Consider the following 72,089-nt stretch of genomic DNA (forward strand, 5'->3'; position numbering starts at 1 on the left):
CATCCCGTGGACACAGTGGCTCGTGACCCTAGTAACCATTGCCATGCTGGGAGTCCTGACTGTGGTGTAAGGATATCAAGGTGAGGGCTTAGTTAGGCCTAGGTGACAGTACTTCTCTAGACTATCTACCAGTTCGGGAAAACCCTGTAGGTTTTGAAGCCGGACTTAAAGTGTAGTTGCCACTTGAGGTAGACGGACGTCGTGGAACAGCTCCCAGGAGCAGTGGTAGGCTAATTGTATTTTCTACTGCAGCTCACGGTTCCTCCAGAGCGCAGACACCCTTTGCATGAAGGAAGGCATGGAACGTTGATAACTGGGTTGCTTTCAAGCTATCGCAATCCAGGTGTCTAAACAACGAAGCCCTTCACTGCCCATCAGTCGGCATCTAGCCGTTCCCGACGGTAGATGGCTCAAGGCTCCACGAAGACACAGGCAGTCCTTTCTCAGTACGTTTCGGAACCTAGCGCTGACAAGTGAGTCCAAAAGGGAGCTGATATGCTTCCTAGAGTTCACGCACCACGGGGACTAAGGCTCTATGCAATCTGTTGCTTCCCTACGTCTGTCATGAGAACACCTGGACGTTAGCTTGAGGCTAGAGGCCCCATGTGGTGGGCCCATTCCCTGAAGACTACTGAAGGATGACCACCTACCAAGGGATGGCAACCTCCAAGTTTCTTGCCTAGAAACTCACATCATCACGATGGCAATTGTGTTACGAAGAGAAGCTGTGCAGCAACAGTGTTTCTTGGGGAGAATTGAGCCTGCGGCTCTGTAAATGCCGGTGAGGAAAATAAAGTTTCACTCGCAGCCTTACTTTCAAGAGGGACCACACAGAGCATTCACCCTGCTGTGTCTCTCTCTAGTTTGTACTCCCAAGGTGCCTTAGAAGGGAGATACTTGAGTTGTTTCACTTACCACATGCTAGATGTTTAGCAGAAGAAGATCTTTACTGCCCTTGTTTCGGCATATGGTTGTCCTCAGCCGAACACTTCTCTCAGCTCCCAGAAGCGACGGGCGGTCCATCGTGTACATCTTGGATCCCAGTGCAGACCTGTTTGTCCTAAGACACCAGAAATGCTTCCTACACTTAAAGCACCGCTTTGACAAACGCTGCCTGGAACCTGGTGCCTGCCTGTCTGTGTGACGAACAAAACAGTACCTTAGCTTGGGACCAGTCCTCCTATATGTTTGGCTTACTCACCGACGATTGCTGAGGGATGAGCACCTAGCAGGGAGTGAAAGGCCACGTATGCCTCACGGGGTTGGGGGGGGGAAATCACTTGTCCTCACAAAGGCAATTCTGCAATGAAGAAAAGATAGGCCACTACACTGTTCCTCAGTTAACCCTGAGGCCGCGTGTCGTCATTCCAGTGTGGTAAATAAACTTCCCATCACGCTTCAGTTTCTAAGTCGAGGGCACAGCGCCTTATGCTGCAGTTTCTGACTCCCTACTGGACGTTCAGCTGACCAACTACACCCTTTAGTGAGTAAACTTTGTGATACAGGGGGTCGTGATTGTGGTGAAAGGATGAGCAAGTCATGGGTTAGTGAGGCCGGTTTGTACAATGTATCTCCAGAATACCTGGCTTTCAAGGGAGAGCCCGAAATTTTTCAGGCTACACTGAAAGTCCAGTGGCCGCCTGGGGTAAATTGCATCACGTGCGAGTTCCCTGAAGGCGGGGTCGAAACACTGTACGTTTTGTGTGCTCTGGGTTCGGCGGAAATGCAGACACGTTTTGCATGAAGGAATGAACAGAACGCTGATAGCTGGCTGTTTCTAAGCTATCCCAACCTAGGTGTTTCTCTGACGCAGCCCTTCACTGCCCATGACTCGGCATCTAGCTGCTGCCAGCGGTGCATTGCTCACAACTCCCTGAAGACACAGGAGGCCCTTTTATCCGTTTCGGATCCTATTGCAGACCGGCGACTCAAGAGAGACCTGATATGCTTCCTAGGGTTCAAGAAACCCAGGGACTAAGGCTGCATGGGGTCTGTTGCATGCCTACCTCGTTCATGAGAAAACCTGAACAGTAGCTTAAGGCCAGAGGCCCCGTGTGGTTCTCCCCTTCCCTGAGGACAACCGAAGTAAGAGCACTTACCGAGGAACGGCAACATCCAATTTCCTTCCAGGAAATTCACTTGTCATCACAAAGGCAACTGTGCAACAACACTGTTTCCCAGGGAGAACTGAGCCCGCAGCTCTCTAAATCCCAATGAGGAAAATAAAGTTTCCCTTCAAGCCTTAGTTTCAAAATGGACCGCAGAGCATGCACCCTGCTGTTTCCGTCTCTCCATGGCACGTCCAAGGTGCGCATAGCACGGAGATACTACAGTCGTTTCAACTTGCCGCATCCTAGCATTTGAACCACAGACGCCCTTCACAGCCCTTCTTTCGGCCTATAGTTGCCCTCAACTGAGCTTCGCTCACAAGGCCCAGAAAGGACGGGCAGTCCGTCGTTTACATCTTGGATCCTAGTGCAGACCCCCGTGTCCTAAGACGCCAGAAACGCTTCCTAGATTTAAAGCACCGCTTAGACAAAGGCTGCCGTGAGCCTGCGGCCCGCCTATGTCTGTGACGAGAGAAGTAGAACGTTGGCCTGAGGCGAGTCGTCCAGGGTTGTGGGCGTAACACGAACAATTTTGGAGGGATGAGGACGTGGCAGGAATTGCAAGCCAAGTGTTCTTTCGTGGAAGATAACTAGTCCTCCCAAAGACGACTGTGCAGCAAAGAGAAGATGGGCAACAACAGTGTTTACCAGGTAATCCTGGGGCCGCAAACTCTCTACTTTGCAATGAGGAAGATCAACTTTCCCAGGAAGCCTCAATTTCCAGCAGGACAAAGCAGCGTATTAACAAGTCGCATCGGACTCTCTCTTGTACATCCCGTGGACACAGTGGCTCGTGACCCTAGTAACCATTGCCATGCTGGGAGTCCTGACTGTGGTGTAAGGATATCAAGGTGAGGGCTTAGTTAGGCCTAGGTGACAGTACTTCTCTAGACTATCTACCAGTTCGGGAAAACCCTGTAGGTTTTGAAGCCGGACTTAAAGTGTAGTTGCCACTTGAGGTAGACGGACGTCGTGGAACAGCTCCCAGGAGCAGTGGTAGGCTAATTGTATTTTCTACTGCAGCTCACGGTTCCTCCAGAGCGCAGACACCCTTTGCATGAAGGAAGGCATGGAACGTTGATAACTGGGTTGCTTTCAAGCTATTGCAATCCAGGTGTCTAAACAACGAAGCCCTTCACTGCCCATCAGTCGGCATCTAGCCGTTCCCGACGGTAGATGGCTCAAGGCTCCACGAAGACACAGGCAGTCCTTTCTCAGTACGTTTCGGAACCTAGCGCTGACAAGTGAGTCCAAAAGGGAGCTGATATGCTTCCTAGAGTTCACGCACCACGGGGACTAAGGCTCTATGCAATCTGTTGCTTCCCTACGTCTGTCATGAGAACACCTGGACGTTAGCTTGAGGCTAGAGGCCCCATGTGGTGGGCCCATTCCCTGAAGACTACTGAAGGATGACCACCTACCAAGGGATGGCAACCTCCAAGTTTCTTGCCTAGAAACTCACATCATCACGATGGCAATTGTGTTACGAAGAGAAGCTGGGCAGCAACAGTGTTTCTTGGGGAGAATTGAGCCTGCGGCTCTGTAAATGCCGGTGAGGAAAATAAAGTTTCACTCGCAGCCTTACTTTCAAGAGGGACCACACAGAGCATTCACCCTGCTGTGTCTCTCTCTAGTTTGTACTCCCAAGGTGCCTTAGAAGGGAGATACTTGAGTTGTTTCACTTACCACATGCTAGATGTTTAGCAGAAGAAGATCTTTACTGCCCTTGTTTCGGCATATGGTTGTCCTCAGCCGAACACTTCTCTCAGCTCCCAGAAGCGACGGGCGGTCCATCGTGTACATCTTGGATCCCAGTGCAGACCTGTTTGTCCTAAGACACCAGAAATGCTTCCTACACTTAAAGCACCGCTTTGACAAACGCTGCCTGGAACCTGGTGCCTGCCTGTCTGTGTGACGAACAAAACAGTACCTTAGCTTGGGACCAGTCCTCCTATATGTTTGGCTTACTCACCGACGATTGCTGAGGGATGAGCACCTAGCAGGGAGTGAAAGGCCACGTATGCCTCACGGGGTTGGGGGGGGGAAATCACTTGTCCTCACAAAGGCAATTCTGCAATGAAGAAAAGATAGGCCACTACACTGTTCCTCAGTTAACCCTGAGGCCGCGTGTCGTCATTCCAGTGTGGTAAATAAACTTCCCATCACGCTTCAGTTTCTAAGTCGAGGGCACAGCGCCTTATGCTGCAGTTTCTGACTCCCTACTGGACGTTCAGCTGACCAACTACACCCTTTAGTGAGTAAACTTTGTGATACAGGGGGTCGTGATTGTGGTGAAAGGATGAGCAAGTCATGGGTTAGTGAGGCCGGTTTGTACAATGTATCTCCAGAATACCTGGCTTTCAAGGGAGAGCCCGAAATTTTTCAGGCTACACTGAAAGTCCAGTGGCCGCCTGGGGTAAATTGCATCACGTGCGAGTTCCCTGAAGGCGGGGTCGAAACACTGTACGTTTTGTGTGCTCTGGGTTCGGCGGAAATGCAGACACGTTTTGCATGAAGGAATGAACAGAACGCTGATAGCTGGCTGTTTCTAAGCTATCCCAACCTAGGTGTTTCTCTGACGCAGCCCTTCACTGCCCATGACTCGGCATCTAGCTGCTGCCAGCGGTGCATTGCTCACAACTCCCTGAAGACACAGGAGGCCCTTTTATCCGTTTCGGATCCTATTGCAGACCGGCGACTCAAGAGAGACCTGATATGCTTCCTAGGGTTCAAGAAACCCAGGGACTAAGGCTGCATGGGGTCTGTTGCATGCCTACCTCGTTCATGAGAAAACCTGAACAGTAGCTTAAGGCCAGAGGCCCCGTGTGGTTCTCCCCTTCCCTGAGGACAACCGAAGTAAGAGCACTTACCGAGGAACGGCAACATCCAATTTCCTTCCAGGAAATTCACTTGTCATCACAAAGGCAACTGTGCAACAACACTGTTTCCCAGGGAGAACTGAGCCCGCAGCTCTCTAAATCCCAATGAGGAAAATAAAGTTTCCCTTCAAGCCTTAGTTTCAAAATGGACCGCAGAGCATGCACCCTGCTGTTTCCGTCTCTCCATGGCACGTCCAAGGTGCGCATAGCACGGAGATACTACAGTCGTTTCAACTTGCCGCATCCTAGCATTTGAACCACAGACGCCCTTCACAGCCCTTCTTTCGGCCTATAGTTGCCCTCAACTGAGCTTCGCTCACAAGGCCCAGAAAGGACGGGCAGTCCGTCGTTTACATCTTGGATCCTAGTGCAGACCCCCGTGTCCTAAGACGCCAGAAACGCTTCCTAGATTTAAAGCACCGCTTAGACAAAGGCTGCCGTGAGCCTGCGGCCCGCCTATGTCTGTGACGAGAGAAGTAGAACGTTGGCCTGAGGCGAGTCGTCCAGGGTTGTGGGCGTAACACGAACAATTTTGGAGGGATGAGGACGTGGCAGGAATTGCAAGCCAAGTGTTCTTTCGTGGAAGATAACTAGTCCTCCCAAAGACGACTGTGCAGCAAAGAGAAGATGGGCAACAACAGTGTTTACCAGGTAATCCTGGGGCCGCAAACTCTCTACTTTGCAATGAGGAAGATCAACTTTCCCAGGAAGCCTCAATTTCCAGCAGGACAAAGCAGCGTATTAACAAGTCGCATCGGACTCTCTCTTGTACATCCCGTGGACACAGTGGCTCGTGACCCTAGTAACCATTGCCATGCTGGGAGTCCTGACTGTGGTGTAAGGATATCAAGGTGAGGGCTTAGTTAGGCCTAGGTGACAGTACTTCTCTAGACTATCTACCAGTTCGGGAAAACCCTGTAGGTTTTGAAGCCGGACTTAAAGTGTAGTTGCCGCTTGAGGTAGACGGACGTCGTGGAACAGCTCCCAGGAGCAGTGGTAGGCTAATTGTATTTTCTACTGCAGCTCACGGTTCCTCCAGAGCGCAGACACCCTTTGCATGAAGGAAGGCATGGAACGTTGATAACTGGGTTGCTTTCAAGCTATCGCAATCCAGGTGTCTAAACAACGAAGCCCTTCACTGCCCATCAGTCGGCATCTAGCCGTTCCCGACGGTAGATGGCTCAAGGCTCCACGAAGACACAGGCAGTCCTTTCTCAGTACGTTTCGGAACCTAGCGCTGACAAGTGAGTCCAAAAGGGAGCTGATATGCTTCCTAGAGTTCACGCACCACGGGGACTAAGGCTCTATGCAATCTGTTGCTTCCCTACGTCTGTCATGAGAACACCTGGACGTTAGCTTGAGGCTAGAGGCCCCATGTGGTGGGCCCATTCCCTGAAGACTACTGAAGGATGACCACCTACCAAGGGATGGCAACCTCCAAGTTTCTTGCCTAGAAACTCACATCATCACGATGGCAATTGTGTTACGAAGAGAAGCTGTGCAGCAACAGTGTTTCTTGGGGAGAATTGAGCCTGCGGCTCTGTAAATGCCGGTGAGGAAAATAAAGTTTCACTCGCAGCCTTACTTTCAAGAGGGACCACACAGAGCATTCACCCTGCTGTGTCTCTCTCTAGTTTGTACTCCCAAGGTGCCTTAGAAGGGAGATACTTGAGTTGTTTCACTTACCACATGCTAGATGTTTAGCAGAAGAAGATCTTTACTGCCCTTGTTTCGGCATATGGTTGTCCTCAGCCGAACACTTCTCTCAGCTCCCAGAAGCGACGGGCGGTCCATCGTGTACATCTTGGATCCCAGTGCAGACCTGTTTGTCCTAAGACACCAGAAATGCTTCCTACACTTAAAGCACCGCTTTGACAAACGCTGCCTGGAACCTGGTGCCTGCCTGTCTGTGTGACGAACAAAACAGTACCTTAGCTTGGGACCAGTCCTCCTATATGTTTGGCTTACTCACCGACGATTGCTGAGGGATGAGCACCTAGCAGGGAGTGAAAGGCCACGTATGCCTCACGGGGTTGGGGGGGGGAAATCACTTGTCCTCACAAAGGCAATTCTGCAATGAAGAAAAGATAGGCCACTACACTGTTCCTCAGTTAACCCTGAGGCCGCGTGTCGTCATTCCAGTGTGGTAAATAAACTTCCCATCACGCTTCAGTTTCTAAGTCGAGGGCACAGCGCCTTATGCTGCAGTTTCTGACTCCCTACTGGACGTTCAGCTGACCAACTACACCCTTTAGTGAGTAAACTTTGTGATACAGGGGGTCGTGATTGTGGTGAAAGGATGAGCAAGTCATGGGTTAGTGAGGCCGGTTTGTACAATGTATCTCCAGAATACCTGGCTTTCAAGGGAGAGCCCGAAATTTTTCAGGCTACACTGAAAGTCCAGTGGCCGCCTGGGGTAAATTGCATCACGTGCGAGTTCCCTGAAGGCGGGGTCGAAACACTGTACGTTTTGTGTGCTCTGGGTTCGGCGGAAATGCAGACACGTTTTGCATGAAGGAATGAACAGAACGCTGATAGCTGGCTGTTTCTAAGCTATCCCAACCTAGGTGTTTCTCTGACGCAGCCCTTCACTGCCCATGACTCGGCATCTAGCTGCTGCCAGCGGTGCATTGCTCACAACTCCCTGAAGACACAGGAGGCCCTTTTATCCGTTTCGGATCCTATTGCAGACCGGCGACTCAAGAGAGACCTGATATGCTTCCTAGGGTTCAAGAAACCCAGGGACTAAGGCTGCATGGGGTCTGTTGCATGCCTACCTCGTTCATGAGAAAACCTGAACAGTAGCTTAAGGCCAGAGGCCCCGTGTGGTTCTCCCCTTCCCTGAGGACAACCGAAGTAAGAGCACTTACCGAGGAACGGCAACATCCAATTTCCTTCCAGGAAATTCACTTGTCATCACAAAGGCAACTGTGCAACAACACTGTTTCCCAGGGAGAACTGAGCCCGCAGCTCTCTAAATCCCAATGAGGAAAATAAAGTTTCCCTTCAAGCCTTAGTTTCAAAATGGACCGCAGAGCATGCACCCTGCTGTTTCCGTCTCTCCATGGCACGTCCAAGGTGCGCATAGCACGGAGATACTACAGTCGTTTCAACTTGCCGCATCCTAGCATTTGAACCACAGACGCCCTTCACAGCCCTTCTTTCGGCCTATAGTTGCCCTCAACTGAGCTTCGCTCACAAGGCCCAGAAAGGACGGGCAGTCCGTCGTTTACATCTTGGATCCTAGTGCAGACCCCCGTGTCCTAAGACGCCAGAAACGCTTCCTAGATTTAAAGCACCACTTAGACAAAGGCTGCCGTGAGCCTGCGGCCCGCCTATGTCTGTGACGAGAGAAGTAGAACGTTGGCCTGAGGCGAGTCGTCCAGGGTTGTGGGCGTAACACGAACAATTTTGGAGGGATGAGGACGTGGCAGGAATTGCAAGCCAAGTGTTCTTTCGTGGAAGATAACTAGTCCTCCCAAAGACGACTGTGCAGCAAAGAGAAGATGGGCAACAACAGTGTTTACCAGGTAATCCTGGGGCCGCAAACTCTCTACTTTGCAATGAGGAAGATCAACTTTCCCAGGAAGCCTCAATTTCCAGCAGGACAAAGCAGCGTATTAACAAGTCGCATCGGACTCTCTCTTGTACATCCCGTGGACACAGTGGCTCGTGACCCTAGTAACCATTGCCATGCTGGGAGTCCTGACTGTGGTGTAAGGATATCAAGGTGAGGGCTTAGTTAGGCCTAGGTGACAGTACTTCTCTAGACTATCTACCAGTTCGGGAAAACCCTGTAGGTTTTGAAGCCGGACTTAAAGTGTAGTTGCCGCTTGAGGTAGACGGACGTCGTGGAACAGCTCCCAGGAGCAGTGGTAGGCTAATTGTATTTTCTACTGCAGCTCACGGTTCCTCCAGAGCGCAGACACCCTTTGCATGAAGGAAGGCATGGAACGTTGATAACTGGGTTGCTTTCAAGCTATCGCAATCCAGGTGTCTAAACAACGAAGCCCTTCACTGCCCATCAGTCGGCATCTAGCCGTTCCCGACGGTAGATGGCTCAAGGCTCCACGAAGACACAGGCAGTCCTTTCTCAGTACGTTTCGGAACCTAGCGCTGACAAGTGAGTCCAAAAGGGAGCTGATATGCTTCCTAGAGTTCACGCACCACGGGGACTAAGGCTCTATGCAATCTGTTGCTTCCCTACGTCTGTCATGAGAACACCTGGACGTTAGCTTGAGGCTAGAGGCCCCATGTGGTGGGCCCATTCCCTGAAGACTACTGAAGGATGACCACCTACCAAGGGATGGCAACCTCCAAGTTTCTTGCCTAGAAACTCACATCATCACGATGGCAATTGTGTTACGAAGAGAAGCTGTGCAGCAACAGTGTTTCTTGGGGAGAATTGAGCCTGCGGCTCTGTAAATGCCGGTGAGGAAAATAAAGTTTCACTCGCAGCCTTACTTTCAAGAGGGACCACACAGAGCATTCACCCTGCTGTGTCTCTCTCTAGTTTGTACTCCCAAGGTGCCTTAGAAGGGAGATACTTGAGTTGTTTCACTTACCACATGCTAGATGTTTAGCAGAAGAAGATCTTTACTGCCCTTCTTTCGGCATATGGTTGTCCTCAGCCGAACACTTCTCTCAGCTCCCAGAAGCGACGGGCGGTCCATCGTGTACATCTTGGATCCCAGTGCAGACCTGTTTGTCCTAAGACACCAGAAATGCTTCCTACACTTAAAGCACCGCTTTGACAAACGCTGCCTGGAACCTGGTGCCTGCCTGTCTGTGTGACGAACAAAACAGTACCTTAGCTTGGGACCAGTCCTCCTATATGTTTGGCTTACTCACCGACGATTGCTGAGGGATGAGCACCTAGCAGGGAGTGAAAGGCCACGTATGCCTCACGGGGTTGGGGGGGGAAATCACTTGTCCTCACAAAGGCAATTCTGCAATGAAGAAAAGATAGGCCACTACACTGTTCCTCAGTTAACCTTGAGGCCGCGTGTCGTCATTCCAGTGTGGTAAATAAACTTCCCATCACGCTTCAGTTTCTAAGTCGAGGGCACAGCGCCTTATGCTGCAGTTTCTGACTCCCTACTGGACGTTCAGCTGACCAACTACACCCTTTAGTGAGTAAACTTTGTGATACAGGGGGTCGTGATTGTGGTGAAAGGATGAGCAAGTCATGGGTTAGTGAGGCCGGTTTGTACAATGTATCTCCAAAATACCTGGCTTTCAAGGGAGAGCCCGAAATTTTTCAGGCTACACTGAAAGTCCAGTGGCCGCCTGGGGTAAATTGCATCACGTGCGAGTTCCCTGAAGGCGGGGTCGAAACACTGTACGTTTTGTGTGCTCTGGGTTCGGCGGAAATGCAGACACGTTTTGCATGAAGGAATGAACAGAACGCTGATAGCTGGCTGTTTCTAAGCTATCCCAACCTAGGTGTTTCTCTGACGCAGCCCTTCACTGCCCATGACTCGGCATCTAGCTGCTGCCAGCGGTGCATTGCTCACAACTCCCTGAAGACACAGGAGGCCCTTTTATCCGTTTCGGATCCTATTGCAGACCGGCGACTCAAGAGAGACCTGATATGCTTCCTAGGGTTCAAGAAACCCAGGGACTAAGGCTGCATGGGGTCTGTTGCATGCCTACCTCGTTCATGAGAAAACCTGAACAGTAGCTTAAGGCCAGAGGCCCCGTGTGGTTCTCCCCTTCCCTGAGGACAACCGAAGTAAGAGCACTTACCGAGGAACGGCAACATCCAATTTCCTTCCAGGAAATTCACTTGTCATCACAAAGGCAACTGTGCAACAACACTGTTTCCCAGGGAGAACTGAGCCCGCAGCTCTCTAAATCCCAATGAGGAAAATAAAGTTTCCCTTCAAGCCTTAGTTTCAAAATGGACCGCAGAGCATGCACCCTGCTGTTTCCATCTCTCCATGGCACGTCCAAGGTGCGCATAGCACGGAGATACTACAGTCGTTTCAACTTGCCGCATCCTAGCATTTGAACCACAGACGCCCTTCACAGCCCTTCTTTCGGCCTATAGTTGCCCTCAACTGAGCTTCGCTCACAAGGCCCAGAAAGGACGGGCAGTCCGTCGTTTACATCTTGGATCCTAGTGCAGACCCCCGTGTCCTAAGACGCCAGAAACGCTTCCTAGATTTAAAGCACCACTTAGACAAAGGCTGCCGTGAGCCTGCGGCCCGCCTATGTCTGTGACGAGAGAAGTAGAACGTTGGCCTGAGGCGAGTCGTCCAGGGTTGTGGGCGTAACACGAACAATTTTGGAGGGATGAGGACGTGGCAGGAATTGCAAGCCAAGTGTTCTTTCGTGGAAGATAACTAGTCCTCCCAAAGACGACTGTGCAGCAAAGAGAAGATGGGCAACAACAGTGTTTACCAGGTAATCCTGGGGCCGCAAACTCTCTACTTTGCAATGAGGAAGATCAACTTTCCCAGGAAGCCTCAATTTCCAGCAGGACAAAGCAGCGTATTAACAAGTCGCATCGGACTCTCTCTTGTACATCCCGTGGACACAGTGGCTCGTGACCCTAGTAACCATTGCCATGCTGGGAGTCCTGACTGTGGTGTAAGGATATCAAGGTGAGGGCTTAGTTAGGCCTAGGTGACAGTACTTCTCTAGACTATCTACCAGTTCGGGAAAACCCTGTAGGTTTTGAAGCCGGACTTAAAGTGTAGTTGCCGCTTGAGGTAGACGGACGTCGTGGAACAGCTCCCAGGAGCAGTGGTAGGCTAATTGTATTTTCTACTGCAGCTCACGGTTCCTCCAGAGCGCAGACACCCTTTGCATGAAGGAAGGCATGGAACGTTGATAACTGGGTTGCTTTCAAGCTATCGCAATCCAGGTGTCTAAACAACGAAGCCCTTCACTGCCCATCAGTCGGCATCTAGCCGTTCCCGACGGTAGATGGCTCAAGGCTCCACGAAGACACAGGCAGTCCTTTCTCAGTACGTTTCGGAACCTAGCGCTGACAAGTGAGTCCAAAAGGGAGCTGATATGCTTCCTAGAGTTCACGCACCACGGGGACTAAGGCTCTATGCAATCTGTTGCTTCCCTACGTCTGTCATGAGAACACCTGGACGTTAGCTTGAGGCTAGAGGCCCCATGTGGTGGGCCCATTCCCTGAAGACTACTGAAGGATGACCACCTACCAAGGGATGGCAACCTCCAAGTTTCTTGCCTAGAAACTCACATCATCACGATGGCAATTGTGTTACGAAGAGAAGCTGTGCAGCAACAGTGTTTCTTGGGGAGAATTGAGCCTGCGGCTCTGTAAATGCCGGTGAGGAAAATAAAGTTTCACTCGCAGCCTTACTTTCAAGAGGGACCACACAGAGCATTCACCCTGCTGTGTCTCTCTCTAGTTTGTACTCCCAAGGTGCCTTAGAAGGGAGATACTTGAGTTGTTTCACTTACCACATGCTAGATGTTTAGCAGAAGAAGATCTTTACTGCCCTTGTTTCGGCATATGGTTGTCCTCAGCCGAACACTTCTCTCAGCTCCCAGAAGCGACGGGCGGTCCATCGTGTACATCTTGGATCCCAGTGCAGACCTGTTTGTCCTAAGACACCAGAAATGCTTCCTACACTTAAAGCACCGCTTTGACAAACGCTGCCTGGAACCTGGTGCCTGCCTGTCTGTGTGACGAACAAAACAGTACCTTAGCTTGGGACCAGTCCTCCTATATGTTTGGCTTACTCACCGACGATTGCTGAGGGATGAGCACCTAGCAGGGAGTGAAAGGCCACGTATGCCTCACGGGGTTGGGGGGGGGAAATCACTTGTCCTCACAAAGGCAATTCTGCAATGAAGAAAAGATAGGCCACTACACTGTTCCTCAGTTAACCTTGAGGCCGCGTGTCGTCATTCCAGTGTGGTAAATAAACTTCCCATCACGCTTCAGTTTCTAAGTCGAGGGCACAGCGCCTTATGCTGCAGTTTCTGACTCCCTACTGGACGTTCAGCTGACCAACTACACCCTTTAGTGAGTAAACTTTGTGATACAGGGGGTCGTGATTGTGGTGAAAGGATGAGCAAGTCATGGGTTAGTGAGGCCGGTTTGTACAATGTATCTCCAAAATACCTGGCTTTCAAGGGAGAGCCCGAAATTTTTCAGGCTACACTGAAAGTCCAGTGGCCGCCTGGGGTAAATTGCATCACGTGCGAGTTCCCTGAAGGCGGGGTCGAAACACTGTACGTTTTGTGTGCTCTGGGTTCGGCGGAAATGCAGACACGTTTTGCATGAAGGAATGAACAGAACGCTGATAGCTGGCTGTTTCTAAGCTATCCCAACCTAGGTGTTTCTCTGACGCAGCCCTTCACTGCCCATGACTCGGCATCTAGCTGCTGCCAGCGGTGCATTGCTCACAACTCCCTGAAGACACAGGAGGCCCTTTTATCCGTTTCGGATCCTATTGCAGACCGGCGACTCAAGAGAGACCTGATATGCTTCCTAGGGTTCAAGAAACCCAGGGACTAAGGCTGCATGGGGTCTGTTGCATGCCTACCTCGTTCATGAGAAAACCTGAACAGTAGCTTAAGGCCAGAGGCCCCGTGTGGTTCTCCCCTTCCCTGAGGACAACCGAAGTAAGAGCACTTACCGAGGAACGGCAACATCCAATTTCCTTCCAGGAAATTCACTTGTCATCACAAAGGCAACTGTGCAACAACACTGTTTCCCAGGGAGAACTGAGCCCGCAGCTCTCTAAATCCCAATGAGGAAAATAAAGTTTCCCTTCAAGCCTTAGTTTCAAAATGGACCGCAGAGCATGCACCCTGCTGTTTCCGTCTCTCCATGGCACGTCCAAGGTGCGCATAGCACGGAGATACTACAGTCGTTTCAACTTGCCGCATCCTAGCATTTGAACCACAGACGCCCTTCACAGCCCTTCTTTCGGCCTATAGTTGCCCTCAACTGAGCTTCGCTCACAAGGCCCAGAAAGGACGGGCAGTCCGTCGTTTACATCTTGGATCCTAGTGCAGACCCCCGTGTCCTAAGACGCCAGAAACGCTTCCTAGATTTAAAGCACCGCTTAGACAAAGGCTGCCGTGAGCCTGCGGCCCGCCTATGTCTGTGACGAGAGAAGTAGAACGTTGGCCTGAGGCGAGTCGTCCAGGTTTGTGGGCGTAACACGAACAATTTTGGAGGGATGAGGACGTGGCAGGAATTGCAAGCCAAGTGTTCTTTCGTGGAAGATAACTAGTCCTCCCAAAGACGACTGTGCAGCAAAGAGAAGATGGGCAACAACAGTGTTTACCAGGTAATCCTGGGGCCGCAAACTCTCTACTTTGCAATGAGGAAGATCAACTTTCCCAGGAAGCCTCAATTTCCAGCAGGACAAAGCAGCGTATTAACAAGTCGCATCGGACTCTCTCTTGTACATCCCGTGGACACAGTGGCTCGTGACCCTAGTAACCATTGCCATGCTGGGAGTCCTGACTGTGGTGTAAGGATATCAAGGTGAGGGCTTAGTTAGGCCTAGGTGACAGTACTTCTCTAGACTATCTACCAGTTCGGGAAAACCCTGTAGGTTTTGAAGTCGGACTTAAAGTGTAGTTGCCGCTTGAGGTAGACGGACGTCGTGGAACAGCTCCCAGGAGCAGTGGTAGGCTAATTGTATTTTCTACTGCAGCTCACGGTTCCTCCAGAGCGCAGACACCCTTTGCATGAAGGAAGGCATGGAACGTTGATAACTGGGTTGCTTTCAAGCTATCGCAATCCAGGTGTCTAAACAACGAAGCCCTTCACTGCCCATCAGTCGGCATCTAGCCGTTCCCGACGGTAGATGGCTCAAGGCTCCACGAAGACACAGGCAGTCCTTTCTCAGTACGTTTCGGAACCTAGCGCTGACAAGTGAGTCCAAAAGGGAGCTGATATGCTTCCTAGAGTTCACGCACCACGGGGACTAAGGCTCTATGCAATCTGTTGCTTCCCTACGTCTGTCATGAGAACACCTGGACGTTAGCTTGAGGCTAGAGGCCCCATGTGGTGGGCCCATTCCCTGAAGACTACTGAAGGATGACCACCTACCAAGGGATGGCAACCTCCAAGTTTCTTGCCTAGAAACTCACATCATCACGATGGCAATTGTGTTACGAAGAGAAGCTGGGCAGCAACAGTGTTTCTTGGGGAGAATTGAGCCTGCGGCTCTGTAAATGCCGGTGAGGAAAATAAAGTTTCACTCGCAGCCTTACTTTCAAGAGGGACCACACAGAGCATTCACCCTGCTGTGTCTCTCTCTAGTTTGTACTCCCAAGGTGCCTTAGAAGGGAGATACTTGAGTTGTTTCACTTACCACATGCTAGATGTTTAGCAAAAGAAGATCTTTACTGCCCTTCTTTCGGCATATGGTTGTCCTCAGCCGAACACTTCTCTCAGCTCCCAGAAGCGACGGGCGGTCCATCGTGTACATCTTGGATCCCAGTGCAGACCTGTTTGTCCTAAGACACCAGAAATGCTTCCTACACTTAAAGCACCGCTTTGACAAACGCTGCCTGGAACCTGGTGCCTGCCTGTCTGTGTGACGAACAAAACAGTACCTTAGCTTGGGACCAGTCCTCCTATATGTTTGGCTTACTCACCGACGATTGCTGAGGGATGAGCACCTAGCAGGGAGTGAAAGGCCACGTATGCCTCACGGGGTTGGGGGGGGGAAATCACTTGTCCTCACAAAGGCAATTCTGCAATGAAGAAAAGATAGGCCACTACACTGTTCCTCAGTTAACCTTGAGGCCGCGTGTCGTCATTCCAGTGTGGTAAATAAACTTCCCATCACGCTTCAGTTTCTAAGTCGAGGGCACAGCGCCTTATGCTGCAGTTTCTGACTCCCTACTGGACGTTCAGCTGACCAACTACACCCTTTAGTGAGTAAACTTTGTGATACAGGGGGTCGTGATTGTGGTGAAAGGATGAGCAAGTCATGGGTTAGTGAGGCCGGTTTGTACAATGTATCTCCAGAATACCTGGCTTTCAAGGGAGAGCCCGAAATTTTTCAGGCTACACTGAAAGTCCAGTGGCCGCCTGGGGTAAATTGCATCACGTGCGAGTTCCCTGAAGGCGGGGTCGAAACACTGTACGTTTTGTGTGCTCTGGGTTCGGCGGAAATGCAGACACGTTTTGCATGAAGGAATGAACAGAACGCTGATAGCTGGCTGTTTCTAAGCTATCCCAACCTAGGTGTTTCTCTGACGCAGCCCTTCACTGCCCATGACTCGGCATCTAGCTGCTGCCAGCGGTGCATTGCTCACAACTCCCTGAAGACACAGGAGGCCCTTTTATCCGTTTCGGATCCTATTGCAGACCAGCGACTCAAGAGAGACCTGATATGCTTCCTAGGGTTCAAGAAACCCAGGGACTAAGGCTGCATGGGGTCTGTTGCATGCCTACCTCGTTCATGAGAAAACCTGAACAGTAGCTTAAGGCCAGAGGCCCCGTGTGGTTCTCCCCTTCCCTGAGGACAACCGAAGTAAGAGCACTTACCGAGGAACGGCAACATCCAATTTCCTTCCAGGAAATTCACTTGTCATCACAAAGGCAACTGTGCAACAACACTGTTTCCCAGGGAGAACTGAGCCCGCAGCTCTCTAAATCCCAATGAGGAAAATAAAGTTTCCCTTCAAGCCTTAGTTTCAAAATGGACCGCAGAGCATGCACCCTGCTGTTTCCGTCTCTCCATGGCACGTCCAAGGTGCGCATAGCACGGAGATACTACAGTCGTTTCAACTTGCCGCATCCTAGCATTTGAACCACAGACGCCCTTCACAGCCCTTCTTTCGGCCTATAGTTGCCCTCAACTGAGCTTCGCTCACAAGGCCCAGAAAGGACGGGCAGTCCGTCGTTTACATCTTGGATCCTAGTGCAGACCCCCGTGTCCTAAGACGCCAGAAAAGCTTCCTAGATTTAAAGCACCGCTTAGACAAAGGCTGCCGTGAGCCTGCGGCCCGCCTATGTCTGTGACGAGAGAAGTAGAACGTTGGCCTGAGGCGAGTCGTCCAGGGTTGTGGGCGTAACACGAACAATTTTGGAGGGATGAGGACGTGGCAGGAATTGCAAGCCAAGTGTTCTTTCGTGGAAGATAACTAGTCCTCCCAAAGACGACTGTGCAGCAAAGAGAAGATGGGCAACAACAGTGTTTACCAGGTAATCCTGGGGCCGCAAACTCTCTACTTTGCAATGAGGAAGATCAACTTTCCCAGGAAGCCTCAATTTCCAGCAGGACAAAGCAGCGTATTAACAAGTCGCATCGGACTCTCTCTTGTACATCCCGTGGACACAGTGGCTCGTGACCCTAGTAACCATTGCCATGCTGGGAGTCCTGACTGTGGTGTAAGGATATCAAGGTGAGGGCTTAGTTAGGCCTAGGTGACAGTACTTCTCTAGACTATCTACCAGTTCGGGAAAACCCTGTAGGTTTTGAAGCCGGACTTAAAGTGTAGTTGCCGCTTGAGGTAGACGGACGTCGTGGAACAGCTCCCAGGAGCAGTGGTAGGCTAATTGTATTTTCTACTGCAGCTCACGGTTCCTCCAGAGCGCAGACACCCTTTGCATGAAGGAAGGCATGGAACGTTGATAACTGGGTTGCTTTCAAGCTATCGCAATCCAGGTGTCTAAACAACGAAGCCCTTCACTGCCCATCAGTCGGCATCTAGCCGTGCCCGACGGTAGATGGCTCAAGGCTCCACGAAGACACAGGCAGTCCTTTCTCAGTACGTTTCGGAACCTAGCGCTGACAAGTGAGTCCAAAAGGGAGCTGATATGCTTCCTAGAGTTCACGCACCACGGGGACTAAGGCTCTATGCAATCTGTTGCTTCCCTACGTCTGTCATGAGAACACCTGGACGTTAGCTTGAGGCTAGAGGCCCCATGTGGTGGGCCCATTCCCTGAAGACTACTGAAGGATGACCACCTACCAAGGGATGGCAACCTCCAAGTTTCTTGCCTAGAAACTCACATCATCACGATGGCAATTGTGTTACGAAGAGAAGCTGTGCAGCAACAGTGTTTCTTGGGGAGAATTGAGCCTGCGGCTCTGTAAATGCCGGTGAGGAAAATAAAGTTTCACTCGCAGCCTTACTTTCAAGAGGGACCACACAGAGCATTCACCCTGCTGTGTCTCTCTCTAGTTTGTACTCCCAAGGTGCCTTAGAAGGGAGATACTTGAGTTGTTTCACTTACCACATGCTAGATGTTTAGCAGAAGAAGATCTTTACTGCCCTTGTTTCGGCATATGGTTGTCCTCAGCCGAACACTTCTCTCAGCTCCCAGAAGCGACGGGCGGTCCATCGTGTACATCTTGGATCCCAGTGCAGACCTGTTTGTCCTAAGACACCAGAAATGCTTCCTACACTTAAAGCACCGCTTTGACAAACGCTGCCTGGAACCTGGTGCCTGCCTGTCTGTGTGACGAACAAAACAGTACCTTAGCTTGGGACCAGTCCTCCTATATGTTTGGCTTACTCACCGACGATTGCTGAGGGATGAGCACCTAGCAGGGAGTGAAAGGCCACGTATGCCTCACGGGGTTGGGGGGGGGAAATCACTTGTCCTCACAAAGGCAATTCTGCAATGAAGAAAAGATAGGCCACTACACTGTTCCTCAGTTAACCTTGAGGCCGCGTGTCGTCATTCCAGTGTGGTAAATAAACTTCCCATCACGCTTCAGTTTCTAAGTCGAGGGCACAGCGCCTTATGCTGCAGTTTCTGACTCCCTACTGGACGTTCAGCTGACCAACTACACCCTTTAGTGAGTAAACTTTGTGATACAGGGGGTCGTGATTGTGGTGAAAGGATGAGCAAGTCATGGGTTAGTGAGGCCGGTTTGTACAATGTATCTCCAGAATACCTGGCTTTCAAGGGAGAGCCCGAAATGTTTCAGGCTACACTGAAAGTCCAGTGGCCGCCTGGGGTAAATTGCATCACGTGCAAGTTCCCTGAAGGCGGGGTCGAAACACTGTACGTTTTGTGTGCTCTGGGTTCGGCGGAAATGCAGACACGTTTTGCATGAAGGAATGAACAGAACGCTGATAGCTGGCTGTTTCTAAGCTATCCCAACCTAGGTGTTTCTCTGACGCAGCCCTTCACTGCCCATGACTCGGCATCTAGCTGCTGCCAGCGGTGCATTGCTCACAACTCCCTGAAGACACAGGAGGCCCTTTTATCCGTTTCGGATCCTATTGCAGACCGGCGACTCAAGAGAGACCTGATATGCTTCCTAGGGTTCAAGAAACCCAGGGACTAAGGCTGCATGGGGTCTGTTGCATGCCTACCTCGTTCATGAGAAAACCTGAACAGTAGCTTAAGGCCAGAGGCCCCGTGTGGTTCTCCCCTTCCCTGAGGACAACCGAAGTAAGAGCACTTACCGAGGAACGGCAACATCCAATTTCCTTCCAGGAAATTCACTTGTCATCACAAAGGCAACTGTGCAACAACACTGTTTCCCAGGGAGAACTGAGCCCGCAGCTCTCTAAATCCCAATGAGGAAAATAAAGTTTCCCTTCAAGCCTTAGTTTCAAAATGGACCGCAGAGCATGCACCCTGCTGTTTCCGTCTCTCCATGGCACGTCCAAGGTGCGCATAGCACGGAGATACTACAGTCGTTTCAACTTGCCGCATCCTAGCATTTGAACCACAGACGCCCTTCACAGCCCTTCTTTCGGCCTATAGTTGCCCTCAACTGAGCTTCGCTCACAAGGCCCAGAAAGGACGGGCAGTCCGTCGTTTACATCTTGGATCCTAGTGCAGACCCCCGTGTCCTAAGACGCCAGAAACGCTTCCTAGATTTAAAGCACCGCTTTGACAAACGCTGCCGTGAGCCTGCGGCCCGCCTATGTCTGTGACGAGAGAAGTAGAACGTTGGCCTGAGGCGAGTCGTCCAGGGTTGTGGGTGTAACACGAACAATTTTGGAGGGATGAGGACGTGGCAGGAATTGCAAGCCAAGTGTTCTTTCGTGGAAGATAACTAGTCCTCCCAAAGACGACTGTGCAGCAAAGAGAAGATGGGCAACAACAGTGTTTACCAGGTAATCCTGGGGCCGCAAACTCTCTACTTTGCAATGAGGAAGATCAACTTTCCCAGGAAGCCTCAATTTCCAGCAGGACAAAGCAGCGTATTAACAAGTCGCATCGGACTCTCTCTTGTACATCCCGTGGACACAGTGGCTCGTGACCCTAGTAACCATTGCCATGCTGGGAGTCCTGACTGTGGTGTAAGGATATCAAGGTGAGGGCTTAGTTAGGCCTAGGTGACAGTACTTCTCTAGACTATCTACCAGTTCGGGAAAACCCTGTAGGTTTTGAAGCCGGACTTAAAGTGTAGTTGCCGCTTGAGGTAGACGGACGTCGTGGAACAGCTCCCAGGAGCAGTGGTAGGCTAATTGTATTTTCTACTGCAGCTCACGGTTCCTCCAGAGCGCAGACACCCTTTGCATGAAGGAAGGCATGGAACGTTGATAACTGGGTTGCTTTCAAGCTATCGCAATCCAGGTGTCTAAACAACGAAGCCCTTCACTGCCCATCAGTCGGCATCTAGCCGTTCCCGACGGTAGATGGCTCAAGGCTCCACGAAGACACAGGCAGTCCTTTCTCAGTACGTTTCGGAACCTAGCGCTGACAAGTGAGTCCAAAAGGGAGCTGATATGCTTCCTAGAGTTCACGCACCACGGGGACTAAGGCTCTATGCAATCTGTTGCTTCCCTACGTCTGTCATGAGAACACCTGGACGTTAGCTTGAGGCTAGAGGCCCCATGTGGTGGGCCCATTCCCTGAAGACTACTGAAGGATGACCACCTACCAAGGGATGGCAACCTCCAAGTTTCTTGCCTAGAAACTCACATCATCACGATGGCAATTGTGTTACGAAGAGAAGCTGTGCAGCAACAGTGTTTCTTGGGGAGAATTGAGCCTGCGGCTCTGTAAATGCCGGTGAGGAAAATAAAGTTTCACTCGCAGCCTTACTTTCAAGAGGGACCACACAGAGCATTCACCCTGCTGTGTCTCTCTCTAGTTTGTACTCCCAAGGTGCCTTAGAAGGGAGATACTTGAGTTGTTTCACTTACCACATGCTAGATGTTTAGCAGAAGAAGATCTTTACTGCCCTTGTTTCGGCATATGGTTGTCCTCAGCCGAACACTTCTCTCAGCTCCCAGAAGCGACGGGCGGTCCATCGTGTACATCTTGGATCCCAGTGCAGACCTGTTTGTCCTAAGACACCAGAAATGCTTCCTACACTTAAAGCACCGCTTTGACAAACGCTGCCTGGAACCTGGTGCCTGCCTGTCTGTGTGACGAACAAAACAGTACCTTAGCTTGGGACCAGTCCTCCTATATGTTTGGCTTACTCACCGACGATTGCTGAGGGATGAGCACCTAGCAGGGAGTGAAAGGCCACGTATGCCTCACGGGGTTGGGGGGGGGAAATCACTTGTCCTCACAAAGGCAATTCTGCAATGAAGAAAAGATAGGCCACTACACTGTTCCTCAGTTAACCCTGAGGCCGCGTGTCGTCATTCCAGTGTGGTAAATAAACTTCCCATCACGCTTCAGTTTCTAAGTCGAGGGCACAGCGCCTTATGCTGCAGTTTCTGACTCCCTACTGGACGTTCAGCTGACCAACTACACCCTTTAGTGAGTAAACTTTGTGATACAGGGGGTCGTGATTGTGGTGAAAGGATGAGCAAGTCATGGGTTAGTGAGGCCGGTTTGTACAATGTATCTCCAGAATACCTGGCTTTCAAGGGAGAGCCCGAAATTTTTCAGGCTACACTGAAAGTCCAGTGGCCGCCTGGGGTAAATTGCATCACGTGCGAGTTCCCTGAAGGCGGGGTCGAAACACTGTACGTTTTGTGTGCTCTGGGTTCGGCGGAAATGCAGACACGTTTTGCATGAAGGAATGAACAGAACGCTGATAGCTGGCTGTTTCTAAGCTATCCCAACCTAGGTGTTTCTCTGACGCAGCCCTTCACTGCCCATGACTCGGCATCTAGCTGCTGCCAGCGGTGCATTGCTCACAACTCCCTGAAGACACAGGAGGCCCTTTTATCCGTTTCGGATCCTATTGCAGACCGGCGACTCAAGAGAGACCTGATATGCTTCCTAGGGTTCAAGAAACCCAGGGACTAAGGCTGCATGGGGTCTGTTGCATGCCTACCTCGTTCATGAGAAAACCTGAACAGTAGCTTAAGGCCAGAGGCCCCGTGTGGTTCTCCCCTTCCCTGAGGACAACCGAAGTAAGAGCACTTACCGAGGAACGGCAACATCCAATTTCCTTCCAGGAAATTCACTTGTCATCACAAAGGCAACTGTGCAACAACACTGTTTCCCAGGGAGAACTGAGCCCGCAGCTCTCTAAATCCCAATGAGGAAAATAAAGTTTCCCTTCAAGCCTTAGTTTCAAAATGGACCGCAGAGCATGCACCCTGCTGTTTCCGTCTCTCCATGGCACGTCCAAGGTGCGCATAGCACGGAGATACTACAGTCGTTTCAACTTGCCGCATCCTAGCATTTGAACCACAGACGCCCTTCACAGCCCTTCTTTCGGCCTATAGTTGCCCTCAACTGAGCTTCGCTCACAAGGCCCAGAAAGGACGGGCAGTCCGTCGTTTACATCTTGGATCCTAGTGCAGACCCCCGTGTCCTAAGACGCCAGAAACGCTTCCTAGATTTAAAGCACCGCTTAGACAAAGGCTGCCGTGAGCCTGCGGCCCGCCTATGTCTGTGACGAGAGAAGTAGAACGTTGGCCTGAGGCGAGTCGTCCAGGGTTGTGGGCGTAACACGAACAATTTTGGAGGGATGAGGACGTGGCAGGAATTGCAAGCCAAGTGTTCTTTCGTGGAAGATAACTAGTCCTCCCAAAGACGACTGTGCAGCAAAGAGAAGATGGGCAACAACAGTGTTTACCAGGTAATCCTGGGGCCGCAAACTCTCTACTTTGCAATGAGGAAGATCAACTTTCCCAGGAAGCCTCAATTTCCAGCAGGACAAAGCAGCGTATTAACAAGTCGCATCGGACTCTCTCTTGTACATCCCGTGGACACAGTGGCTCGTGACCCTAGTAACCATTGCCATGCTGGGAGTCCTGACTGTGGTGTAAGGATATCAAGGTGAGGGCTTAGTTAGGCCTAGGTGACAGTACTTCTCTAGACTATCTACCAGTTCGGGAAAACCCTGTAGGTTTTGAAGCCGGACTTAAAGTGTAGTTGCCGCTTGAGGTAGACGGACGTCGTGGAACAGCTCCCAGGAGCAGTGGTAGGCTAATTGTATTTTCTACTGCAGCTCACGGTTCCTCCAGAGCGCAGACACCCTTTGCATGAAGGAAGGCATGGAACGTTGATAACTGGGTTGCTTTCAAGCTATCGCAATCCAGGTGTCTAAACAACGAAGCCCTTCACTGCCCATCAGTCGGCATCTAGCCGTTCCCGACGGTAGATGGCTCAAGGCTCCACGAAGACACAGGCAGTCCTTTCTCAGTACGTTTCGGAACCTAGCGCTGACAAGTGAGTCCAAAAGGGAGCTGATATGCTTCCTAGAGTTCACGCACCACGGGGACTAAGGCTCTATGCAATCTGTTGCTTCCCTACGTCTGTCATGAGAACACCTGGACGTTAGCTTGAGGCTAGAGGCCCCATGTGGTGGGCCCATTCCCTGAAGACTACTGAAGGATGACCACCTACCAAGGGATGGCAACCTCCAAGTTTCTTGCCTAGAAACTCACATCATCACGATGGCAATTGTGTTACGAAGAGAAGCTGTGCAGCAACAGTGTTTCTTGGGGAGAATTGAGCCTGCGGCTCTGTAAATGCCGGTGAGGAAAATAAAGTTTCACTCGCAGCCTTACTTTCAAGAGGGACCACACAGAGCATTCACCCTGCTGTGTCTCTCTCTAGTTTGTACTCCCAAGGTGCCTTAGAAGGGAGATACTTGAGTTGTTTCACTTACCACATGCTAGATGTTTAGCAGAAGAAGATCTTTACTGCCCTTGTTTCGGCATATGGTTGTCCTCAGCCGAACACTTCTCTCAGCTCCCAGAAGCGACGGGCGGTCCATCGTGTACATCTTGGATCCCAGTGCAGACCTGTTTGTCCTAAGACACCAGAAATGCTTCCTACACTTAAAGCACCGCTTTGACAAACGCTGCCTGGAACCTGGTGCCTGCCTGTCTGTGTGACGAACAAAACAGTACCTTAGCTTGGGACCAGTCCTCCTATATGTTTGGCTTACTCACCGACGATTGCTGAGGGATGAGCACCTAGCAGGGAGTGAAAGGCCACGTATGCCTCACGGGGTTGGGGGGGGGGAAATCACTTGTCCTCACAAAGGCAATTCTGCAATGAAGAAAAGATAGGCCACTACACTGTTCCTCAGTTAACCTTGAGGCCGCGTGTCGTCATTCCAGTGTGGTAAATAAACTTCCCATCACGCTTCAGTTTCTAAGTCGAGGGCACAGCGCCTTATGCTGCAGTTTCTGACTCCCTACTGGACGTTCAGCTGACCAACTACACCCTTTAGTGAGTAAACTTTGTGATACAGGGGGTCGTGATTGTGGTGAAAGGATGAGCAAGTCATGGGTTAGTGAGGCCGGTTTGTACAATGTATCTCCAGAATACCTGGCTTTCAAGGGAGAGCCCGAAATGTTTCAGGCTACACTGAAAGTCCAGTGGCCGCCTGGGGTAAATTGCATCACGTGCGAGTTCCCTGAAGGCGGGGTCGAAACACTGTACGTTTTGTGTGCTCTGGGTTCGGCGGAAATGCAGACACGTTTTGCATGAAGGAATGAACAGAACGCTGATAGCTGGCTGTTTCTAAGCTATCCCAACCTAGGTGTTTCTCTGACGCAGCCCTTCACTGCCCATGACTCGGCATCTAGCTGCTGCCAGCGGTGCATTGCTCACAACTCCCTGAAGACACAGGAGGCCCTTTTATCCGTTTCGGATCCTATTGCAGACCGGCGACTCAAGAGAGACCTGATATGCTTCCTAGGGTTCAAGAAACCCAGGGACTAAGGCTGCATGGGGTCTGTTGCATGCCTACCTCGTTCATGAGAAAACCTGAACAGTAGCTTAAGGCCAGAGGCCCCGTGTGGTTCTCCCCTTCCCTGAGGACAACCGAAGTAAGAGCACTTACCGAGGAACGGCAACATCCAATTTCCTTCCAGGAAATTCACTTGTCATCACAAAGGCAACTGTGCAACAACACTGTTTCCCAGGGAGAACTGAGCCCGCAGCTCTCTAAATCCCAATGAGGAAAATAAAGTTTCCCTTCAAGCCTTAGTTTCAAAATGGACCGCAGAGCATGCACCCTGCTGTTTCCGTCTCTCCATGGCACGTCCAAGGTGCGCATAGCACGGAGATACTACAGTCGTTTCAACTTGCCGCATCCTAGCATTTGAACCACAGACGCCCTTCACAGCCCTTCTTTCGGCCTATAGTTGCCCTCAACTGAGCTTCGCTCACAAGGCCCAGAAAGGACGGGCAGTCCGTCGTTTACATCTTGGATCCTAGTGCAGACCCCCGTGTCCTAAGACGCCAGAAACGCTTCCTAGATTTAAAGCACCGCTTAGACAAAGGCTGCCGTGAGCCTGCGGCCCGCCTATGTCTGTGACGAGAGAAGTAGAACGTTGGCCTGAGGCGAGTCGTCCAGGGTTGTGGGCGTAACACGAACAATTTTGGAGGGATGAGGACGTGGCAGGAATTGCAAGCCAAGTGTTCTTTCGTGGAAGATAACTAGTCCTCCCAAAGACGACTGTGCAGCAAAGAGAAGATGGGCAACAACAGTGTTTACCAGGTAATCCTGGGGCCGCAAACTCTCTACTTTGCAATGAGGAAGATCAACTTTCCCAGGAAGCCTCAATTTCCAGCAGGACAAAGCAGCGTATTAACAAGTCGCATCGGACTCTCTCTTGTACATCCCGTGGACACAGTGGCTCGTGACCCTAGTAACCATTGCCATGCTGGGAGTCCTGACTGTGGTGTAAGGATATCAAGGTGAGGGCTTAGTTAGGCCTAGGTGACAGTACTTCTCTAGACTATCTACCAGTTCGGGAAAACCCTGTAGGTTTTGAAGCCGGACTTAAAGTGTAGTTGCCGCTTGAGGTAGACGGACGTCGTGGAACAGCTCCCAGGAGCAGTGGTAGGCTAATTGTATTTTCTACTGCAGCTCACGGTTCCTCCAGAGCGCAGACACCCTTTGCATGAAGGAAGGCATGGAACGTTGATAACTGGGTTGCTTTCAAGCTATCACAATCCAGGTGTCTAAACAACGAAGCCCTTCACTGCCCATCAGTCGGCATCTAGCCGTTCCCGACGGTAGATGGCTCAAGGCTCCACGAAGACACAGGCAGTCCTTTCTCAGTACGTTTCGGAACCTAGCGCTGACAAGTGAGTCCAAAAGGGAGCTGATATGCTTCCTAGAGTTCACGCACCACGGGGACTAAGGCTCTATGCAATCTGTTGCTTCCCTACGTCTGTCATGAGAACACCTGGACGTTAGCTTGAGGCTAGAGGCCCCATGTGGTGGGCCCATTCCCTGAAGACTACTGAAGGATGACCACCTACCAAGGGATGGCAACCTCCAAGTTTCTTGCCTAGAAACTCACATCATCACGATGGCAATTGTGTTACGAAGAGAAGCTGTGCAGCAACAGTGTTTCTTGGGGAGAATTGAGCCTGCGGCTCTGTAAATGCCGGTGAGGAAAATAAAGTTTCACTCGCAGCCTTACTTTCAAGAGGGACCACACAGAGCATTCACCCTGCTGTGTCTCTCTCTAGTTTGTACTCCCAAGGTGCCTTAGAAGGGAGATACTTGAGTTGTTTCACTTACCACATGCTAGATGTTTAGCAGAAGAAGATCTTTACTGCCCTTGTTTCGGCATATGGTTGTCCTCAGCCAAACACTTCTCTCAGCTCCCAGAAGCGACGGGCGGTCCATCGTGTACATCTTGGATCCCAGTGCAGACCTGTTTGTCCTAAGACACCAGAAATGCTTCCTACACTTAAAGCACCGCTTTGACAAACGCTGCCTGGAACCTGGTGCCTGCCTGTCTGTGTGACGAACAAAACAGTACCTTAGCTTGGGACCAGTCCTCCTATATGTTTGGCTTACTCACCGACGATTGCTGAGGGATGAGCACCTAGCAGGGAGTGAAAGGCCACGTATGCCTCACGGGGTTGGGGGGGGGAAATCACTTGTCCTCACAAAGGCAATTCTGCAATGAAGAAAAGATAGGCCACTACACTGTTCCTCAGTTAACCTTGAGGCCGCGTGTCGTCATTCCAGTGTGGTAAATAAACTTCCCATCACGCTTCAGTTTCTAAGTCGAGGGCACAGCGCCTTATGCTGCAGTTTCTGACTCCCTACTGGACGTTCAGCTGACCAACTACACCCTTTAGTGAGTAAACTTTGTGATACAGGGGGTCGTGATTGTGGTTAAAGGATGAGCAAGTCATGGGTTAGTGAGGCCGGTTTGTACAATGTATCTCCAGAATACCTGGCTTTCAAGGGAGAGCCCGAAATTTTTCAGGCTACACTGAAAGTCCAGTGGCCGCCTGGGGTAAATTGCATCACGTGCGAGTTCCCTGAAGGCGGGGTCGAAACACTGTACGTTTTGTGTGCTCTGGGTTCGGCGGAAATGCAGACACGTTTTGCATGAAGGAATGAACAGAACGCTGATAGCTGGCTGTTTCTAAGCTATCCCAACCTAGGTGTTTCTCTGACGCAGCCCTTCACTGCCCATGACTCGGCATCTAGCTGCTGCCAGCGGTGCATTGCTCACAACTCCCTGAAGACACAGGAGGCCCTTTTATCCGTTTCGGATCCTATTGCAGACCGGCGACTCAAGAGAGACCTGATATGCTTCCTAGGGTTCAAGAAACCCAGGGACTAAGGCTGCATGGGGTCTGTTGCATGCCTACCTCATTCATGAGAAAACCTGAACAGTAGCTTAAGGCCAGAGGCCCCATGTGGTTCTCCCCTTCCCTGAGGACAACCGAAGTAAGAGCACTTACCGAGGAACGGCAACATCCAATTTCCTTCCAGGAAATTCACTTGTCATCACAAAGGCAACTGTGCAACAACACTGTTTCCCAGGGAGAACTGAGCCCGCAGCTCTCTAAATCCCAATGAGGAAAATAAAGTTTCCCTTCAAGCCTTAGTTTCAAAATGGACCGCAGAGCATGCACCCTGCTGTTTCCGTCTCTCCATGGCACGTCCAAGGTGCGCATAGCACGGAGATACTACAGTCGTTTCAACTTGCCGCATCCTAGCATTTGAACCACAGACACCCTTCACAGCCCTTCTTTCGGCCTATAGTTGCCCTCAACTGAGCTTCGCTCACAAGGCCCAGAAAGGACGGGCAGTCCGTCGTTTACATCTTGGATCCTAGTGCAGACCCCCGTGTCCTAAGACGCCAGAAACGCTTCCTAGATTTAAAGCACCGCTTTGACAAACGCTGCCGTGTGCCTGCGGCCCGCCTATGTCTGTGACGAGAGAAGTAGAACGTTGGCCTGAGGCGAGTCGTCCAGGGTTGTGGGCGTAACACGAACAATTTTGGAGGGATGAGGATGTGGCAGGAATTGCAAGCCAAGTGTTCTTTCGTGGAAGATAACTAGTCCTCCCAAAGACGACTGTGCAGCAAAGAGAAGATGGGCAACAACAGTGTTTACCAGGTAATCCTGGGGCTGCAAACTCTCTACTTTGCAATGAGGAAGATCAACTTTCCCAGGAAGCCTCAATTTCCAGCAGGACAAAGCAGCGTATTAACAAGTCGCATCGGACTCTCTCTTGTACATCCCGTGGACACAGTGGCTCGTGACCCTAGTAACCATTGCCATGCTGGGAGTCCTGACTGTGGTGTAAGGATATCAAGGTGAGGGCTTAGTTAGGCCTAGGTGACAGTACTTCTCTAGACTATCTACCAGTTCGGGAAAACCCTGTAGGTTTTGAAGCCAGACTTAAAGTGTAGTTGCCGCTTGAGGTAGACGGACGTCGTGGAACAGCTCCCAGGAGCAGTGGTAGGCTAATTGTATTTTCTACTGCAGCTCACGGTTCCTCCAGAGCGCAGACACCCTTTGCATGAAGGAAGGCATGGAACGTTGATAACTGGGTTGCTTTCAAGCTATCGCAATCCAGGTGTCTAAACAACGAAGCCCTTCACTGCCCATCAGTCGGCATCTAGCCGTTCCCGACGGTAGATGGCTCAAGGCTCCACGAAGACACAGGCAGTCCTTTCTCAGTACGTTTCGGAACCTAGCGCTGACAAGTGAGTCCAAAAGGGAGCTGATATGCTTCCTAGAGTTCACGCACCACAGGGACTAAGGCTCTATGCAATCTGTTGCTTCCCTACGTCTGTCATGAGAACACCTGGACGTTAGCTTGAGGCTAGAGGCCCCATGTGGTGGGCCCATTCCCTGAAGACTACTGAAGGATGACCACCTACCAAGGGATGGCAACCTCCAAGTTTCTTGCCTAGAAACTCACATCATCACGATGGCAATTGTGTTACGAAGAGAAGCTGTGCAGCAACAGTGTTTCTTGGGGAGAATTGAGCCTGCGGCTCTGTAAATGCCGGTGAGGAAAATAAAGTTTCACTCGCAGCCTTACTTTCAAGAGGGACCACACAGAGCATTCACCCTGCTGTGTCTCTCTCTAGTTTGTACTCCCAAGGTGCCTTAGAAGGGAGATACTTGAGTTGTTTCACTTACCACATGCTAGATGTTTAGCAGAAGAAGATCTTTACTGCCCTTGTTTCGGCATATGGTTGTCCTCAGCCGAACACTTCTCTCAGCTCCCAGAAGCGACGGGCGGTCCATCGTGTACATCTTGGATCCCAGTGCAGACCTGTTTGTCCTAAGACACCAGAAATGCTTCCTACACTTAAAGCACCGCTTTGACAAACGCTGCCTGGAACCTGGTGCCTGCCTCTCTGTGTGACGAACAAAACAGTACCTTAGCTTGGGACCAGTCCTCCTATATGTTTGGCTTACTCACCGACGATTGCTGAGGGATGAGCACCTAGCAGGGAGTGAAAGGCCACGTATGCCTCACGGGGTTGGGGGGGGGAAATCACTTGTCCTCACAAAGGCAATTCTGCAATGAAGAAAAGATAGGCCACTACACTGTTCCTCAGTTAACCTTGAGGCCGCGTGTCGTCATTCCAGTGTGGTAAATAAACTTCCCATCACGCTTCAGTTTCTAAGTCGAGGGCACAGCGCCTTATGCTGCAGTTTCTGACTCCCTACTGGACGTTCAGCTGACCAACTACACCCTTTAGTGAGTAAACTTTGTGATACAGGGGGTCGTGATTGTGGTGAAAGGATGAGCAAGTCATGGGTTAGTGAGGCCGGTTTGTACAATGTATCTCCAGAATACCTGGCTTTCAAGGGAGAGCCCGAAATGTTTCAGGCTACACTGAAAGTCCAGTGGCCGCCTGGGGTAAATTGCATCACGTGCGAGTTCCCTGAAGGCGGGGTCGAAACACTGTACGTTTTGTGTGCTCTGGGTTCGGCGGAAATGCAGACACGTTTTGCATGAAGGAATGAACAGAACGCTGATAGCTGGCTGTTTCTAAGCTATCCCAACCTAGGTGTTTCTCTGACGCAGCCCTTCACTGCCCATGACTCGGCATCTAGCTGCTGCCAGCGGTGCATTGCTCACAACTCCCTGAAGACACAGGAGGCCCTTTTATCCGTTTCGGATCCTATTGCAGACCGGCGACTCAAGAGAGACCTGATATGCTTCCTAGGGTTCAAGAAACCCAGGGACTAAGGCTGCATGGGGTCTGTTGCATGCCTACCTCGTTCATGAGAAAACCTGAACAGTAGCTTAAGGCCAGAGGCCCCGTGTGGTTCTCCCCTTCCCTGAGGACAACCGAAGTAAGAGCACTTACCGAGGAACGGCAACATCCAATTTCCTTCCAGGAAATTCACTTGTCATCACAAAGGCAACTGTGCAACAACACTGTTTCCCAGGGAGAACTGAGCCCGCAGCTCTCTAAATCCCAATGAGGAAAATAAAGTTTCCCTTCAAGCCTTAGTTTCAAAATGGACCGCAGAGCATGCACCCTGCTGTTTCCGTCTCTCCATGGCACGTCCAAGGTGCGCATAGCACGGAGATACTACAGTCGTTTCAACTTGCCGCATCCTAGCATTTGAACCACAGACGCCCTTCACAGCCCTTCTTTCGGCCTATAGTTGCCCTCAACTGAGCTTCGCTCACAAGGCCCAGAAAGGACGGGCAGTCCGTCGTTTACATCTTGGATCCTAGTGCAGACCCCCGTGTCCTAAGACGCCAGAAACGCTTCCTAGATTTAAAGCACCGCTTAGACAAAGGCTGCCGTGAGCCTGCGGCCCGCCTATGTCTGTGACGAGAGAAGTAGAACGTTGGCCTGAGGCGAGTCGTCCAGGGTTGTGGGCGTAACATGAACAAATTTGGAGGGATGAGGACGTGGCAGGAATTGCAAGCCAAGTGTTCTTTCATGGAAGATAACTAGTCCTCCCAAAGACGACTGTGCAGCAAAGAGAAGATGGGCAACAACAGTGTTTACCAGGTAATCCTGGGGCCACAAACTCTCTACTTTGCAATGAGGAAGATCAACTTTCCCAGGAAGCCTCAATTTCCAGCAGGACAAAGCAGCGTATTAACAAGTCGCATCGGACTCTCTCTTGTACATCCCGTGGACACAGTGGCTCGTGACCCTAGTAACCATTGCCATGCTGGGAGTCCTGACTGTGGTGTAAGGATATCAAGGTGAGGGCTTAGTTAGGCCTAGGTGACAGTACTTCTCTAGACTATCTACCAGTTCGGGAAAACCCTGTAGGTTTTGAAGCCGGACTTAAAGTGTAGTTGCCGCTTGAGGTAGACGGACGTCGTGGAACAGCTCCCAGGAGCAGTGGTAGGCTAATTGTATTTTCTACTGCAGCTCACGGTTCCTCCAGAGCGCAGACACCCTTTGCATGAAGGAAGGCATGGAACGTTGATAACTGGGTTGCTTTCAAGCTATCGCAATCCAGGTGTCTAAACAACGAAGCCCTTCACTGCCCATCAGTCGGCATCTAGCCGTGCCCGACGGTAGATGGCTCAAGGCTCCACGAAGACACAGGCAGTCCTTTCTCAGTACGTTTCGGAACCTAGCGCTGACAAGTGAGTCCAAAAGGGAGCTGATATGCTTCCTAGAGTTCACGCACCACAGGGACTAAGGCTCTATGCAATCTGTTGCTTCCCTACGTCTGTCATGAGAACACCTGGACGTTAGCTTGAGGCTAGAGGCCCCATGTGGTGGGCCCATTCCCTGAAGACTACTGAAGGATGACCACCTACCAAGGGATGGCAACCTCCAAGTTTCTTGCCTAGAAACTCACATCATCACGATGGCAATTGTGTTACGAAGAGAAGCTGTGCAGCAACAGTGTTTCTTGGGGAGAATTGAGCCTGCGGCTCTGTAAATGCCGGTGAGGAAAATAAAGTTTCACTCGCAGCCTTACTTTCAAGAGGGACCACACAGAGCATTCACCCTGCTGTGTCTCTCTCTAGTTTGTACTCCCAAGGTGCCTTAGAAGGGAGATACTTGAGTTGTTTCACTTACCACATGCTAGATGTTTAGCAGAAGAAGATCTTTACTGCCCTTGTTTCGGCATATGGTTGTCCTCAGCCGAACACTTCTCTCAGCTCCCAGAAGCGACGGGCGGTCCATCGTGTACATCTTGGATCCCAGTGCAGACCTGTTTGTCCTAAGACACCAGAAATGCTTCCTACACTTAAAGCACCGCTTTGACAAACGCTGCCTGGAACCTGGTGCCTGCCTCTCTGTGTGACGAACAAAACAGTACCTTAGCTTGGGACCAGTCCTCCTATATGTTTGGCTTACTCACCGACGATTGCTGAGGGATGAGCACCTAGCAGGGAGTGAAAGGCCACGTATGCCTCACGGGGTTGGGGGGGGGAAATCACTTGTCCTCACAAAGGCAATTCTGCAATGAAGAAAAGATAGGCCACTACACTGTTCCTCAGTTAACCTTGAGGCCGCGTGTCGTCATTCCAGTGTGGTAAATAAACTTCCCATCACGCTTCAGTTTCTAAGTCGAGGGCACAGCGCCTTATGCTGCAGTTTCTGACTCCCTACTGGACGTTCAGCTGACCAACTACACCCTTTAGTGAGTAAACTTTGTGATACAGGGGGTCGTGATTGTGGTGAAAGGATGAGCAAGTCATGGGTTAGTGAGGCCGGTTTGTACAATGTATCTCCAGAATACCTGGCTTTCAAGGGAGAGCCCGAAATGTTTCAGGCTACACTGAAAGTCCAGTGGCCGCCTGGGGTAAATTGCATCACGTGCGAGTTCCCTGAAGGCGGGGTCGAAACACTGTACGTTTTGTGTGCTCTGGGTTCGGCGGAAATGCAGACACGTTTTGCATGAAGGAATGAACAGAACGCTGATAGCTGGCTGTTTCTAAGCTATCCCAACCTAGGTGTTTCTCTGACGCAGCCCTTCACTGCCCATGACTCGGCATCTAGCTGCTGCCAGCGGTGCATTGCTCACAACTCCCTGAAGACACAGGAGGCCCTTTTATCCGTTTCGGATCCTATTGCAGACCGGCGACTCAAGAGAGACCTGATATGCTTCCTAGGGTTCAAGAAACCCAGGGACTAAGGCTGCATGGGGTCTGTTGCATGCCTACCTCGTTCATGAGAAAACCTGAACAGTAGCTTAAGGCCAGAGGCCCCGTGTGGTTCTCCCCTTCCCTGAGGACAACCGAAGTAAGAGCACTTACCGAGGAACGGCAACATCCAATTTCCTTCCAGGAAATTCACTTGTCATCACAAAGGCAACTGTGCAACAACACTGTTTCCCAGGGAGAACTGAGCCCGCAGCTCTCTAAATCCCAATGAGGAAAATAAAGTTTCCCTTCAAGCCTTAGTTTCAAAATGGACCGCAGAGCATGCACCCTGCTGTTTCCGTCTCTCCATGGCACGTCCAAGGTGCGCATAGCACGGAGATACTACAGTCGTTTCAACTTGCCGCATCCTAGCATTTGAACCACAGACGCCCTTCACAGCCCTTCTTTCGGCCTATAGTTGCCCTCAACTGAGCTTCGCTCACAAGGCCCAGAAAGGACGGGCAGTCCGTCGTTTACATCTTGGATCCTAGTGCAGACCCCCGTGTCCTAAGACGCCAGAAACGCTTCCTAGATTTAAAGCACCGCTTAGACAAAGGCTGCCGTGAGCCTGCGGCCCGCCTATGTCTGTGACGAGAGAAGTAGAACGTTGGCCTGAGGCGAGTCGTCCAGGGTTGTGGGCGTAACATGAACAAATTTGGAGGGATGAGGACGTGGCAGGAATTGCAAGCCAAGTGTTCTTTCATGGAAGATAACTAGTCCTCCCAAAGACGACTGTGCAGCAAAGAGAAGATGGGCAACAACAGTGTTTACCAGGTAATCCTGGGGCCACAAACTCTCTACTTTGCAATGAGGAAGATCAACTTTCCCAGGAAGCCTCAATTTCCAGCAGGACAAAGCAGCGTATTAACAAGTCGCATCGGACTCTCTCTTGTACATCCCGTGGACACAGTGGCTCGTGACCCTAGTAACCATTGCCATGCTGGGAGTCCTGACTGTGGTGTAAGGATATCAAGGTGAGGGCTTAGTTAGGCCTAGGTGACAGTACTTCTCTAGACTATCTACCAGTTCGGGAAAACCCTGTAGGTTTTGAAGCCGGACTTAAAGTGTAGTTGCCGCTTGAGGTAGACGGACGTCGTGGAACAGCTCCCAGGAGCAGTGGTAGGCTAATTGTATTTTCTACTGCAGCTCACGGTTCCTCCAGAGCGCAGACACCCTTTGCATGAAGGAAGGCATGGAACGTTGATAACTGGGTTGCTTTCAAGCTATCGCAATCCAGGTGTCTAAACAACGAAGCCCTTCACTGCCCATCAGTCGGCATCTAGCCGTTCCCGACGGTAGATGGCTCAAGGCTCCACGAAGACACAGGCAGTCCTTTCTCAGTACGTTTCGGAACCTAGCGCTGACAAGTGAGTCCAAAAGGGAGCTGATATGCTTCCTAGAGTTCACGCACCACGGGGACTAAGGCTCTATGCAATCTGTTGCTTCCCTACGTCTGTCATGAGAACACCTGGACGTTAGCTTGAGGCTAGAGGCCCCATGTGGTGGGCCCATTCCCTGAAGACTACTGAAGGATGACCACCTACCAAGGGATGGCAACCTCCAAGTTTCTTGCCTAGAAACTCACATCATCACGATGGCAATTGTGTTACGAAGAGAAGCTGTGCAGCAACAGTGTTTCTTGGGGAGAATTGAGCCTGCGGCTCTGTAAATGCCGGTGAGGAAAATAAAGTTTCACTCGCAGCCTTACTTTCAAGAGGGACCACACAGAGCATTCACCCTGCTGTGTCTCTCTCTAGTTTGTACTCCCAAGGTGCCTTAGAAGGGAGATACTTGAGTTGTTTCACTTACCACATGCTAGATGTTTAGCAGAAGAAGATCTTTACTGCCCTTGTTTCGGCATATGGTTGTCCTCAGCCGAACACTTCTCTCAGCTCCCAGAAGCGACGGGCGGTCCATCGTGTACATCTTGGATCCCAGTGCAGACCTGTTTGTCCTAAGACACCAGAAATGCTTCCTACACTTAAAGCACCGCTTTGACAAACGCTGCCTGGAACCTGGTGCCTGCCTGTCTGTGTGACGAACAAAACAGTACCTTAGCTTGGGACCAGTCCTCCTATATGTTTGGCTTACTCACCGACGATTGCTGAGGGATGAGCACCTAGCAGGGAGTGAAAGGCCACGTATGCCTCACGGGGTTGGGGGGGGGAAATCACTTGTCCTCACAAAGGCAATTCTGCAATGAAGAAAAGATAGGCCACTACACTGTTCCTCAGTTAACCTTGAGGCCGCGTGTCGTCATTCCAGTGTGGTAAATAAACTTCCCATCACGCTTCAGTTTCTAAGTCGAGGGCACAGCGCCTTATGCTGCAGTTTCTGACTCCCTACTGGACGTTCAGCTGACCAACTACACCCTTTAGTGAGTAAACTTTGTGATACAGGGGGTCGTGATTGTGGTGAAAGGATGAGCAAGTCATGGGTTAGTGAGGCCGGTTTGTACAATGTATCTCCAGAATACCTGGCTTTCAAGGGAGAGCCCGAAATGTTTCAGGCTACACTGAAAGTCCAGTGGCCGCCTGGGGTAAATTGCATCACGTGCGAGTTCCCTGAAGGTGGGGTCAAAACACTGTACGTTTTGTGTGCTCTGGGTTCGGCGGAAATGCAGACACGTTTTGCATGAAGGAATGAACAGAACGCTGATAGCTGGCTGTTTCTAAGCTATCCCAACCTAGGTGTTTCTCTGACGCAGCCCTTCACTGCCCATGACTCGGCATCTAGCTGCTGCCAGCGGTGCATTGCTCACAACTCCCTGAAGACACAGGAGGCCCTTTTATCCATTTCGGATCCTATTGCAGACCGGCGACTCAAGAGAGAACTGATATGCTTCCTAGGGTTCAAGAAACCCAGGGACTAAGGCTGCATGGGGTCTGTTGCATGCCTACCTCGTTCATGAGAAAACCTGAACAGTAGCTTAAGGCCAGAGGCCCCATGTGGTTCTCCCCTTCCCTGAGGACAACCGAAGTAAGAGCACTTACCGAGGAACAGCAACATCCAATTTCCTTCCAGGAAATTCACTTGTCATCACAAAGGCAACTGTGCAACAACACTGTTTCCCAGGGAGAACTGAGCCCGCAGCTCTCTAAATCCCAATGAGGAAAATAAAGTTTCCCTTCAAGCCTTAGTTTCAAAATGGACCGCAGAGCATGCACCCTGCTGTTTCCGTCTCTCCATGGCACGTCCAAGGTGCGCATAGCACGGAGATACTACAGTCGTTTCAACTTGCCGCATCCTAGCATTTGAACCACAGACACCCTTCACAGCCCTTCTTTCGGCCTATAGTTGCCCTCAACTGAGCTTCGCTCACAAGGCCCAGAAAGGACGGTCAGTCCGTCGTTTACATCTTGGATCCTAGTGCAGACCCCCGTGTCCTAAGACGCCAGAAACGCTTCCTAGATTTAAAGCACCGCTTTGACAAACGCTGCCGTGAGCCTGCGGCCCGCCTATGTCTGTGACGAGAGAAGTAGAACGTTGACCTGAGGCGAGTCGTCCAGGGTTGTGGGCGTAACACGAACAATTTTGGAGGGATGAGGACGTGGCAGGAATTGCAAGCCAAGTGTTCTTTCGTGGAAGATAACTAGTCCTCCCAAAGACGACTGTGCAGCAAAGAGAAGATGGGCAACAACAGTGTTTACCAGGTAATCCTGGGGCCGCAAACTCTCTACTTTGCAATGAGGAAAATCAACTTTCCCAGGAAGCCTCAATTTCCAGCAGGACAAAGCAGCGTATTAACAAGTCGCATCGGACTCTCTCTTGTACATCCCGTGGACACAGTGGCTCGTGACCCTAGTAACCATTGCCATGCTGGGAGTCCTGACTGTGGTGTAAGGATATCAAGGTGAGGGCTTAGTTAGGCCTAGGTGACAGTACTTCTCTAGACTATCTACCAGTTCGGGAAAACCCTGTAGGTTTTGAAGCCGGACTTAAAGTGTAGTTGCCGCTTGAGGTAGACGGACGTCGTGGAACAGCTCCCAGGAGCAGTGGTAGGCTAATTGTATTTTCTACTGCAGCTCACGGTTCCTCCAGAGCGCAGACACCCTTTGCATGAAGGAAGGCATGGAACGTTGATAACTGGGTTGCTTTCAAGCTATCGCAATCCAGGTGTCTAAACAACGAAGCCCTTCACTGCCCATCAGTCGGCATCTAGCCGTTCCCGACGGTAGATGGCTCAAGGCTCCACGAAGACACAGGCAGTCCTTTCTCAGTACGTTTCGGAACCTAGCGCTGACAAGTGAGTCCAAAAGGGAGCTGATATGCTTCCTAGAGTTCACGCACCACGGGGACTAAGGCTCTATGCAATCTGTTGCTTCCCTACGTCTGTCATGAGAACACCTGGACGTTAGCTTGAGGCTAGAGGCCCCATGTGGTGGGCCCATTCCCTGAAGACTACTGAAGGATGACCACCTACCAAGGGATGGCAACCTCCAAGTTTCTTGCCTAGAAACTCACATCATCACGATGGCAATTGTGTTACGAAGAGAAGCTGTGCAGCAACAGTGTTTCTTGGGGAGAATTGAGCCTGCGGCTCTGTAAATGCCGGTGAGGAAAATAAAGTTTCACTCGCAGCCTTACTTTCAAGAGGGACCACACAGAGCATTCACCCTGCTGTGTCTCTCTCTAGTTTGTACTCCCAAGGTGCCTTAGAAGGGAGATACTTGAGTTGTTTCACTTACCACATGCTAGATGTTTAGCAGAAGAAGATCTTTACTGCCCTTGTTTCGGCATATGGTTGTCCTCAGCCGAACACTTCTCTCAGCTCCAAGAAGCGACGGGCGGTCCATCGTGTACATCTTGGATCCCAGTGCAGACCTGTTTGTCCTAAGACACCAGAAATGCTTCCTACACTTAAAGCACCGCTTTGACAAACGCTGCCTGGAACCTGGTGCCTGCCTGTCTGTGTGACGAACAAAACAGTACCTTAGCTTGGGACCAGTCCTCCTATATGTTTGGCTTACTCACCGACGATTGCTGAGGGATGAGCACCTAGCAGGGAGTGAAAGGCCACGTATGCCTCACGGGGTTGGGGGGGGGAAATCACTTGTCCTCACAAAGGCAATTCTGCAATGAAGAAAAGATAGGCCACTACACTGTTCCTCAGTTAACCTTGAGGCCGCGTGTCGTCATTCCAGTGTGGTAAATAAACTTCCCATCACGCTTCAGTTTCTAAGTCGAGGGCACAGCGCCTTATGCTGCAGTTTCTGACTCCCTACTGGACGTTCAGCTGACCAACTACACCCTTTAGTGAGTAAACTTTGTGATACAGGGGGTCGTGATTGTGGTGAAAGGATGAGCAAGTCATGGGTTAGTGAGGCCGGTTTGTACAATGTATCTCCAGAATACCTGGCTTTCAAGGGAGAGCCCGAAATGTTTCAGGCTACACTGAAAGTCCAGTGGCCGCCTGGGGTAAATTGCATCACGTGCGAGTTCCCTGAAGGCGGGGTCGAAACACTGTACGTTTTGTGTGCTCTGGGTTCGGCGGAAATGCAGACACGTTTTGCATGAAGGAATGAACAGAACGCTGATAGCTGGCTGTTTCTAAGCTATCCCAACCTAGGTGTTTCTCTGACGCAGCCCTTCACTGCCCATGACTCGGCATCTAGCTGCTGCCAGCGGTGCATTGCTCACAACTCCCTGAAGACACAGGAGGCCCTTTTATCCGTTTTGGATCCTATTGCAGACCGGCGACTCAAGAGAGACCTGATATGCTTCCTAGGGTTCAAGAAACCCAGGGACTAAGGCTGCATGGGGTCTGTTGCATGCCTACCTCGTTCATGAGAAAACCTGAACAGTAGCTTAAGGCCAGAGGCCCCGTGTGGTTCTCCCCTTCCCTGAGGACAACCGAAGTAAGAGCACTTACCGAGGAACGGCAACATCCAATTTCCTTCCAGGAAATTCACTTGTCATCACAAAGGCAACTGTGCAACAACACTGTTTCCCAGGGAGAACTGAGCCCGCAGCTCTCTAAATCCCAATGAGGAAAATAAAGTTTCCCTTCAAGCCTTAGTTTCAAAATGGACCGCAGAGCATGCACCCTGCTGTTTCCGTCTCTCCATGGCACGTCCAAGGTGCGCATAGCACGGAGATACTACAGTCGTTTCAACATGCCGCATCCTAGCATTTGAACCACAGACGCCCTTCACAGCCCTTCTTTCGGCCTATAGTTGCCCTCAACTGAGCTTCGCTCACAAGGCCCAGAAAGGACGGGCAGTCCGTCGTTTACATCTTGGATCCTAGTGCAGACCCCCGTGTCCTAAGACGCCAGAAACGCTTCCTAGATTTAAAGCACCGCTTTGACAAACGCTGCCGTGAGCCTGCGGCCCGCCTATGTCTGTGACGAGAGAAGTAGAACGTTGACCTGAGGCGAGTCGTCCAGGGTTGTGGGCGTAACACGAACAATTTTGGAGGGATGAGGACGTGGCAGGAATTGCAAGCCAAGTGTTCTTTCATGGAAGATAACTAGTCCTCCCAAAGACGACTGTGCAGCAAAGAGAAGATGGGCAACAACAGTGTTTACCAGGTAATCCTGGGGCCGCAAACTCTCTACTTTGCAATGAGGAAGATCAACTTTCCCAGGAAGCCTCAATTTCCAGCAGGACAAAGCAGCGTATTAACAAGTCGCATCGGACTCTCTCTTGTACATCCCGTGGACACAGTGGCTCGTGACCCTAGTAACCATTGCCATGCTGGGAGTCCTGACTGTGGTGTAAGGATATCAAGGTGAGGGCTTAGTTAGGCCTAGGTGACAGTACTTCTCTAGACTATCTACCAGTTCGGGAAAACCCTGTAGGTTTTGAAGCCGGACTTAAAGTGTAGTTGCCGCTTGAGGTAGACGGACGTCGTGGAACAGCTCCCAGGAGCAGTGGTAGGCTAATTGTATTTTCTACTGCAGCTCACGGTTCCTCCAGAGCGCAGACACCCTTTGCATGAAGGAAGGCATGGAACGTTGATAACTGGGTTGCTTTCAAGCTATCGCAATCCAGGTGTCTAAACAACGAAGCCCTTCACTGCCCATCAGTCGGCATCTAGCCGTTCCCGACGGTAGATGGCTCAAGGCTCCACGAAGACACAGGCAGTCCTTTCTCAGTACGTTTCGGAACCTAGCGCTGACAAGTGAGTCCAAAAGGGAGCTGATATGCTTCCTAGAGTTCACGCACCACGGGGACTAAGGCTCTATGCAATCTGTTGCTTCCCTACGTCTGTCATGAGAACACCTGGACGTTAGCTTGAGGCTAGAGGCCCCATGTGGTGGGCCCATTCCCTGAAGACTACTGAAGGATGACCACCTACCAAGGGATGGCAACCTCCAAGTTTCTTGCCTAGAAACTCACATCATCACGATGGCAATTGTGTTACGAAGAGAAGCTGTGCAGCAACAGTGTTTCTTGGGGAGAATTGAGCCTGCGGCTCTGTAAATGCCGGTGAGGAAAATAAAGTTTCACTCGCAGCCTTACTTTCAAGAGGGACCACACAGAGCATTCACCCTGCTGTGTCTCTCTCTAGTTTGTACTCCCAAGGTGCCTTAGAAGGGAGATACTTGAGTTGTTTCACTTACCACATGCTAGATGTTTAGCAGAAGAAGATCTTTACTGCCCTTGTTTCGGCATATGGTTGTCCTCAGCCGAACACTTCTCTCAGCTCCCAGAAGCGACGGGCGGTCCATCGTGTACATCTTGGATCCCAGTGCAGACCTGTTTGTCCTAAGACACCAGAAATGCTTCCTACACTTAAAGCACCGCTTTGACAAACGCTGCCTGGAACCTGGTGCCTGCCTGTCTGTGTGACGAACAAAACAGTACCTTAGCTTGGGACCAGTCCTCCTATATGTTTGGCTTACTCACCGACGATTGCTGAGGGATGAGCACCTAGCAGGGAGTGAAAGGCCACGTATGCCTCACGGGGTTGGGGGGGGGGAATCACTTGTCCTCACAAAGGCAATTCTGCAATGAAGAAAAGATAGGCCACTACACTGTTCCTCAGTTAACCTTGAGGCCGTGTGTCGTCATTCCAGTGTGGTAAATAAACTTCCCATCACGCTTCAGTTTCTAAGTCGAGGGCACAGCGCCTTATGCTGCAGTTTCTGACTCCCTACTGGACGTTCAGCTGACCAACTACACCCTTTAGTGAGTAAACTTTGTGATACAGGGGGTCGTGATTGTGGTGAAAGGATGAGCAAGTCATGGGTTAGTGAGGCTGGTTTGTACAATGTATCTCCAGAATACCTGGCTTTCAAGGGAGAGCCCGAAATTTTTCAGGCTACACTGAAAGTCCAGTGGCCGCCTGGGGTAAATTGCATCACGTGCGAGTTCCCTGAAGGCGGGGTCGAAACACTGTACGTTTTGTGTGCTCTGGGTTCGGCGGAAATGCAGACACGTTTTGCATGAAGGAATGAACAGAACGCTGATAGCTGGCTGTTTCTAAGCTATCCCAACCTAGGTGTTTCTCTGACGCAGCCCTTCACTGCCCATGACTCGGCATCTAGCTGCTGCCAGCGGTGCATTGCTCACAACTCCCTGAAGACACAGGAGGCCCTTTTATCCGTTTCGGATCCTATTGCAGACCGGCGACTCAAGAGAGACCTGATATGCTTCCTAGGGTTCAAGAAACCCAGGGACTAAGGCTGCATGGGGTCTGTTGCATGCCTACCTCGTTCATGAGAAAACCTGAACAGTAGCTTAAGGCCAGAGGCCCCGTGTGGTTCTCCCCTTCCCTGAGGACAACCGAAGTAAGAGCACTTACCGAGGAACGGCAACATCCAATTTCCTTCCAGGAAATTCACTTGTCATCACAAAGGCAACTGTGCAACAACACTGTTTCCCAGGGAGAACTGAGCCCGCAGCTCTCTAAATCCCAATGAGGAAAATAAAGTTTCCCTTCAAGCCTTAGTTTCAAAATGGACCGCAGAGCATGCACCCTGCTGTTTCCGTCTCTCCATGGCACGTCCAAGGTGCGCATAGCACGGAGATACTACAGTCGTTTCAACTTGCCGCATCCTAGCATTTGAACCACAGACGCCCTTCACAGCCCTTCTTTCGGCCTATAGTTGCCCTCAACTGAGCTTCGCTCACAAGGCCCAGAAAGGACGGGCAGTCCGTCGTTTACATCTTGGATCCTAGTGCAGACCCCCGTGTCCTAAGACGCCAGAAACGCTTCCTAGATTTAAAGCACCGCTTAGACAAAGGCTGCCGTGAGCCTGCGGCCCGCCTATGTCTGTGACGAGAGAAGTAGAACGTTGGCCTGAGGCGAGTCGTCCAGGGTTGTGGGCGTAACACGAACAATTTTGGAGGGATGAGGACGTGGCAGGAATTGCAAGCCAAGTGTTCTTTCGTGGAAGATAACTAGTCCTCCCAAAGACGACTGTGCAGCAAAGAGAAGATGGGCAACAACAGTGTTTACCAGGTAATCCTGGGGCCGCAAACTCTCTACTTTGCAATGAGGAAGATCAACTTTCCCAGGAAGCCTCAATTTCCAGCAGGACAAAGCAGCGTATTAACAAGTCGCATCGGACTCTCTCTTGTACATCCCGTGGACACAGTGGCTCGTGACCCTAGTAACCATTGCCATGCTGGGAGTCCTGACTGTGGTGTAAGGATATCAAGGTGAGGGCTTAGTTAGGCCTAGGTGACAGTACTTCTCTAGACTATCTACCAGTTCGGGAAAACCCTGTAGGTTTTGAAGCCGGACTTAAAGTGTAGTTGCCGCTTGAGGTAGACGGACGTCGTGGAACAGCTCCCAGGAGCAGTGGTAGGCTAATTGTATTTTCTACTGCAGCTCACGGTTCCTCCAGAGCGCAGACACCCTTTGCATGAAGGAAGGCATGGAACGTTGATAACTGGGTTGCTTTCAAGCTATCGCAATCCAGGTGTCTAAACAACGAAGCCCTTCACTGCCCATCAGTCGGCATCTAGCCGTTCCCGACGGTAGATGGCTCAAGGCTCCACGAAGACACAGGCAGTCCTTTCTCAGTACGTTTCGGAACCTAGCGCTGACAAGTGAGTCCAAAAGGGAGCTGATATGCTTCCTAGAGTTCACGCACCACGGGGACTAAGGCTCTATGCAATCTGTTGCTTCCCTACGTCTGTCATGAGAACACCTGGACGTTAGCTTGAGGATAGAGGCCCCATGTGGTGGGCCCATTCCCTGAAGACTACTGAAGGATGACCACCTACCAAGGGATGGCAACCTCCAAGTTTCTTGCCTAGAAACTCACATCATCACGATGGCAATTGTGTTACGAAGAGAAGCTGTGCAGCAACAGTGTTTCTTGGGGAGAATTGAGCCTGCAGCTCTGTAAATGACGGTGAGGAAAATAAAGTTTCACTCGCAGCCTTACTTTCAAGAGGGACCACACAGAGCATTCACCCTGCTGTGTCTCTCTCTAGTTTGTACTCCCAAGGTGCCTTAGAAGGGAGATACTTGAGTTGTTTCACTTACCACATGCTAGATGTTTAGCAGAAGAAGATCTTTACTGCCCTTGTTTCGGCATATGGTTGTCCTCAGCCGAACACTTCTCTCAGCTCCCAGAAGCGACGGGCGGTCCATCGTGTACATCTTGGATCCCAGTGCAGACCTGTTTGTCCTAAGACACCAGAAATGCTTCCTACACTTAAAGCACCGCTTTGACAAACGCTGCCTGGAACCTGGTGCCTGCCTGTCTGTGTGACGAACAAAACAGTACCTTAGCTTGGGACCAGTCCTCCTATATGTTTGGCTTACTCACTGACGATTGCTGAGGGATGAGCACCTAGCAGGGAGTGAAAGGCCACGTATGCCTCACGGGGTTGGGGGGGGAAATCACTTGTCCTCACAAAGGCAATTCTGCAATGAAGAAAAGATAGGCCACTACACTGTTCCTCAGTTAACCTTGAGGCCGCGTGTCGTCATTCCAGTGTGGTAAATAAACTTTCCATCACGCTTCAGTTTCTAAGTCGAGGGCACAGCACCTTATGCTGCAGTTTCTGACTCCCTACTGGACGTTCAGCTGACCAACTACACCCTTTAGTGAGTAAACTTTGTGATACAGGGGGTCGTGATTGTGGTGAAAGGATGAGCAAGTCATGGGTTAGTGAGGCCGGTTTGTACAATGTATCTCCAGAATACCTGGCTTTCAAGGGAGAGCCCGAAATTTTTCAGGCTACACTGAAAGTCCAGTGGCCGCCTGGGATAAATTGCATCACGTGCGAGTTCCCTGAAGGCGGGGTCGAAACACTGTACGTTTTGTGTGCTCTGGGTTCGGCGGAAATGCAGACACGTTTTGCATGAAGGAATGAACAGAACGCTGATAGCTGGCTGTTTCTAAGCTGTCCCAACCTAGGTGTTTCTCTGACGCAGCCCTTCACTGCCCATGACTCGGCATCTAGCTGCTGCCAGCGGTGCATTGCTCACAACTCCCTGAAGACACAGGAGGCCCTTTTATCCGTTTCGGATCCTATTGCAGACCGGCGACTCAAGAGAGACCTGATATGCTTCCTAGGGTTCAAGAAACCCAGGGACTAAGGCTGCATGGGGTCTGTTGCATGCCTACATCGTTCATGAGAAAACCTGAACAGTAGCTTAAGGCCAGAGGCCCCGTGTGGTTCTCCCCTTCCCTGAGGACAACCGAAGTAAGAGCACTTACCGAGGAACGGCAACATCCAATTTCCTTCCAGGAAATTCACTTGTCATCACAAAGGCAACTGTGCAACAACACTGTTTCCCAGGGAGAACTGAGCCCGCAGCTCTCTAAATCCCAATGAGGAAAATAAAGTTTCCCTTCAAGCCTTAGTTTCAAAATGGACCGCAGAGCATGCACCCTGCTGTTTCCGTCTCTCCATGGCACGTCCAAGGTGCGCATAGCACGGAGATACTACAGTCGTTTCAACTTGCCGCATCCTAGCATTTGAACCACAGACGCCCTTCACAGCCCTTCTTTCGGCCTATAGTTGCCCTCAACTGAGCTTCGCTCACAAGGCCCAGAAAGGACGGTCAGTCCGTCGTTTACATCTTGGATCCTAGTGCAGACCCCCGTGTCCTAAGACGCCAGAAACGCTTCCTAGATTTAAAGCACCGCTTTGACAAACGCTGCCGTGAGCCTGCGGCCCGCCTATGTCTGTGACGAGAGAAGTAGAACGTTGACCTGAGGCGAGTCGTCCAGGGTTGTGGGCGTAACACGAACAATTTTGGAGGGATGAGGACGTGGCAGGAATTGCAAGCCAAGTGTTCTTTCGTGGAAGATAACTAGTCCTCCCAAAGACGACTGTGCAGCAAAGAGAAGATGGGCAACAACAGTGTTTACCAGGTAATCCTGGGGCCGCAAACTCTCTACTTTGCAATGAGGAAAATCAACTTTCCCAGGAAGCCTCAATTTCCAGCAGGACAAAGCAGCGTATTAACAAGTCGCATCGGACTCTCTCTTGTACATCCCGTGGACACAGTGGCTCGTGACCCTAGTAACCATTGCCATGCTGGGAGTCCTGACTGTGGTGTAAGGATATCAAGGTGAGGGCTTAGTTAGGCCTAGGTGACAGTACTTCTCTAGACTATCTACCAGTTCGGGAAAACCCTGTAGGTTTTGAAGCCGGACTTAAAGTGTAGTTGCCGCTTGAGGTAGACGGACGTCGTGGAACAGCTCCCAGGAGCAGTGGTAGGCTAATTGTATTTTCTACTGCAGCTCACGGTTCCTCCAGAGCGCAGACACCCTTTGCATGAAGGAAGGCATGGAACGTTGATAACTGGGTTGCTTTCAAGCTATCGCAATCCAGGTGTCTAAACAACGAAGCCCTTCACTGCCCATCAGTCGGCATCTAGCCGTTCCCGACGGTAGATGGCTCAAGGCTCCACGAAGACACAGGCAGTCCTTTCTCAGTACGTTTCGGAACCTAGCGCTGACAAGTGAGTCCAAAAGGGAGCTGATATGCTTCCTAGAGTTCACGCACCACGGGGACTAAGGCTCTATGCAATCTGTTGCTTCCCTACGTCTGTCATGAGAACACCTGGACGTTAGCTTGAGGCTAGAGGCCCCATGTGGTGGGCCCATTCCCTGAAGACTACTGAAGGATGACCACCTACCAAGGGATGGCAACCTCCAAGTTTCTTGCCTAGAAACTCACATCATCACGATGGCAATTGTGTTACGAAGAGAAGCTGTGCAGCAACAGTGTTTCTTGGGGAGAATTGAGCCTGCGGCTCTGTAAATGCCGATGAGGAAAATAAAGTTTCACTCGCAGCCTTACTTTCAAGAGGGACCACACAGAGCATTCACCCTGCTGTGTCTCTCTCTAGTTTGTACTCCCAAGGTGCCTTAGAAGGGAGATACTTGAGTTGTTTCACTTACCACATGCTAGATGTTTAGCAGAAGAAGATCTTTACTGCCCTTGTTTCGGCATATGGTTGTCCTCAGCCGAACACTTCTCTCAGCTCCCAGAAGCGACGGGCGGTCCATCGTGTACATCTTGGATCCCAGTGCAGACCTGTTTGTCCTAAGACACCAGAAATGCTTCCTACACTTAAAGCACCGCTTTGACAAACGCTGCCTGGAACCTGGTGCCTGCCTGTCTGTGTGACGAACAAAACAGTACCTTAGCTTGGGACCAGTCCTCCTATATGTTTGGCTTACTCACCGACGATTGCTGAGGGATGAGCACCTAGCAGGGAGTGAAAGGCCACGTATGCCTCACGGGGTTGGGGGAGGGAAATCACTTGTCCTCACAAAGGCAATTCTGCAATGAAGAAAAGATAGGCCACTACACTGTTCCTCAGTTAACCTTGAGGCCGCGTGTCGTCATTCCAGTGTGGTAAATAAACTTCCCATCACGCTTCAGTTTCTAAGTCGAGGGCACAGCGCCTTATGCTGCAGTTTCTGACTCCCTACTGGACGTTCAGCTGACCAACTACACCCTTTAGTGAGTAAACTTTGTGATACAGGGGGTCGTGATTGTGGTGAAAGGATGAGCAAGTCATGGGTTAGTGAGGCCGGTTTGTACAATGTATCTCCAGAATACCTGGCTTTCAAGGGAGAGCCCGAAATTTTTCAGGCTACACTGAAAGTCCAGTGGCCGCCTGGGGTAAATTGCATCACGTGCGAGTTCCCTGAAGGCGGGGTCGAAACACTGTACGTTTTGTGTGCTCTGGGTTCGGCGGAAATGCAGACACGTTTTGCATGAAGGAATGAACAGAACGCTGATAGCTGGCTGTTTCTAAGCTATCCCAACCTAGGTGTTTCTCTGACGCAGCCCTTCACTGCCCATGACTCGGCATCTAGCTGCTGCCAGCGGTGCATTGCTCACAACTCCCTGAAGACACAGGAGGCCCTTTTATCCGTTTCGGATCCTATTGCAGACCGGCAACTCAAGAGAGACCTGATATGCTTCCTAGGGTTCAAGAAACCCAGGGACTAAGGCTGCATGGGGTCTGTTGCATGCCTACCTCGTTCATGAGAAAACCTGAACAGTAGCTTAAGGCCAGAGGCCCCGTGTGGTTCTCCCCTTCCCTGAGGACAACCGAAGTAAGAGCACTTACCGAGGAACGGCAACATCCAATTTCCTTCCAGGAAATTCACTTGTCATCACAAAGGCAACTGTGCAACAACACTGTTTCCCAGGGAGAACTGAGCCCGCAGCTCTCTAAATCCCAATGAGGAAAATAAAGTTTCCCTTCAAGCCTTAGTTTCAAAATGGACCGCAGAGCATGCACCCTGCTGTTTCCGTCTCTCCATGGCACGTCCAAGGTGCGCATAGCACGGAGATACTACAGTCGTTTCAACTTGCCGCATCCTAGCATTTGAACCACAGACGCCCTTCACAGCCCTTCTTTCGGCCTATAGTTGCCCTCAACTGAGCTTCGCTCACAAGGCCCAGAAAGGACGGGCAGTCCGTCGTTTACATCTTGGATCCTAGTGCAGACCCCCGTGTCCTAAGACGCCAGAAACGCTTCCTAGATTTAAAGCACCGCTTAGACAAAGGCTGCCGTGAGCCTGCGGCCCGCCTATGTCTGTGACGAGAGAAGTAGAACGTTGGCCTGAGGCGAGTCGTCCAGGGTTGTGGGCGTAACACGAACAATTTTGGAGGGATGAGGACGTGGCAGGAATTGCAAGCCAAGTGTTCTTTCGTGGAAGATAACTAGTCCTCCCAAAGACGACTGTGCAGCAAAGAGAAGATGGGCAACAACAGTGTTTACCAGGTAATCCTGGGGCCGCAAACTCTCTACTTTGCAATGAGGAAAATCAACTTTCCCAGGAAGCCTCAATTTCCAGCAGGACAAAGCAGCGTATTAACAAGTCGCATCGGACTCTCTCTTGTACATCCCGTGGACGCAGTGGCTCGTGACCCTAGTAACCATTGCCATGCTGGGAGTCCTGACTGTGGTGTAAGGATATCAAGGTGAGGGCTTAGTTAGGCCTAGGTGACAGTACTTCTCTAGACTATCTACCAGTTCGGGAAAACCCTGTAGGTTTTGAAGCCGGACTTAAAGTGTAGTTGCCGCTTGAGGTAGACGGACGTCGTGGAACAGCTCCCAGGAGCAGTGGTAGGCTAATTGTATTTTCTACTGCAGCTCACGGTTCCTCCAGAGCGCAGACACCCTTTGCATGAAGGAAGGCATGGAACGTTGATAACTGGGTTGCTTTCAAGCTATCGCAATCCAGGTGTCTAAACAACGAAGCCCTTCACTGCCCATCAGTCGGCATCTAGCCGTTCCCGACGGTAGATGGCTCAAGGCTCCACGAAGACACAGGCAGTCCTTTCTCAGTACGTTTCGGAACCTAGCGCTGACAAGTGAGTCCAAAAGGGAGCTGATATGCTTCCTAGAGTTCACGCACCACGGGGACTAAGGCTCTATGCAATCTGTTGCTTCCCTACGTCTGTCATGAGAACACCTGGACGTTAGCTTGAGGCTAGAGGCCCCATGTGGTGGGCCCATTCCCTGAAGACTACTGAAGGATGACCACCTACCAAGGGATGGCAACCTCCAAGTTTCTTGCCTAGAAACTCACATCATCACGATGGCAATTGTGTTACGAAGAGAAGCTGTGCAGCAACAGTGTTTCTTGGGGAGAATTGAGCCTGCGGCTCTGTAAATGCCGGTGAGGAAAATAAAGTTTCACTCGCAGCCTTACTTTCAAGAGGGACCACACAGAGCATTCACCCTGCTGTGTCTCTCTCTAGTTTGTACTCCCAAGGTGCCTTAGAAGGGAGATACTTGAGTTGTTTCACTTACCACATGCTAGATGTTTAGCAGAAGAAGATCTTTACTGCCCTTGTTTCGGCATATGGTTGTCCTCAGCCGAACACTTCTCTCAGCTCCCAGAAGCGACGGGCGGTCCATCGTGTACATCTTGGATCCCAGTGCAGACCTGTTTGTCCTAAGACACCAGAAATGCTTCCTACACTTAAAGCACCGCTTTGACAAACGCTGCCTGGAACCTGGTGCCTGCCTGTCTGTGTGACGAACAAAACAGTACCTTAGCTTGGGACCAGTCCTCCTATATGTTTGGCTTACTCACCGACGATTGCTGAGGGATGAGCACCTAGCAGGGAGTGAAAGGCCACGTATGCCTCACGGGGTTGGGGGGGGGAAATCACTTGTCCTCACAAAGGCAATTCTGCAATGAAGAAAAGATAGGCCACTACACTGTTCCTCAGTTAACCTTGAGGCCACGTGTCGTCATTCCAGTGTGGTAAATAAACTTCCCATCACGCTTCAGTTTCTAAGTCGAGGGCACAGCGCCTTATGCTGCAGTTTCTGACTCCCTACTGGACGTTCAGCTGACCAACTACACCCTTTAGTGAGTAAACTTTGTGATACAGGGGGTCGTGATTGTGGTGAAAGGATGAGCAAGTCATGGGTTAGTGAGGCCGGTTTGTAAAATGTATCTCCAGAATACCTGGCTTTCAAGGGAGAGCCCGAAATTTTTCAGGCTACACTGAAAGTCCAGTGGCCGCCTGGGGTAAATTGCATCACGTGCGAGTTCCCTGAAGGCGGGGTCGAAACACTGTACGTTTTGTGTGCTCTGGGTTCGGCGGAAATGCAGACACGTTTTGCATGAAGGAATGAACAGAACGCTGATAGCTGGCTGTTTCTAAGCTATCCCAACCTAGGTGTTTCTCTGACGCAGCCCTTCACTGCCCATGACTCGGCATCTAGCTGCTGCCAGCGGTGCATTGCTCACAACTCCCTGAAGACACAGGAGGCCCTTTTATCCGTTTCGGATCCTATTGCAGACCGGCGACTCAAGAGAGACCTGATATGCTTCCTAGGGTTCAAGAAACCCAGGGACTAAGGCTGCATGGGGTCTGTTGCATGCCTACCTCGTTCATGAGAAAACCTGAACAGTAGCTTAAGGCCAGAGGCCCCGTGTGGTTCTCCCCTTCCCTGAGGACAACCGAAGTAAGAGCACTTACCGAGGAACGGCAACATCCAATTTCCTTCCAGGAAATTCACTTGTCATCACAAAGGCAACTGTGCAACAACACTGTTTCCCAGGGAGAACTGAGCCCGCAGCTCTCTAAATCCCAATGAGGAAAATAAAGTTTCCCTTCAAGCCTTAGTTTCAAAATGGACCGCAGAGCATGCACCCTGCTGTTTCCGTCTCTCCATGGCACGTCCAAGGTGCGCATAGCACGGAGATACTACAGTCGTTTCAACTTGCCGCATCCTAGCATTTGAACCACAGACGCCCTTCACAGCCCTTCTTTCGGCCTATAGTTGCCCTCAACTGAGCTTCGCTCACAAGGCCCAGAAAGGACGGTCAGTCCGTCGTTTACATCTTGGATCCTAGTGCAGACCCCCGTGTCCTAAGACGCCAGAAACGCTTCCTAGATTTAAAGCACCGCTTTGACAAACGCTGCCGTGAGCCTGCGGCCCGCCTATGTCTGTGACGAGAGAAGTAGAACGTTGACCTGAGGCGAGTCGTCCAGGGTTGTGGGCGTAACACGAACAATTTTGGAGGGATGAGGACGTGGCAGGAATTGCAAGCCAAGTGTTCTTTCGTGGAAGATAACTAGTCCTCCCAAAGACGACTGTGCAGCAAAGAGAAGATGGGCAACAACAGTGTTTACCAGGTAATCCTGGGGCCGCAAACTCTCTACTTTGCAATGAGGAAAATCAACTTTCCCAGGAAGCCTCAATTTCCAGCAGGACAAAGCAGCGTATTAACAAGTCACATCGGACTCTCTCTTGTACATCCCGTGGACACAGTGGCTCGTGACCCTAGTAACCATTGCCATGCTGGGAGTCCTGACTGTGGTGTAAGGATATCAAGGTGAGGGCTTAGTTAGGCCTAGGTGACAGTACTTCTCTAGACTATCTACCAGTTCGGGAAAACCCTGTAGGTTTTGAAGCCGGACTTAAAGTGTAGTTGCCGCTTGAGGTAGACGGACGTCGTGGAACAGCTCCCAGGAGCAGTGGTAGGCTAATTGTATTTTCTACTGCAGCTCACGGTTCCTCCAGAGCGCAGACACCCTTTGCATGAAGGAAGGCATGGAACGTTGATAACTGGGTTGCTTTCAAGCTATCGCAATCCAGGTGTCTAAACAACGAAGCCCTTCACTGCCCATCAGTCGGCATCTAGCCGTTCCCGACGGTAGATGGCTCAAGGCTCCACGAAGACACAGGCAGTCCTTTCTCAGTACGTTTCGGAACCTAGCGCTGACAAGTGAGTCCAAAAGGGAGCTGATATGCTTCCTAGAGTTCACGCACCACGGGGACTAAGGCTCTATGCAATCTGTTGCTTCCCTACGTCTGTCATGAGAACACCTGGACGTTAGCTTGAGGCTAGAGGCCCCATGTGGTGGGCCCATTCCCTGAAGACTACTGAAGGATGACCACCTACCAAGGGATGGCAACCTCCAAGTTTCTTGCCTAGAAACTCACATCATCACGATGGCAATTGTGTTACGAAGAGAAGCTGTGCAGCAACAGTGTTTCTTGGGGAGAATTGAGCCTGCGGCTCTGTAAATGCCGGTGAGGAAAATAAAGTTTCACTCGCAGCCTTACTTTCAAGAGGGACCACACAGAGCATTCACCCTGCTGTGTCTCTCTCTAGTTTGTACTCCCAAGGTGCCTTAGAAGGGAGATACTTGAGTTGTTTCACTTACCACATGCTAGATGTTTAGCAAAAGAAGATCTTTACTGCCCTTGTTTCGGCATATGGTTGTCCTCAGCCGAACACTTCTCTCAGCTCCCAGAAGCGACGGGCGGTCCATCGTGTACATCTTGGATCCCAGTGCAGACCTGTTTGTCCTAAGACACCAGAAATGCTTCCTACACTTAAAGCACCGCTTTGACAAACGCTGCCTGGAACCTGGTGCCTGCCTGTCTGTGTGACGAACAAAACAGTACCTTAGCTTGGGACCAGTCCTCCTATATGTTTGGCTTACTCACCGACGATTGCTGAGGGATGAGCACCTAGCAGGGAGTGAAAGGCCACGTATGCCTCACGGGGTTGCGGGGGGGAAATCACTTGTCCTCACAAAGGCAATTCTGCAATGAAGAAAAGATAGGCCACTACACTGTTCCTCAGTTAACCTTGAGGCCGCGTGTCGTCATTCCAGTGTGGTAAATAAACTTCCCATCACGCTTCAGTTTCTAAGTCGAGGGCACAGCGCCTTATGCTGCAGTTTCTGACTCCCTACTGGACGTTCAGCTGACCAACTACACCCTTTAGTGAGTAAACTTTGTGATACAGGGGGTCGTGATTGTGGTGAAAGGATGAGCAAGTCATGGGTTAGTGAGGCCGGTTTGTACAATGTATCTCCAGAATACCTGGCTTTCAAGGGAGAGCCCGAAATTTTTCAGGCTACACTGAAAGTCCAGTGGCCGCCTGGGGTAAATTGCATCACGTGCGAGTTCCCTGAAGGCGGGGTCGAAACACTGTACGTTTTGTGTGCTCTGGGTTCGGCGGAAATGCAGACACGTTTTGCATGAAGGAATGAACAGAACGCTGATAGCTGGCTGTTTCTAAGCTATCCCAACCTAGGTGTTTCTCTGACGCAGCCCTTCACTGCCCATGACTCGGCATCTAGCTGCTGCCAGCGGTGCATTGCTCACAACTCCCTGAAGACACAGGAGGCCATTTTATCCGTTTCGGATCCTATTGCAGACCGGCAACTCAAGAGAGACCTGATATGCTTCCTAGCGTTCAAGAAACCCAGGGACTAAGGCTGCATGGGGTCTGTTGCATGCCTACCTCGTTCATGAGAAAACCTGAACAGTAGCTTAAGGCCAGAGGCCCCGTGTGGTTCTCCCCTTCCCTGAGGACAACCGAAGTAAGAGCACTTACCGAGGAACGGCAACATCCAATTTCCTTCCAGGAAATTCACTTGTCATCACAAAGGCAACTGTGCAACAACACTGTTTCCCAGGGAGAACTGAGCCCGCAGCTCTCTAAATCCCAATGAGGAAAATAAAGTTTCCCTTCAAGCCTTAGTTTCAAAATGGACCGCAGAGCATGCACCCTGCTGTTTCCGTCTCTCCATGGCACGTCCAAGGTGCGCATAGCACGGAGATACTACAGTCGTTTCAACTTGCCGCATCCTAGCATTTGAACCACAGACGCCCTTCACAGCCCTTCTTTCGGCCTATAGTTGCCCTCAACTGAGCTTCGCTCACAAGGCCCAGAAAGGACGGGCAGTCCGTCGTTTACATCTTGGATCCTAGTGCAGACCCCCGTGTCCTAAGACGCCAGAAACGCTTCCTAGATTTAAAGCACCGCTTTGACAAACGCTGCCGTGAGCCTGCGGCCCGCCTATGTCTGTGACGAGAGAAGTAGAACGTTGGCCTGAGGCGAGTCGTCCAGGGTTGTGGGCGTAACACGAACAATTTTGGAGGGATGAGGACGTGGCAGGAATTGCAAGCCAAGTGTTCTTTCGTGGAAGATAACTAGTCCTCCCAAAGACGACTGTGCAGCAAAGAGAAGATGGGCAACAACAGTGTTTACCAGGTAATCCTGGGGCCGCAAACTCTCTACTTTGCAATGAGGAAGATCAACTTTCCCAGGAAGCCTCAATTTCCAGCAGGACAAAGCAGCGTATTAACAAGTCGCATCGGACTCTCTCTTGTACATCCCGTGGACACAGTGGCTCGTGACCCTAGTAACCATTGCCATGCTGGGAGTCCTGACTGTGGTGTAAGGATATCAAGGTGAGGGCTTAGTTAGGCCTAGGTGACAGTACTTCTCTAGACTATCTACCAGTTCGGGAAAACCCTGTAGGTTTTGAAGCCGGACTTAAAGTGTAGTTGCCGCTTGAGGTAGACGGACGTCGTGGAACAGCTCCCAGGAGCAGTGGTAGGCTAATTGTATTTTCTACTGCAGCTCACGGTTCCTCCAGAGCGCAGACACCCTTTGCATGAAGGAAGGCATGGAACGTTGATAACTGGGTTGCTTTCAAGCTATCGCAATCCAGGTGTCTAAACAACGAAGCCCTTCACTGCCCATCAGTCGGCATCTAGCCGTGCCCGACGGTAGATGGCTCAAGGCTCCACGAAGACACAGGCAGTCCTTTCTCAGTACGTTTCGGAACCTAGCGCTGACAAGTGAGTCCAAAAGGGAGCTGATATGCTTCCTAGAGTTCACGCACCACGGGGACTAAGGCTCTATGCAATCTGTTGCTTCCCTACGTCTGTCATGAGAACACCTGGACGTTAGCTTGAGGCTAGAGGCCCCATGTGGTGGGCCCATTCCCTGAAGACTACTGAAGGATGACCACCTACCAAGGGATGGCAACCTCCAAGTTTCTTGCCTAGAAACTCACATCATCACGATGGCAATTGTGTTACGAAGAGAAGCTGGGCAGCAACAGTGTTTCTTGGGGAGAATTGAGCCTGCGGCTCTGTAAATGCCGGTGAGGAAAATAAAGTTTCACTCGCAGCCTTACTTTCAAGAGGGACCACACAGAGCATTCACCCTGCTGTGTCTCTCTCTAGTTTGTACTCCCAAGGTGCCTTAGAAGGGAGATACTTGAGTTGTTTCACTTACCACATGCTAGATGTTTAGCAGAAGAAGATCTTTACTGCCCTTGTTTCGGCATATGGTTGTCCTCAGCCGAACACTTCTCTCAGCTCCCAGAAGCGACGGGCGGTCCATCGTGTACATCTTGGATCCCAGTGCAGACCTGTTTGTCCTAAGACACCAGAAATGCTTCCTACACTTAAAGCACCGCTTTGACAAACGCTGCCTGGAACCTGGTGCCTGCCTGTCTGTGTGACGAACAAAACAGTACCTTAGCTTGGGACCAGTCCTCCTATATGTTTGGCTTACTCACCGACGATTGCTGAGGGATGAGCACCTAGCAGGGAGTGAAAGGCCACGTATGCCTCACGGGGTTGGGGGGGGGAAATCACTTGTCCTCACAAAGGCAATTCTGCAATGAAGAAAAGATAGGCCACTACACTGTTCCTCAGTTAACCTTGAGGCCGCGTGTCGTCATTCCAGTGTGGTAAATAAACTTCCCATCACGCTTCAGTTTCTAAGTCGAGGGCACAGCGCCTTATGCTGCAGTTTCTGACTCCCTACTGGACGTTCAGCTGACCAACTACACCCTTTAGTGAGTAAACTTTGTGATACAGGGGGTCGTGATTGTGGTGAAAGGATGAGCAAGTCATGGGTTAGTGAGGCCGGTTTGTACAATGTATCTCCAGAATACCTGGCTTTCAAGGGAGAGCCCGAAATGTTTCAGGCTACACTGAAAGTCCAGTGGCCGCCTGGGGTAAATTGCATCACGTGCAAGTTCCCTGAAGGCGGGGTCGAAACACTGTACGTTTTGTGTGCTCTGGGTTCGGCGGAAATGCAGACACGTTTTGCATGAAGGAATGAACAGAACGCTGATAGCTGGCTGTTTCTAAGCTATCCCAACCTAGGTGTTTCTCTGACGCAGCCCTTCACTGCCCATGACTCGGCATCTAGCTGCTGCCAGCGGTGCATTGCTCACAACTCCCTGAAGACACAGGAGGCCCTTTTATCCGTTTCGGATCCTATTGCAGACCGGCGACTCAAGAGAGACCTGATATGCTTCCTAGGGTTCAAGAAACCCAGGGACTAAGGCTGCATGGGGTCTGTTGCATGCCTACCTCGTTCATGAGAAAACCTGAACAGTAGCTTAAGGCCAGAGGCCCCGTGTGGTTCTCCCCTTCCCTGAGGACAACCGAAGTAAGAGCACTTACCGAGGAACGGCAACATCCAATTTCCTTCCAGGAAATTCACTTGTCATCACAAAGGCAACTGTGCAACAACACTGTTTCCCAGGGAGAACTGAGCCCGCAGCTCTCTAAATCCCAATGAGGAAAATAAAGTTTCCCTTCAAGCCTTAGTTTCAAAATGGACCGCAGAGCATGCACCCTGCTGTTTCCGTCTCTCCATGGCACGTCCAAGGTGCGCATAGCACGGAGATACTACAGTCGTTTCAACTTGCCGCATCCTAGCATTTGAACCACAGACGCCCTTCACAGCCCTTCTTTCGGCCTATAGTTGCCCTCAACTGAGCTTCGCTCACAAGGCCCAGAAAGGACGGGCAGTCCGTCGTTTACATCTTGGATCCTAGTGCAGACCCCCGTGTCCTAAGACGCCAGAAACGCTTCCTAGATTTAAAGCACCGCTTTGACAAACGCTGCCGTGAGCCTGCGGCCCGCCTATGTCTGTGACGAGAGAAGTAGAACGTTGGCCTGAGGCGAGTCGTCCAGGGTTGTGGGTGTAACACGAACAATTTTGGAGGGATGAGGACGTGGCAGGAATTGCAAGCCAAGTGTTCTTTCGTGGAAGATAACTAGTCCTCCCAAAGACGACTGTGCAGCAAAGAGAAGATGGGCAACAACAGTGTTTACCAGGTAATCCTGGGGCCGCAAACTCTCTACTTTGCAATGAGGAAGATCAACTTTCCCAGGAAGCCTCAATTTCCAGCAGGACAAAGCAGCGTATTAACAAGTCGCATCGGACTCTCTCTTGTACATCCCGTGGACACAGTGGCTCGTGACCCTAGTAACCATTGCCATGCTGGGAGTCCTGACTGTGGTGTAAGGATATCAAGGTGAGGGCTTAGTTAGGCCTAGGTGACAGTACTTCTCTAGACTATCTACCAGTTCGGGAAAACCCTGTAGGTTTTGAAGCCGGACTTAAAGTGTAGTTGCCGCTTGAGGTAGACGGACGTCGTGGAACAGCTCCCAGGAGCAGTGGTAGGCTAATTGTATTTTCTACTGCAGCTCACGGTTCCTCCAGAGCGCAGACACCCTTTGCATGAAGGAAGGCATGGAACGTTGATAACTGGGTTGCTTTCAAGCTATCGCAATCCAGGTGTCTAAACAACGAAGCCCTTCACTGCCCATCAGTCGGCATCTAGCCGTTCCCGACGGTAGATGGCTCAAGGCTCCACGAAGACACAGGCAGTCCTTTCTCAGTACGTTTCGGAACCTAGCGCTGACAAGTGAGTCCAAAAGGGAGCTGATATGCTTCCTAGAGTTCACGCACCACGGGGACTAAGGCTCTATGCAATCTGTTGCTTCCCTACGTCTGTCATGAGAACACCTGGACGTTAGCTTGAGGCTAGAGGCCCCATGTGGTGGGCCCATTCCCTGAAGACTACTGAAGGATGACCACCTACCAAGGGATGGCAACCTCCAAGTTTCTTGCCTAGAAACTCACATCATCACGATGGCAATTGTGTTACGAAGAGAAGCTGTGCAGCAACAGTGTTTCTTGGGGAGAATTGAGCCTGCGGCTCTGTAAATGCCGGTGAGGAAAATAAAGTTTCACTCGCAGCCTTACTTTCAAGAGGGACCACACAGAGCATTCACCCTGCTGTGTCTCTCTCTAGTTTGTACTCCCAAGGTGCCTTAGAAGGGAGATACTTGAGTTGTTTCACTTACCACATGCTAGATGTTTAGCAGAAGAAGATCTTTACTGCCCTTGTTTCGGCATATGGTTGTCCTCAGCCGAACACTTCTCTCAGCTCCCAGAAGCGACGGGCGGTCCATCGTGTACATCTTGGATCCCAGTGCAGACCTGTTTGTCCTAAGACACCAGAAATGCTTCCTACACTTAAAGCACCGCTTTGACAAACGCTGCCTGGAACCTGGTGCCTGCCTGTCTGTGTGACGAACAAAACAGTACCTTAGCTTGGGACCAGTCCTCCTATATGTTTGGCTTACTCACCGACGATTGCTGAGGGATGAGCACCTAGCAGGGAGTGAAAGGCCACGTATGCCTCACGGGGTTGGGGGGGGGGAAATCACTTGTCCTCACAAAGGCAATTCTGCAATGAAGAAAAGATAGGCCACTACACTGTTCCTCAGTTAACCCTGAGGCCGCGTGTCGTCATTCCAGTGTGGTAAATAAACTTCCCATCACGCTTCAGTTTCTAAGTCGAGGGCACAGCGCCTTATGCTGCAGTTTCTGACTCCCTACTGGACGTTCAGCTGACCAACTACACCCTTTAGTGAGTAAACTTTGTGATACAGGGGGTCGTGATTGTGGTGAAAGGATGAGCAAGTCATGGGTTAGTGAGGCCGGTTTGTACAATGTATCTCCAGAATACCTGGCTTTCAAGGGAGAGCCCGAAATTTTTCAGGCTACACTGAAAGTCCAGTGGCCACCTGGGGTAAATTGCATCACGTGCGAGTTCCCTGAAGGCGGGGTCGAAACACTGTACGTTTTGTGTGCTCTGGGTTCGGCGGAAATGCAGACACGTTTTGCATGAAGGAATGAACAGAACGCTGATAGCTGGCTGTTTCTAAGCTATCCCAACCTAGGTGTTTCTCTGACGCAGCCCTTCACTGCCCATGACTCGGCATCTAGCTGCTGCCAGCGGTGCATTGCTCACAACTCCCTGAAGACACAGGAGGCCCTTTTATCCGTTTCGGATCCTATTGCAGACCGGCGACTCAAGAGAGACCTGATATGCTTCCTAGGGTTCAAGAAACCCAGGGACTAAGGCTGCATGGGGTCTGTTGCATGCCTACCTCGTTCATGAGAAAACCTGAACAGTAGCTTAAGGCCAGAGGCCCCGTGTGGTTCTCCCCTTCCCTGAGGACAACCGAAGTAAGAGCACTTACCGAGGAACGGCAACATCCAATTTCCTTCCAGGAAATTCACTTGTCATCACAAAGGCAACTGTGCAACAACACTGTTTCCCAGGGAGAACTGAGCCCGCAGCTCTCTAAATCCCAATGAGGAAAATAAAGTTTCCCTTCAAGCCTTAGTTTCAAAATGGACCGCAGAGCATGCACCCTGCTGTTTCCGTCTCTCCATGGCACGTCCAAGGTGCGCATAGCATGGAGATACTACAGTCGTTTCAACTTGCCGCATCCTAGCATTTGAACCACAGACGCCCTTCACAGCCCTTCTTTCGGCCTATAGTTGCCCTCAACTGAGCTTCGCTCACAAGGCCCAGAAAGGACGGGCAGTCCGTCGTTTACATCTTGGATCCTAGTGCAGACCCCCGTGTCCTAAGACGCCAGAAACGCTTCCTAGATTTAAAGCACCGCTTAGACAAAGGCTGCCGTGAGCCTGCGGCCCGCCTATGTCTGTGATGAGAGAAGTAGAACGTTGGCCTGAGGCGAGTCGTCCAGGGTTGTGGGCGTAACACGAACAATTTTGGAGGGATGAGGACGTGGCAGGAATTGCAAGCCAAGTGTTCTTTCGTGGAAGATAACTAGTCCTCCCAAAGACGACTGTGCAGCAAAGAGAAGATGGGCAACAACAGTGTTTACCAGGTAATCCTGGGGCCGCAAACTCTCTACTTTGCAATGAGGAAGATCAACTTTCCCAGGAAGCCTCAATTTCCAGCAGGACAAAGCAGCGTATTAACAAGTCGCATCGGACTCTCTCTTGTACATCCCGTGGACACAGTGGCTCGTGACCCTAGTAACCATTGCCATGCTGGGAGTCCTGACTGTGGTGTAAGGATATCAAGGTGAGGGCTTAGTTAGGCCTAGGTGACAGTACTTCTCTAGACTATCTACCAGTTCGGGAAAACCCTGTAGGTTTTGAAGCCGGACTTAAAGTGTAGTTGCCGCTTGAGGTAGACGGACGTCGTGGAACAGCTCCCAGGAGCAGTGGTAGGCTAATTGTATTTTCTACTGCAGCTCACGGTTCCTCCAGAGCGCAGACACCCTTTGCATGAAGGAAGGCATGGAACGTTGATAACTGGGTTGCTTTCAAGCTATCGCAATCCAGGTGTCTAAACAACGAAGCCCTTCACTGCCCATCAGTCGGCATCTAGCCGTTCCCGACGGTAGATGGCTCAAGGCTCCACGAAGACACAGGCAGTCCTTTCTCAGTACGTTTCGGAACCTAGCGCTGACAAGTGAGTCCAAAAGGGAGCTGATATGCTTCCTAGAGTTCACGCACCACGGGGACTAAGGCTCTATGCAATCTGTTGCTTCCCTACGTCTGTCATGAGAACACCTGGACGTTAGCTTGAGGCTAGAGGCCCCATGTGGTGGGCCCATTCCCTGAAGACTACTGAAGGATGACCACCTACCAAGGGATGGCAACCTCCAAGTTTCTTGCCTAGAAACTCACATCATCACGATGGCAATTGTGTTACGAAGAGAAGCTGTGCAGCAACAGTGTTTCTTGGGGAGAATTGAGCCTGCGGCTCTGTAAATGCCGGTGAGGAAAATAAAGTTTCACTCGCAGCCTTACTTTCAAGAGGGACCACACAGAGCATTCACCCTGCTGTGTCTCTCTCTAGTTTGTACTCCCAAGGTGCCTTAGAAGGGAGATACTTGAGTTGTTTCACTTACCACATGCTAGATGTTTAGCAGAAGAAGATCTTTACTGCCCTTGTTTCGGCATATGGTTGTCCTCAGCCGAACACTTCTCTCAGCTCCCAGAAGCGACGGGCGGTCCATCGTGTACATCTTGGATCCCAGTGCAGACCTGTTTGTCCTAAGACACCAGAAATGCTTCCTACACTTAAAGCACCGCTTTGACAAACGCTGCCTGGAACCTGGTGCCTGCCTGTCTGTGTGACGAACAAAACAGTACCTTAGCTTGGGACCAGTCCTCCTATATGTTTGGCTTACTCACCGACGATTGCTGAGGGATGAGCACCTAGCAGGGAGTGAAAGGCCACGTATGCCTCACGGGGTTGGGGGGGGGAAATCACTTGTCCTCACAAAGGCAATTCTGCAATGAAGAAAAGATAGGCCACTACACTGTTCCTCAGTTAACCCTGAGGCCGCGTGTCGTCATTCCAGTGTGGTAAATAAACTTCCCATCACGCTTCAGTTTCTAAGTCGAGGGCACAGCGCCTTATGCTGCAGTTTCTGACTCCCTACTGGACGTTCAGCTGACCAACTACACCCTTTAGTGAGTAAACTTTGTGATACAGGGGGTCGTGATTGTGGTGAAAGGATGAGCAAGTCATGGGTTAGTGAGGCCGGTTTGTACAATGTATCTCCAGAATACCTGGCTTTCAAGGGAGAGCCCGAAATTTTTCAGGCTACACTGAAAGTCCAGTGGCCGCCTGGGGTAAATTGCATCACGTGCGAGTTCCCTGAAGGCGGGGTCGAAACACTGTACGTTTTGTGTGCTCTGGGTTCGGCGGAAATGCAGACACGTTTTGCATGAAGGAATGAACAGAACGCTGATAGCTGGCTGTTTCTAAGCTATCCCAACCTAGGTGTTTCTCTGACGCAGCCCTTCACTGCCCATGACTCGGCATCTAGCTGCTGCCAGCGGTGCATTGCTCACAACTCCCTGAAGACACAGGAGGCCCTTTTATCCGTTTCGGATCCTATTGCAGACCGTCGACTCAAGAGAGACCTGATATGCTTCCTAGGGTTCAAGAAACCCAGGGACTAAGGCTGCATGGGGTCTGTTGCATGCCTACCTCATTCATGAGAAAACCTGAACAGTAGCTTAAGGCCAGAGGCCCCGTGTGGTTCTCCCCTTCCCTGAGGACAACCGAAGTAAGAGCACTTACCGAGGAATGGCAACATCCAATTTCCTTCCAGGAAATTCACTTGTCATCACAAAGGCAACTGTGCAACAACACTGTTTCCCAGGGAGAACTGAGCCCGCAGCTCTCTAAATCCCAATGAGGAAAATAAAGTTTCCCTTCAAGCCTTAGTTTCAAAATGGACCGCAGAGCATGCACCCTGCTGTTTCCGTCTCTCCATGGCACGTCCAAGGTGCGCATAGCACGGAGATACTACAGTCGTTTCAACTTGCCGCATCCTAGCATTTGAACCACAGACGCCCTTCACAGCCCTTCTTTCGGCCTATAGTTGCCCTCAACTGAGCTTCGCTCACAAGGCCCAGAAAGGACGGGCAGTCCGTCGTTTACATCTTGGATCCTAGTGCAGACCCCCGTGTCCTAAGACGCCAGAAACGCTTCCTAGATTTAAAGCACCGCTTAGACAAAGGCTGCCGTGAGCCTGCGGCCCGCCTATGTCTGTGACGAGAGAAGTAGAACGTTGGCCTGAGGCGAGTCGTCCAGGGTTGTGGGCGTAACACGAACAATTTTGGAGGGATGAGGACGTGGCAGGAATTGCAAGCCAAGTGTTCTTTCGTGGAAGATAACTAGTCCTCCCAAAGACGACTGTGCAGCAAAGAGAAGATGGGCAACAACAGTGTTTACCAGGTAATCCTGGGGCCGCAAACTCTCTACTTTGCAATGAGGAAGATCAACTTTCCCAGGAAGCCTCAATTTCCAGCAGGACAAAGCAGCGTATTAACAAGTCGCATCGGACTCTCTCTTGTACATCCCGTGGACACAGTGGCTCGTGACCCTAGTAACCATTGCCATGCTGGGAGTCCTGACTGTGGTGTAAGGATATCAAGGTGAGGGCTTAGTTAGGCCTAGGTGACAGTACTTCTCTAGACTATCTACCAGTTCGGGAAAACCCTGTAGGTTTTGAAGCCGGACTTAAAGTGTAGTTGCCGCTTGAGGTAGACGGACGTCGTGGAACAGCTCCCAGGAGCAGTGGTAGGCTAATTGTATTTTCTACTGCAGCTCACGGTTCCTCCAGAGCGCAGACACCCTTTGCATGAAGGAAGGCATGGAACGTTGATAACTGGGTTGCTTTCAAGCTATCGCAATCCAGGTGTCTAAACAACGAAGCCCTTCACTGCCCATCAGTCGGCATCTAGCCGTTCCCGACGGTAGATGGCTCAAGGCTCCACGAAGACACAGGCAGTCCTTTCTCAGTACGTTTCGGAACCTAGCGCTGACAAGTGAGTCCAAAAGGGAGCTGATATGCTTCCTAGAGTTCACGCACCACGGGGACTAAGGCTCTATGCAATCTGTTGCTTCCCTACGTCTGTCATGAGAACACCTGGACGTTAGCTTGAGGCTAGAGGCCCCATGTGGTGGGCCCATTCCCTGAAGACTACTGAAGGATGACCACCTACCAAGGGATGGCAACCTCCAAGTTTCTTGCCTAGAAACTCACATCATCACGATGGCAATTGTGTTACGAAGAGAAGCTGTGCAGCAACAGTGTTTCTTGGGGAGAATTGAGCCTGCGGCTCTGTAAATGCCGGTGAGGAAAATAAAGTTTCACTCGCAGCCTTACTTTCAAGAGGGACCACACAGAGCATTCACCCTGCTGTGTCTCTCTCTAGTTTGTACTCCCAAGGTGCCTTAGAAGGGAGATACTTGAGTTGTTTCACTTACCACATGCTAGATGTTTAGCAGAAGAAGATCTTTACTGCCCTTGTTTCGGCATATGGTTGTCCTCAGCCGAACACTTCTCTCAGCTCCCAGAAGCGACGGGCGGTCCATCGTGTACATCTTGGATCCCAGTGCAGACCTGTTTGTCCTAAGACACCAGAAATGCTTCCTACACTTAAAGCACCGCTTTGACAAACGCTGCCTGGAACCTGGTGCCTGCCTGTCTGTGTGACGAACAAAACAGTACCTTAGCTTGGGACCAGTCCTCCTATATGTTTGGCTTACTCACCGACGATTGCTGAGGGATGAGCACCTAGCAGGGAGTGAAAGGCCACGTATGCCTCACGGGGTTGGGGGGGGGAAATCACTTGTCCTCACAAAGGCAATTCTGCAATGAAGAAAAGATAGGCCACTACACTGTTCCTCAGTTAACCTTGAGGCCGCGTGTCGTCATTCCAGTGTGGTAAATAAACTTCCCATCACGCTTCAGTTTCTAAGTCGAGGGCACAGCGCCTTATGCTGCAGTTTCTGACTCCCTACTGGACGTTCAGCTGACCAACTACACCCTTTAGTGAGTAAACTTTGTGATACAGGGGGTCGTGATTGTGGTGAAAGGATGAGCAAGTCATGGGTTAGTGAGGCCGGTTTGTACAATGTATCTCCAGAATACCTGGCTTTCAAGGGAGAGCCCGAAATGTTTCAGGCTACACTGAAAGTCCAGTGGCCGCCTGGGGTAAATTGCATCACGTGCGAGTTCCCTGAAGGCGGGGTCGAAACACTGTACGTTTTGTGTGCTCTGGGTTCGGCGGAAATGCAGACACGTTTTGCATGAAGGAATGAACAGAACGCTGATAGCTGGCTGTTTCTAAGCTATCCCAACCTAGGTGTTTCTCTGACGCAGCCCTTCACTGCCCATGACTCGGCATCTAGCTGCTGCCAGCGGTGCATTGCTCACAACTCCCTGAAGACACAGGAGGCCCTTTTATCCGTTTCGGATCCTATTGCAGACCGGCGACTCAAGAGAGACCTGATATGCTTCCTAGGGTTCAAGAAACCCAGGGACTAAGGCTGCATGGGGTCTGTTGCATGCCTACCTCGTTCATGAGAAAACCTGAACAGTAGCTTAAGGCCAGAGGCCCCGTGTGGTTCTCCCCTTCCCTGAGGACAACCGAAGTAAGAGCACTTACCGAGGAACGGCAACATCCAATTTCCTTCCAGGAAATTCACTTGTCATCACAAAGGCAACTGTGCAACAACACTGTTTCCCAGGGAGAACTGAGCCCGCAGCTCTCTAAATCCCAATGAGGAAAATAAAGTTTCCCTTCAAGCCTTAGTTTCAAAATGGACCGCAGAGCATGCACCCTGCTGTTTCCGTCTCTCCATGGCACGTCCAAGGTGCGCATAGCACGGAGATACTACAGTCGTTTCAACTTGCCGCATCCTAGCATTTGAACCACAGACGCCCTTCACAGCCCTTCTTTCGGCCTATAGTTGCCCTCAACTGAGCTTCGCTCACAAGGCCCAGAAAGGACGGGCAGTCCGTCGTTTACATCTTGGATCCTAGTGCAGACCCCCGTGTCCTAAGACGCCAGAAACGCTTCCTAGATTTAAAGCACCGCTTAGACAAAGGCTGCCGTGAGCCTGCGGCCCGCCTATGTCTGTGACGAGAGAAGTAGAACGTTGGCCTGAGGCGAGTCGTCCAGGGTTGTGGGCGTAACACGAACAATTTTGGAGGGATGAGGACGTGGCAGGAATTGCAAGCCAAGTGTTCTTTCGTGGAAGATAACTAGTCCTCCCAAAGACGACTGTGCAGCAAAGAGAAGATGGGCAACAACAGTGTTTACCAGGTAATCCTGGGGCCGCAAACTCTCTACTTTGCAATGAGGAAGATCAACTTTCCCAGGAAGCCTCAATTTTCAGCAGGACAAAGCAGCGTATTAACAAGTCGCATCGGACTCTCTCTTGTACATCCCGTGGACACAGTGGCTCGTGACCCTAGTAACCATTGCCATGCTGGGAGTCCTGACTGTGGTGTAAGGATATCAAGGTGAGGGCTTAGTTAGGCCTAGGTGACAGTACTTCTCTAGACTATCTACCAGTTCGGGAAAACCCTGTAGGTTTTGAAGCCGGACTTAAAGTGTAGTTGCCGCTTGAGGTAGACGGACGTCGTGGAACAGCTCCCAGGAGCAGTGGTAGGCTAATTGTATTTTCTACTGCAGCTCACGGTTCCTCCAGAGCGCAGACACCCTTTGCATGAAGGAAGGCATGGAACGTTGATAACTGGGTTGCTTTCAAGCTATCACAATCCAGGTGTCTAAACAACGAAGCCCTTCACTGCCCATCAGTCGGCATCTAGCCGTTCCCGACGGTAGATGGCTCAAGGCTCCACGAAGACACAGGCAGTCCTTTCTCAGTACGTTTCGGAACCTAGCGCTGACAAGTGAGTCCAAAAGGGAGCTGATATGCTTCCTAGAGTTCACGCACCACGGGGACTAAGGCTCTATGCAATCTGTTGCTTCCCTACGTCTGTCATGAGAACACCTGGACGTTAGCTTGAGGCTAGAGGCCCCATGTGGTGGGCCCATTCCCTGAAGACTACTGAAGGATGACCACCTACCAAGGGATGGCAACCTCCAAGTTTCTTGCCTAGAAACTCACATCATCACGATGGCAATTGTGTTACGAAGAGAAGCTGGGCAGCAACAGTGTTTCTTGGGGAGAATTGAGCCTGCGGCTCTGTAAATGCCGGTGAGGAAAATAAAGTTTCACTCGCAGCCTTACTTTCAAGAGGGACCACACAGAGCATTCACCCTGCTGTGTCTCTCTCTAGTTTGTACTCCCAAGGTGCCTTAGAAGGGAGATACTTGAGTTGTTTCACTTACCACATGCTAGATGTTTAGCAGAAGAAGATCTTTACTGCCCTTGTTTCGGCATATGGTTGTCCTCAGCCGAACACTTCTCTCAGCTCCCAGAAGCGACGGGCGGTCCATCGTGTACATCTTGGATCCCAGTGCAGACCTGTTTGTCCTAAGACACCAGAAATGCTTCCTACACTTAAAGCACCGCTTTGACAAACGCTGCCTGGAACCTGGTGCCTGCCTGTCTGTGTGACGAACAAAACAGTACCTTAGCTTGGGACCAGTCCTCCTATATGTTTGGCTTACTCACCGACGATTGCTGAGGGATGAGCACCTAGCAGGGAGTGAAAGGCCACGTATGCCTCACGGGGTTGGGGGGGGGAAATCACTTGTCCTCACAAAGGCAATTCTGCAATGAAGAAAAGATAGGCCACTACACTGTTCCTCAGTTAACCTTGAGGCCGCGTGTCGTCATTCCAGTGTGGTAAATAAACTTCCCATCACGCTTCAGTTTCTAAGTCGAGGGCACAGCGCCTTATGCTGCAGTTTCTGACTCCCTACTGGACGTTCAGCTGACCAACTACACCCTTTAGTGAGTAAACTTTGTGATACAGGGGGTCGTGATTGTGGTGAAAGGATGAGCAAGTCATGGGTTAGTGAGGCCGGTTTGTACAATGTATCTCCAGAATACCTGGCTTTCAAGGGAGAGCCCGAAATTTTTCAGGCTACACTGAAAGTCCAGTGGCCGCCTGGGGTAAATTGCATCACGTGCGAGTTCCCTGAAGGCGGGGTCGAAACACTGTACGTTTTGTGTGCTCTGGGTTCGGCGGAAATGCAGACACGTTTTGCATGAAGGAATGAACAGAACGCTGATAGCTGGCTGTTTCTAAGCTATCCCAACCTAGGTGTTTCTCTGACGCAGCCCTTCACTGCCCATGACTCGGCATCTAGCTGCTGCCAGCGGTGCATTGCTCACAACTCCCTGAAGACACAGGAGGCCCTTTTATCCGTTTCGGATCCTATTGCAGACCGGCGACTCAAGAGAGACCTGATATGCTTCCTAGGGTTCAAGAAACCCAGGGACTAAGGCTGCATGGGGTCTGTTGCATGCCTACCTCATTCATGAGAAAACCTGAACAGTAGCTTAAGGCCAGAGGCCCCATGTGGTTCTCCCCTTCCCTGAGGACAACCGAAGTAAGAGCACTTACCGAGGAACGGCAACATCCAATTTCCTTCCAGGAAATTCACTTGTCATCACAAAGGCAACTGTGCAACAACACTGTTTCCCAGGGAGAACTGAGCCCGCAGCTCTCTAAATCCCAATGAGGAAAATAAAGTTTCCCTTCAAGCCTTAGTTTCAAAATGGACCGCAGAGCATGCACCCTGCTGTTTCCGTCTCTCCATGGCACGTCCAAGGTGCGCATAGCACGGAGATACTACAGTCGTTTCAACTTGCCGCATCCTAGCATTTGAACCACAGACACCCTTCACAGCCCTTCTTTCGGCCTATAGTTGCCCTCAACTGAGCTTCGCTCACAAGGCCCAGAAAGGACGGGCAGTCCGTCGTTTACATCTTGGATCCTAGTGCAGACCCCCGTGTCCTAAGACGCCAGAAACGCTTCCTAGATTTAAAGCACCGCTTTGACAAACGCTGCCGTGAGCCTGCGGCCCGCCTATGTCTGTGACGAGAGAAGTAGAACGTTGGCCTGAGGCGAGTCGTCCAGGGTTGTGGGCGTAACACGAACAATTTTGGAGGGATGAGGACGTGGCAGGAATTGCAAGCCAAGTGTTCTTTCGTGGAAGATAACTAGTCCTCCCAAAGACGACTGTGCAGCAAAGAGAAGATGGGCAACAACAGTGTTTACCAGGTAATCCTGGGGCTGCAAACTCTCTACTTTGCAATGAGGAAGATCAACTTTCCCAGGAAGCCTCAATTTCCAGCAGGACAAAGCAGCGTATTAACAAGTCGCATCGGACTCTCTCTTGTACATCCCGTGGACACAGTGGCTCGTGACCCTAGTAACCATTGCCATGCTGGGAGTCCTGACTGTGGTGTAAGGATATCAAGGTGAGGGCTTAGTTAGGCCTAGGTGACAGTACTTCTCTAGACTATCTACCAGTTCGGGAAAACCCTGTAGGTTTTGAAGCCGGACTTAAAGTGTAGTTGCCGCTTGAGGTAGACGGACGTCGTGGAACAGCTCCCAGGAGCAGTGGTAGGCTAATTGTATTTTCTACTGCAGCTCACGGTTCCTCCAGAGCGCAGACACCCTTTGCATGAAGGAAGGCATGGAACGTTGATAACTGGGTTGCTTTCAAGCTATCGCAATCCAGGTGTCTAAACAACGAAGCCCTTCACTGCCCATCAGTCGGCATCTAGCCGTTCCCGACGGTAGATGGCTCAAGGCTCCACGAAGACACAGGCAGTCCTTTCTCAGTACGTTTCGGAACCTAGCGCTGACAAGTGAGTCCAAAAGGGAGCTGATATGCTTCCTAGAGTTCACGCACCACGGGGACTAAGGCTCTATGCAATCTGTTGCTTCCCTACGTCTGTCATGAGAACACCTGGACGTTAGCTTGAGGCTAGAGGCCCCATGTGGTGGGCCCATTCCCTGAAGACTACTGAAGGATGACCACCTACCAAGGGATGGCAACCTCCAAGTTTCTTGCCTAGAAACTCACATCATCACGATGGCAATTGTGTTACGAAGAGAAGCTGTGCAGCAACAGTGTTTCTTGGGGAGAATTGAGCCTGCGGCTCTGTAAATGCCGGTGAGGAAAATAAAGTTTCACTCGCAGCCTTACTTTCAAGAGGGACCACACAGAGCATTCACCCTGCTGTGTCTCTCTCTAGTTTGTACTCCCAAGGTGCCTTAGAAGGGAGATACTTGAGTTGTTTCACTTACCACATGCTAGATGTTTAGCAGAAGAAGATCTTTACTGCCCTTGTTTCGGCATATGGTTGTCCTCAGCCGAACACTTCTCTCAGCTCCCAGAAGCGACGGGCGGTCCATCGTGTACATCTTGGATCCCAGTGCAGACCTGTTTGTCCTAAGACACCAGAAATGCTTCCTACACTTAAAGCACCGCTTTGACAAACGCTGCCTGGAACCTGGTGCCTGCCTCTCTGTGTGACGAACAAAACAGTACCTTAGCTTGGGACCAGTCCTCCTATATGTTTGGCTTACTCACCGACGATTGCTGAGGGATGAGCACCTAGCAGGGAGTGAAAGGCCACGTATGCCTCACGGGGTTGGGGGGGGGAAATCACTTGTCCTCACAAAGGCAATTCTGCAATGAAGAAAAGATAGGCCACTACACTGTTCCTCAGTTAACCTTGAGGCCGCGTGTCGTCATTCCAGTGTGGTAAATAAACTTCCCATCACGCTTCAGTTTCTAAGTCGAGGGCACAGCGCCTTATGCTGCAGTTTCTGACTCCCTACTGGACGTTCAGCTGACCAACTACACCCTTTAGTGAGTAAACTTTGTGATACAGGGGGTCGTGATTGTGGTGAAAGGATGAGCAAGTCATGGGTTAGTGAGGCCGGTTTGTACAATGTATCTCCAGAATACCTGGCTTTCAAGGGAGAGCCCGAAATTTTTCAGGCTACACTGAAAGTCCAGTGGCCGCCTGGGGTAAATTGCATCACGTGCGAGTTCCCTGAAGGCGGGGTCGAAACACTGTACGTTTTGTGTGCTCTGGGTTCGGCGGAAATGCAGACACGTTTTGCATGAAGGAATGAACAGAACGCTGATAGCTGGCTGTTTCTAAGCTATCCCAACCTAGGTGTTTCTCTGACGCAGCCCTTCACTGCCCATGACTCGGCATCTAGCTGCTGCCAGCGGTGCATTGCTCACAACTCCCTGAAGACACAGGAGGCCCTTTTATCCGTTTCGGATCCTATTGCAGACCGGCGACTCAAGAGAGACCTGATATGCTTCCTAGGGTTCAAGAAACCCAGGGACTAAGGCTGCATGGGGTCTGTTGCATGCCTACCTCGTTCATGAGAAAACCTGAACAGTAGCTTAAGGCCAGAGGCCCCGTGTGGTTCTCCCCTTCCCTGAGGACAACCGAAGTAAGAGCACTTACCGAGGAACGGCAACATCCAATTTCCTTCCAGGAAATTCACTTGTCATCACAAAGGCAACTGTGCAACAACACTGTTTCCCAGGGAGAACTGAGCCCGCAGCTCTCTAAATCCCAATGAGGAAAATAAAGTTTCCCTTCAAGCCTTAGTTTCAAAATGGACCGCAGAGCATGCACCCTGCTGTTTCCGTCTCTCCATGGCACGTCCAAGGTGCGCATAGCACGGAGATACTACAGTCGTTTCAACTTGCCGCATCCTAGCATTTGAACCACAGACGCCCTTCACAGCCCTTCTTTCGGCCTATAGTTGCCCTCAACTGAGCTTCGCTCACAAGGCCCAGAAAGGACGGGCAGTCCGTCGTTTACATCTTGGATCCTAGTGCAGACCCCCGTGTCCTAAGACGCCAGAAACGCTTCCTAGATTTAAAGCACCGCTTAGACAAAGGCTGCCGTGAGCCTGCGGCCCGCCTATGTCTGTGACGAGAGAAGTAGAACGTTGGCCTGAGGCGAGTCGTCCAGGGTTGTGGGCGTAACATGAACAATTTTGGAGGGATGAGGACGTGGCAGGAATTGCAAGCCAAGTGTTCTTTCGTGGAAGATAACTAGTCCTCCCAAAGACGACTGTGCAGCAAAGAGAAGATGGGCAACAACAGTGTTTACCAGGTAATCCTGGGGCCACAAACTCTCTACTTTGCAATGAGGAAGATCAACTTTCCCAGGAAGCCTCAATTTCCAGCAGGACAAAGCAGCGTATTAACAAGTCGCATCGGACTCTCTCTTGTACATCCCGTGGACACAGTGGCTCGTGACCCTAGTAACCATTGCCATGCTGGGAGTCCTGACTGTGGTGTAAGGATATCAAGGTGAGGGCTTAGTTAGGCCTAGGTGACAGTACTT

The sequence above is a fragment of the Grampus griseus genome (assembly GCF_964374135.1).
Source record: "Grampus griseus genome assembly, chromosome: 10".
NCBI lineage: Eukaryota > Metazoa > Chordata > Mammalia > Artiodactyla > Delphinidae > Grampus > Grampus griseus.